We start from the raw sequence: 72,089 nt of genomic DNA, 5'->3' as shown, positions 1-72,089 counted from the left end.
AGGAACCACTGGGGAAAAGTAAATAAATAAAGTGAGGTTATATCAGTTTGCTTACAAGTTTCCAAGCGGCGCTAGTAAACTGCTGGGTGGGTGTGTGCCTCTTTTGGCTGTCAGATGAATCTGACGCCTTAAATGCCTCCAACCCGGAAGTTAAGCAGCGCTGAAAACAACAGCTGCCATTTCATCCGGGTCCGATCCCCCTCTGCTGCGCATGCGCGAGGAACCATCCAGCGCAGGCTCGCAGCTCCACAATGGTTGACGCTGCAGCGTCAATCAGGAGAAGCAGCAGCTGGGCTCCGTGGAGCCCCGCCCACTGCCGGAGGGTCGCAAGCCCGCCGTACGGGGGAGAATTAACTCCTCACGTCACTCCAAAGGGAAAGCAAGTGCAATGCTGTGTAATCTAATTAATGGACAGAGTTTACAATGAATAAGTCAAGGACAAGGATGCCGAATCACTGGCAACGGGAGCAAACTTGACCCATGGTCAGGGATGTGCACCACTCAGCCCCGTACAAAAAAACAACAACAATCAATATACATGACAATCATTACAAAGCATGCATTATACACAATGCTTGCAGTAAGCCAAATCAACAACTTGAATACTTGTAAACACATTGTACAAGAGACTATGTGTGGAAAGTCCACTTACAGACAGTCATGGGAAGAACCTGGTTATGCAAAAAAGGCGGGGAGGAGGGAGGGCAGGGGGAAAAAAGGGGACACGGGTGACATATGTACAGTATGATGAAGAATATATGTAATGTGGAAAAGATATGTAGTACTAAACGTGCAAGAGAATTTATTACACGAAAGCCTAAAGAGCAGATGTCTGGGAGTAGCTATGGCAGAGACTGCTGGACATATTGATGAATCATTCAAGAAAATACTTATAGGAGTGTGCCTTGTTAATGCCGGGTGGGATCAAAGCGTTGAGTCGCTCAATCCAGAGCGACTCACGCTTTAAAATTTGGCGATCCCAGTTGCCCCCTCTGGGGTCCTCAGGGACGACTTCTAAAACAGTAAATCTGATATAATCAAGGTTAAAGCGGTGGTGGATGCCTATGTGGCGGCCCACTGTAGTGAGCTTGCCATTAGTAGAGGCATATAAATGGTCACCCAGTCTCTGCCGTAGCTCTCTAATTGTCTTTCCCACATAAAAAGCGCTACAAGCGCAGGTCATAAGATAAATTACACCACGTGTGCCACAATGGGCTGAGTGTTTTGGAAAGAACATCTCTCCGTTTGGGAGTAGAAATTGTTGTCCCTCTTGGATCCAGGGGCAGTGTGGGCAATTGGCACACTTGAAAGTGCCTCTGGGTTCTTTTGGGCCAGAGAGGGGGATTTTATAATGACTATGAGTGAGCCTGTTCCTCAAGGAGGTGGCCCTTCTAAAGACCAGGTCAGGAGTTGGTTTGATGTATTTTCTAAGCGTATGGTGGTTGGTTAAAATGTGCCAATGGCTTGATAATATGTTGCGTAACTGGTGGTGATGGGTGGAGAATTTGGTGATGATTTTAGTCATATAAGGTTGTTTAGGACGTGGAGGACCGAACAGTAATGTTTGTCGATCTAGGGCTAAGGCCTTGTTAAAGGCTTTCCTCAGAATAGTACGATTATAGCCTCTAGCCAAGAGTCGTGTGCGTAGAGCATTTGCTTGTCTGTGAAAGTCCCCGTCCTCTGTGCAGTTCCTTCTTAGTCTCAGATATTGGGCATAAGGGATACTGCGAATCAGAGGACGGGGATGTAAGCTGGAGGCGTGCAACAATGTGTTGCCCGCTGTGGGTTTGCGGTATAAGTCTGTAGTTAATTGTCCAGCAGAATTTTTGATAATCTGTACATCTAGAAAGGAGATGCTCTGAATGTTGTATGTGAAAGTGAAGTGAAGATTGAAATGGTTGGTGTTTAACTTTTCAATAAAAACTTTTAAATGTTGCTCTGTGCCTGTCCAGATGACCAGTAGGTCATCAATAAACCTAAACCAGCCCAAAACATGGTTTAGAAACGGCTCCATGAGATCATCACCAAAGACAGCCCGCTCCCAACCGCCCAGATACAAATTGGCGTAAGAAGGGGCACAAGACGTGCCCATTGCAACGCCTTGGGTTTGAAGATACATTTGGTCCATAAACAAAAAAAAATTTTTAGTCAGGATAAATTCTAAAAGTTTTAGAATAAAGGTATTAGTAGGCCAGGTATGGTGATCCTGTTCCATGAGGAAGGAGCCAGCCATCCGGACGCCCTGCTCATGGGGGATGCTTGAGTACAAAGCCTCAACATCAACAGCCACGAGGAGGGCGTCCGGAGGGACCTGGACTCCCTCAATGTGTTTTAGAAGATCGGTAGTGTCCCTAATATAAGATGGCAATCTCAATACGTGGGGTAATGAAAAAGTATCGACCAGTTTACTTGCGTTCTCTGTTAATGAACCTTTACCTGAGACGACAGGTCGACTAGGGGGTACAGAGAGGTTCTTGTGAGTTTGGGGTAGCGCATAAAACGTCGGAGTGCGCGGGAATTGTACATTGATGACTTTATAGGTATCCTCGTCGATGAGGCCATCTAGGAAGGCCCCACCGATGAATCCCCTAAATTCATCAATGGTTTTCTGGATAAAGGTATTCTCAATGGGTGAGTACCAATTAGAGTTGGAAAGGATCTTAAGACACATGATTTGGTATTGGTGATGAGTCATCAGCACCAAGTTACCACCCTTGTCAGATTGCTTTATGATAAGATCAGTTTTTTTTTGAAGTTTAGTAACTGCCCGAAACTGGGTCAAATTGGAAGGTAGTGTTTGCCATTGCTCTTTTTTGAGGGACAGGATACATTCATGTAGAAAGGCCCATATAGATGGGCATGTCATTAAGTCAGGGAAAGCTCTAGATTTCATTTTCAAAGTAGGCTTGGGGTTAGGATGTCGGGGATTAGGAACAGTATCAGTTTGGCTAGAGGGGGGAGAGTTGGAAGTGCCATCAGAGGCATTCGACTCTACCTCTCCTTCATCAAAAAGTAGCATAAGATCCCGTAATGCTCTAGATTCCGCTATGGTAAAATTTTTGTTTTTTTCCGCTAGTTCTTTTTCAAGGTTAACGCGTCTTCGATCTGGGTCAAACATGTAGTTGAAGGTTAATTTTCTGGCAAATAGGTAGAGATCTTTAATTGTCTCATAAATATCAATTGACTCCGAGGGGCAAAAGCCCAAGCCCAATTGAAGGACCTGTTCCTCCTCTGGGGTCAATTGATAAGATGTTAAATTAATTATGTTGAGAGAATAAGGATTTTCTCCATCATTTGATGTGGCTAATTGTGGGACGTGCTTGGAACTGGAGCCTTTTGCACAAACGTGTCCAGATTCCCTTGTCTGGTGGGCTCTGGAGTTGCCTGTACTAAAAAACCCGGTTGTGATAAGAGTGTCTGTTAGGTTGTAAAAGTTTCGGGATGATGTTGTGTAAGGTGGGGTGGAGAGAACCCTCGAGAGGGGTCTGTCCACCCGGCCTTGGTGTTTGTGGTGTTTTTAGTGCTTTTCCATGTTGTTTGCCTTTTTTAGGGTGTTTAGTGGTGGAATTATGGCCTGTGAGGGACCTTTTCCGAGGGACACTTGGTGCTCGTGAAGTGGTGGACCTTGTAGTGACCTGTGAAGATAGAGAAGATATAGATGAGTCAGATTCCGTATAGTCTATTGCTGTCAGAATTGGAGGTTTCCGATTATAATTCTTATTTTTTCTGGAAAATGATTTTCCAGACCACTTGTATGCATAACCCTCCGAAAATGCCAATTTATCCTGGAAAGGTAATTTTTAATAACATTCAAGTACAATACGACTTGTGTCGCAATTGTATACGCTATATTTTTTTTTTTTGCTATTTTTTTTCCCATGAAAGTTGAGTTACCCTTAGAGAAAACACCTTTGAATTAGGTGCTCTTTATCGCTGTCAACACCGACTAAAGAACACCGGAGTGGAACTATACCTATAGACTTATTTTGCAGGAATCCTTCCTTGAAAATCTCAGCTACACAGGCCTGAAGTTCAGGGTCTTCCTTGACCATCTCATCAATTGAATAATAATACTCTATTTATTGGCGTATAACACTCACTTTTTCACCATGAAAATCGGGTGCAAATAGCATGTGCGTGTTATACGCCAATACTTCAATTTTAGCTGCCTCAGAGGGGACAGGGAGGGGGGCGGGATGAGCGCCGTCAGATTACATACAGTGAGAATCTCCTGTTTACTTGGCGGCCTCTATAATAGGTAGTCCCGTCTCCTGGGCCACCATTGGATCACTATTCTGTCTATAAAAGGAGATTCTCACTGTATGTAATCTGTCAGCGCTTGTCCCACCCCCCTCCCTGTCCCCTCTAGGCTGTAGATGGGCATCAATCAGACTGCACTGAGGCAATGGTGAGGCTGCTGCACTGATGGCAATGGTGAGGCTGCTGCACTGATGGCAATGGTGAGGCTGCTGCATTGAAGGCAGTGGTGAGGCTGCTGCATTGAAGGCAGTGGTGAGGCTGCTGCATTGAAGGCAGTGGTGAGGCTGCTGCATTGAAGGCAATGGTGAGGCTGCATTGATATGGACTGATGAGGCTGCATTGATGGCACTTGTGAGGCTGCAGATGGCCATTGATGAGGCTGCAGATGGGAACTGACCCTAATTTTGCTTCCAAGTTCCTTATTTAAAATGTAAGTTTTTTTCCTGAAACTTCCCTCTTAAAATGAATGTGCGTGTTATACGCCTGTGCGTGTTATACGCCGATAAATACGGTAATTGATTATGTTGGACACAAAACTAGAAAAGAAAAGGTTGCTTTCAGGGAGGAGATGCACATCAAGACTCAAAGTCCAAACAGGTGAATGCACAATTGTATTTATTAATCCATAATAATTAAATTTTTTTTTTAATACAAACAGATTTTGACCTGGTATCAGCCACTTATATTTCATTAGTCATATAAAGGGAAGAATTCCGGTGCTCCAAATAGAGTGATGCCCTTTGTTTAACCACTTGAGATCCACGCTATAGCCGAATGACAGCTACAGCATGGACCTGCTTGCCGGGACAACGTCCATTGACGTTGTCCCGCGCACGAGCGGCCTGCGCGCCCCCTGCAGGGCGCACGCGGCACGCTCTGTGATCAGTGAGTCTATGAGACTCGCCTGATCACAGATCCGAGTAAGGGGTTGATCCTGACCCCTTAACACGTGATCAGCTGTCAGTCAATGACGGCTGATCATGTGATATCAACAGAGCCAGTAATCGGCTATTTTTTCTCCTCGCGCTGACAGCGTGAGGAGTAAAAAAAGCCGATCACCGGCGGCCATGAGAGGGACATCAGTCCTGATCACGGCAAGCTGCTAAAGATCCTCAGTGCCCACCTGTGCCCCCTGCCAGTGCCACCTAGCAATAGGCAGCAGTGCCGCCTACCAGTGCCCACCAGCGCCACCCATCAGTGCCCACAGTGCCACCCATAAGTGTCCACAGTGCCACAAATCAGTGCTCACAGTGCCACCTATCAGTGCCCACAATCAGTGCCTCAACAACAGTGCTGCACACCAGTGCCCATCAGTGTCACCTACCAGTGCCCATAAGTGCCCATCAGTGCCACCCATCAGTGCCGCCCATCAGTCCCACCCATCAGTGGGACCTATCAATGCCCATCAGTGCCACCCATCCATGCCACCCATCAGTGCCACCCATCAGGGCCCATCAGTGGCCATCAGTGCCGCCTTATCTGTGCCTATCAGTGCCGCCTTAACTGTGCCTATCCATGCCCATCAGTGCAGCCTATCAGTGCCCACCAGTGCTGCTTCATCAGCGCATATCAATGAAGGAGAAAAATTACCTGTTTGCAAAATTTTATAACAAACTATGAATTATGATTTTTTTTTTCAAAATTTTCCATCTTTTTTTGTTTGTTTAGCAAAAAATAAAAATCCCAGCTGTGATTAAATACCACCAAAAGAAAGCTCTATTTGTCGGGAAAAAAATGATAAAAATTTCATTTGGGTACAGTGTTGTATGACCGCTCAATTGTCATTCAAAGTGAGTCAGCGCTGAAAGCTGAAAATTGGTCTGGGCAGGAGGGGGGTTTAAGTGCCCAGTAAGCAAGTGGTTAAAAAAAAAAAAAGTAGTAGCTTTAATAGCAAATCTTTTTAGATCAAAAGTAAGGTCTAATATAAAAAGGAGTCAGCCATCCTCAGAGGGTCAATACTGGAGCCTGCAGAGCATCATCAGAGCACCCCAGGACGTTATTATCTTTGATGGGCATCTCCACCCCATGGACCAGTACGTTTTATACCTTACACAGAATACACTGAAACCAAGACTCATATTTCATTGTACAGTAGAGTTCAGACTAGGGAATGGAGAGAGGCAGCATAAGGAGCCTATCATTTATGCCACAGTGCTCATGTGCTAACAAAGAACATACTAATAGTAAAGAATAGTAAAGAGAGAGACAGAAAGATGAGCACAGAGCAAAAAAGAGATGAGTTCATCAGTCTACTGCTTCTCTTTTCACTGACTAGTCACGGGCTGGGACAAGACTTAACTGCAGCAAATTAAAATCAGGTCTTCTATCCTGCCAGACAAGGCTGTGCTATGTGGCAAAGCTATGTAAATCTCAAAACAGGATGGACAAAATTCTGTTGGCTTTTAAAACCCTAGCAGTAATAGGGTTGTCGGGTCAAATCCCAACCTCTGCACTTCCTGCCTGGAGTTTGCATGTTTTCCTGTGCCTGCCTGGGTTTCCTCCGGGTATTCATGTTTCTTCCCACAATAAAAAGACATGCTGGTAGGTTAATTGTCTCCTGACTAAATTAGGCCTAGTATGCGTATAAATGTGAGTTAGAGACCTTGGATTGTAAGCTCCTTGAGGCTAGGGGCTAATGTGAATGTACAATATATATGTAAAGTGCTGAGTAAACTGATGACACTATACAAGTAATTGAGGGTGCGTGGCCTGACCTCGGGAGAAGATGGCAGCTCAAGTCTTTTGCTCCCGCTGGCAGAGAGGACTTTATAACTAAAAAGGAGGTTACTTATCCGCCCTACCACGAAGAAAACATGGGGACTTCATCCCGCAGCTCCTCCGCTTCCAGATCAAGGTCTCCTCGCGACTTGACTGGCAGGATCAGCCAGAATATACCAGAAATGTTCCGCTCCCATTCTGGCAACATGGCGCCCGCACGAGGCTTACCTCAGATGGCAGGCCCAACGGCAGAAACCATACCGCCCCCAGACAATGGAGCGGTGATTCTCACGCCGAACTCACAACCCAGCCTCCAGGACCTGCACTCAGTAGCGCTGGATATTAAAAACACCCTCACGGCAGCTCTGACAGCGGCAATTACGGATCTCAAGATCGACATTCAAGCGATTGCAGGCAGAGTCCAGGATGTGGAGAAGACGACCACAACACATTCCACTGTGCTCCGCCGTACGTGTCAGGTCCTGGATACATACACCCTACAGCTGCGGGACATGAATCGACACATGGAGGATTTGGACAATTGCGGCAGGCGCCATAATCTGCGGGTGAGAGGCCTGCCGGAATCAATTGAAGCTGACAGGCTCCAAGCAGAGGTCTCCGGCTTCTTTAACGGCCTCATGGATAAACCCCCCACCACCCCCATAGGCATGGAACGCATACACCGCGCCCTACGCCCACGGGGGAGAGAAGCGGACCCACCTAGGGATGTGGTTTGTCATATTATAGACTATCAACTGAAAGAAGAACTTCTGCAAAAGGCCCGCATGGCTACAAAGCTATCACACAATGGCGCTGACATACGCATTTTTCAAGACCTCTCAACGATTACATTACAACGTCGGAGAGAACTGCGCCCCCTGCTGGAAGTACTACGTTCCAAGGAAATCCCATACAGATGGAAATTTCCCTTCGGCCTGTCAGCCTCCTATCAAGGTCGCACCGCACTACTCAGAGTGCCAGAAGATCTGCGCTATTTCTGCGACACCCTAGACATACCGTTCACGGATGTTCCCGAGTGGTATGCGGAATTCCACCCTCCGGCTTCCAGAAAACACCCGCCTGACAGCGAACCGATGGACACTCAGCCACACCGCTACAGGCGGCAGCGATCTCCATCCGAAGCCAGACTACATCTCCATACGCCAGGCTCGGATAGAGGTCCCAACCCGCTGGACACCCCGCAGATCAGGAGAGCACGCCGGGACCGCTGATCAGCGACGCCGGAACGTGCGATACACGGAGATTCGATTTACCCGCTGCCATTCGTTTCACTGGTTACACTAAGTTCTGTTCCAGTTTTTCCCTGGTTTGTGTCCTGCTTTGTTAACACTAGCTGCTAGCTTCCAATCTCCCTGCAGCCCTAAGCACCTGCACCGGACTTTTCCAGTCTGCTCAGAGCACCACATTAACAACGATGAGATTGAAACCACACTGAATGCTGGTGGGATGCAGAAACAGGAGCTACGGATCAACAGTGTCTTCATTGCAGGAAGAAACCCAGAACTCTCAAGAAATGACATTTCTGCACACACGGCTTTGGTCATTCTTGACATTTTTGTGCACACAGTCAACGTATCCTTTCCTGCTCTGAAACCTCACCCACACTCGCTTTAAGCTGAGGGGGAGGGAGACCACTAAGCACTATTATTCAAATGATAAGTTTTAGCCCTCGTGCTGTTACCCACCTTTTATTTCCTTATGTTATCCTTTACCTAACAGTATCTCTACTCTAGACATGGCTAGACAGGGCTGAGTGGAGTGATGATCCGCGGGAATGTTTTACGAGACCGTATACATTATATTACTACAATTGAACAATACATAACAGATGTTCCGAGCACACTGCTAGGAGCAATGCGGTACAGGTTTGCTCAGATTTCTCATGGCTATTGCCCTACACACAGCTCGCTGTGATCGAAATTGCTTAACGCACTGACACACTTAAGTTAGACACTATCCCGGCTACTCCACTTACTGCGTATAAGTAAGGGGGACACGATTCCCACGGATCTTCACCTCCTATGAAACAGTATTGATAGATTGAATATATATAATCATGAGCTAGGGTCCTAGTACCGACTTCCTAAATCGATGGACTCATAATTGTGTCGATCAGCAGTTACGTGACTTAGCCTACGCTCACGGGCGATGGGAGGTACCACAGATGCATCATATTACCCACATGTTCCGATAATATACGGCATTGTTCAGATAGAGAGGCCTGTAGATGACATCTTGATTAACCTCAGTTGTATTAAAACATTATAAACAAGGCTCTGATGAAAATGGAAAACATCAACGCAAGACATCATTCCTCACAGATGGCTGGGAGGCTTACTGACCTCACTGCTCCAGCTCATCTCCCAAAGAATAGGGTACCTCCATTGACGCATGCATTGTTGACCTGAGATGTAGAAGACTGATATACCTACAGGCACCTATTTTGCACACAGTAATGTGGGAGTTTAGACGCCACCCAGACTATAAACGTTCCGGATGTTACTACACATCCATATGTAACCCCGGGCACGGTTGATGCGTGGCTCCTGTTCCCACTTGCTTCAATCTCCAGGTTCATACCTTCCAGCGGATGGCCCGGTAGATCGACGCAACATGCCACAGATGATGCGCACATCTTACTGATCCTTGACAAGTTAAGACATAGGGCTAGGACTTACACACCCAGCACAGAGAGTAGTAGCTAACTCAGTCCACACAGGTTAGACCAAGGTTGACAGCATGACGTGTATGGGATTCCACGGTTATGAGTTTTGTTTAGTTTACGTCTATTAATCTTTTGTCATTTTTAAGGTTTGTCTAGGATTCTTTCATACATATGGTAATCTAAATCCATGTATTACTTACGAGACAAGCATTAGTTGACTCTTGCCTAGAAGGCTCCCTGAAAAGAGAGTGTCACGAACCAGGGGCACGCGGATTAAACACTCAGACGACACTCTTATTCGGATCTATAGATATCTCCCGACAAATATTTTGCATGCCTACATCATTGCACTATCAACTCTGATCCCAATATTTAATAATCCTCCCACCTATTCATACAATCCCCAGATTCCATCCTTACACTAGTTTAGCACAAGTTTAGACCTCCTCCATAAGCTCACATCTCCTCCCTGTCAAGCGGGTAGCCGCTCCTCTTTGAAAACACACCTCCTCATACCGATTTCAGCCGCGCCTCACCTCAGTGGCGCCCACAAGCACTTCTGCTGATCTATATATCAGATTTCATTACACGCCGCGGATTCAATCCGGTCATACCTAAGTACAGGTATTCACTCTCTACGGATCAGCGAGCAGGATCTCGCTGATCGCCGGAAACGACCACATCCACACGCGAAGACACCCGACCATTTCCACTCATTTACGCATTGGACTGCAACACAAAAGTAACGCATTCTTAGTCCCCCATACACGTTCTCAAACCCCTAAGTGTTTTCAAACCCCCCCTCCAAAGACGCAAATTCTCTGCTATTTCATTCTAATCCCCTTTCTAACTCTCCCCTCTTCCTCCTCCGACAGAGCCTCACAGCTATACGAAGTCCTCCCGTCCTCCTTTACCAGCGCATCTAAATTTTAAACACATCAGCAATATGCCGCAAACACCATCAGCCAAAAATAAAACAATCAAGGTAATATCCCTAAATATACGGGGACTTAACATCCCTGAAAAACGCTCTCAGTTATTACTTTCCCTACATAAAAACAAAGCGGACATTGTCTTTCTCCAGGAGACACATTTTAGAACAGGCTCCATCCTCAAACTCTCCAACTACCGCTTCCCAACCTTCATACACGCAACTAATAACTCCACAAAATCAAAAGGAGTCTCCATCCTATTTGCTAAAAATTGCCCGTTTCACGTTACAGACACTTGCATAGACACGGAAGCACGATACCTTTTTGTCAAAGGCACACTTCACGGAAAACGATTAACCTTGGCCAACATTTATGCACCCAACACGAAACAAGTACCCTTCTTCAGGTCCACCTTACAAAAACTCACTTTGTTCCAAGATGGCATTCTTATACTCGGAGGAGATTTCAACATTCCTCTGAACCCATTACACGATACCTCGACCGGCTCCTCCAGCCTACCATATAGCGCGCTACGTGCAATTAAATCACAACTGAAAGAACTATCACTACACGACTCCTGGCGCACACTTAACCCGAACGAGAAAGATTTCACTTTCTACTCGACTCCCCACAACAGATACTCCCGATTAGACTATCTATTCCTATCGCAAAGGGACCTGCCAATGCTAATGACAACCACCATTGACCCCATGTATCTTTCAGATCACCACCCAATTTCCATGACGGTAGCATTTTCACACACTACGCCCCGACCCCATATTTGGCGCCTGGATCCCTCGCTTCTCACGGATACCGCAACCATGACAGCCATACAAGAACGCCTCTTGCTTTACTTTAGGGAAAATGACTCCCCGGATGTTTCACCTATGATGAGATGGGAAGCACATAAAAGCACCATTCGAGGAGAACTAATTGCACTCTCAGCCAAACGTAGGAAGGAAAGACAGGAGCACATAAATACATTGACTTCACGAATACAATCCTTAGAAAGAGCACACAAAAACTCCCTAGCAGTGACGAATCTCCCGGAACTGCTCAAAGCTAGATCTGAACTTTTAGAGGCTCTTCACAAACAAACAAAACGCAATTATATACTCTCCCAAAAAATATTCTATGAGTACGGCAATAAATCAGGCAAAATCTTGGCCAGAGCGCTCCGGACCAAAAAAGCAAAAACAACGATCCACTCAATTATAGACCCTACTGGGAAACGACTAGTTTCCAATGATCAAATAGCCGGACAATTTGTACACTATTATTCCCAGCTGTACAACCTACATACCCCCAACACACAGAGGGTAAACAACCACAGAACAAAAGCCATCCAGGATTTTCTCACAAAATATTGCCCTAAGCACATATCTATTGATGAAGCAACCGATCTGGAATGACCCATATCCCCAGCTGAAATGGACGTGGTTCTAAAACAATTGAAGACTGGTAAGAGCCCCGGCCCAGACGGTCTAACGACCGGATATTACAAAACTTACACTGAAACCCTCAAACCACATTTCCTGCAGGCGTTCAATTCCCTGTCTTCAGAAAATCCCCCACCTAGAGACCTACTAACGGCGCATGTAACTGTAATACCTAAGCCCAATAAAGATGCATCTAAGGTATCGAACTACCGCCCTATCTCCTTATTGAATGTTGATCTCAAAATATACGCCAAGATATTAGCTAATCGTCTCTTGCCTCTCCTGCCTAACCTCATCTCACTTGGAGGCTAGAGATAACACTACCAAGGCGATCAACATACACAAATGGTTAACTTCACAACAACAGCAAGGGTTCTTCTTGTCGCTGGACGCGGAGAAGGCATTCGATAGGGTTGCGTGGGACTATATGGAGGAAGTACTTAAAAAGATCGGTATACGAGACCGTATGTTACAATTTATAATGGCCCTCTATGCTTCCCCCACCGCACAGGTCCGTGTTAATGGACACCTATCGAATGCCTTCTCCATGTCAAACGGGACACGTCAGGGATGCCCGCTTTCCCCGTTAATATTCATCCTTACCTTAGAGCCACACCCTTCAACGTCTTCGATCTAATCCAGACATCAAAGGTGTCTCCATATCAGAGACTACATACAAGCTATCTGCTTTCGCAGACGACATTCTCTTATATCTGACTGAACCCCACATTACACTACCCAACTTACTTAAGGACCTTAATATGTTCAACCTCCTGACCAACCTAAAAATCAACTTCACAAAATCCGAAGCCCTGAACGTTTCCTTACAGAAAGAGACCCTAGAAACATGTCAATCTAACTTCCCCTTCAAGTGGACTCGTGATGCGATTACCTACCTAGGGATCCGCATACCGACACACCTTTCTGACCTTTATCTCAAAAACTACATACCGATCCTCCAACAAATTCAAAAAGACCTTAAGTCCTGGTCAACGGGACTCTTTTCCTGGTTTGGGAAAACATCAATAATTAAAATGAACATTCTCCCAAGAATACTATATGTTTTGCAAACAGTCCCCATAAGGTTACCGCAAGCCTTCTTTGCATCATACCGCAGGGCATGCAGCGAATTTATATGGGGGAAAAACCATCCTAGGCTTAGTTTCGAAAGACTTTCTCTGCCCAAATTAAAAGGAGGAATAGCTCTCCCAGACATTGCGAAATACCACCAGGCTTGCCAATTGTCCAGAATTTTAGACTGGACTGTCCACTCCCACACCAAAGCCTGGACGCAAATTGAAAATGAATTCTCACCGATCCCTGTTAAATTACTACCTTGGACGCCCACAAGACAGATTCCTCCGGCATGCTCACAACATCCATTGATCTCCTCCACACTTCACTCATTCAAGTCAATGTGCCAAAAACACCACATTTCCTCCATCCCAAGCCCCTTAACACCAATCCGAAACAATGCAGACTTCCCACCGGGTTTTTCCACTACATTCCTTAAGGGATACTGGCCCCAAGACGATATACGCGCAAAACACTTCTTTTCCGGAAAAACCTTCCAAGCCATTACAAACTTGCCCACACACATGTCTGGAAAACCTTTTCCGCCCTGGATATATAATCAAGTACGACACTTTCTTGACCATCCCCCCTACAATACAGATTATTCCAGGCAACTTACCCCTTTTGAAGCTCTGTGCTCCAAGACAGAACCACAGAGACATGTGATCTCAGAAATATATGCGCTCCTTTTCTCGGAACACACCCCCAAATCCAACATAGCCACTCGCACTTGGGAAAGAGACTTAGATTTAGATCTATCAGACCAAGATTGGGAAAACATATACTCCTATATACACAAAGGTACAATTAACGTGTCAGCACAGGAAAACGGATTTAAGATCTTTTCTAAATGGTACAAAACTCCCCTTAAACTCCACAAAATGTCCACCTCTATCCCTCCCACCTGCTGGAGATGTTCAGAGGCAGAGGGTTCCATGGTCCATTTATGGTGGTCGTGCCCACTTATTCAACCCTTCTGGAAAGAAGTCCAACGTATTACCACTAATATTACCACCTATCAGATTGAATTCACCCCTGCCCAAATGTTGTTACACCACTCCTCTATACCAAAAAAAGACTACCACCGCTCTCTCGCACTACATATGATAAATGCGGCTAAAATGTGCATCCCAACTCTATGGAAATCTTCTAAACCCCCGAATATAGCAGATTGGTTCAAATGTATATCTAAAGTAGCCGAAATGGAGGAACTGATCCACCAAGCCAAAGATACATCCCCCAAATTCAGAATTATTTGGTCTTGCTGGCAACATTTCCAAACGACAGTTGAATATAAGGATCTCTTGTCCTAAGATCTTATAATAATATCTGGGACTCTGTCGGAGGAGGACTCACTATACTCTCTATACTCACTATACTCATACTCAATATACGCAAGATACTCTTTTTCTTTTCTTACCCTTCTTACACCTATACTCTCCCACCCTCTTATACTCCATCCTAATTCTCGATTCCCCTTTACATACTTAGGATTCTTCTTACAGACAACTAAGCCATAATAAATAACCCAGACTAGCTCGAATCATTCCTCGCCTACCTAAGACTTCTAACCTCCTAATCACCCCATCCCCTCACGATAGGAATTTCCAACCTACCTACCCACCTAAGATTAGGATTGCTTGTGGTCCGGTGACCGCAATCCTATCACACGTTAACACGCCCAGAGGCAAATTACACTAAAAAGTAGCACTTCACATGAAGTTATCCCCAGGCCCCACTCTAATAATTGACAATTGTACGCATGACGGAGCGGACCCATAAATATCTTCGCTCACACCTGACGACCATGCACCTTTATCCACGTCCTTCATAGGGTTCCAACCTGAGATAATCGATAACTTATAATCACCCCGACGGATTCAATTACACAATGCTCGGGGCCAACACACGAATCATATATAGACCTTTCAAGGTACCCAAAATGACACATATTCACGGAATAGCCTCTAGGCACAGATCCTCCTGATTCAAAGTTTACTACTGGAGTATAGTTATTCAAGGTTAGATCATACTTTAAACTTTTTTTTTTTGTTTTTTTTTTTTTGATAACACAGTTGAACATGCTGTATAGTACTGAATGAGATGTTCATTGTATCACATTTTATACAACAATACAATCTTATGTACCTTTATTATGTTATGCTTCTGTATAACTTGACTTTTACTGACAATAAACTTGATTCTGGAAAAAAAAAATACAAGTAACTGTAATAAATAAAAATACATTTAAATCATCTCCCATCTATGCATTTAGCTGTTTACCTGGAGTTCAGCTCTGACACTAAATCATTTTTATCTTTAAATATGAAAGATCTTTACCTTTCCATAGCTGTCCAGATATTCATGCCATCATCTCTATACAAGTAGTGTATTCCATTCCTCTCCCCTTTATATCATCAGGGAGACAAAGGCTGCTATAGGTCAGCTCAGCCATTGCTTTCTTCAGAAGTACTGGGATCCCTTCGTTCCCAGTCACAAAAGCCTTGAGAGAGAATACAGAAAAACAAAATGTGTAAAATATTTTCATGTAATTAAATTTAAAAAGAGTGTGAAGAAAATGAAAAGGTCCACCACTATCAGGGCTATAGGAGTACATGAAGACCATATTTACTTAAGGAACTCATGGACCAGTACCAAGAGCAGCACTAAAGCACAGAATATGTCATTTGTTTTCACAATTTCTCTCTTCGGGTTTTGCTTGGTAGGAATTGTTTTTTGCATGTTCTGCTAAAACATTTTTCTTTTAAATTTTTTGGATATATTGGGGAAGGATTAGACTCCCTGTCAGGTTTTATTCTTTCTTTTTTTTCCTATACCTAGAGATCATGGCTAATTTTCAGTGGGTATATCTATTTGACAGCATTCAGTGAAAGCCTTGGGATGACAGTATACTATACAATCTGATTGTACAATCTTCTATAAATATACCAAATGCTATCAAATTGATTATTGATTGTTTAGGTTTGTCCTTATATTTCAAAGTTTTGGTAAATTTAAGGTAGATTGTATAAGAAGATTGACGGAGTGATCACTTGTCAACAAACCAGCACCATGTCCTGTGCAGCTCTCTCCTCGATCGATATATCGATATACCGAATGATTTTCTTTTTTTGTTTTTGTTTCACAACTAAATGATTTTCTAATCAATGATGGGAGATTCGTGCGAGAAATGTAATCGAAAAAGAAATGCGCATATGCAAGAAAATTCCCGGAAAGAAAAGAAGATTCCCAGCCACGAAAATTTTTTTCTGCAGCAACAGGAGGTGAAATTTAAGGCTTGGTTGGTCAAATTCGAAATCAGTCGGGGCACCATCGGATCACAAAATGCACAAAATTTCTGATTTTCAAAACAAAACTATTTTTGACATTAGACCATGTATGGCCAGCCTTAAGCCACACGGTACGATTGTTGGATGACCAAGCTTCTGATTTTTGTCAAAAGGGCGTGTGCCAGGATCTTGTCTTGTAAACTAACGGTACGCAAATTGTTGTTTGACAAACACGAACGTAGTGATGTACTATGAGAGTATAAAGAGGAAGTTCATTTCTCAAGCACCACCCCTTGGGCCCCTTCTGCTAATTTCATGTTAGTAGAAGTTTGGTGAGCATTTTCAAATCGTACAAAACAAATGCCTTTTAAAATACGTTTGCCATAACTACATGCAAAGCATCTTCATTTTTATCCCATTAAAGAAGATGAGAATTTGGACTTTTCATCAATTGCCGCGTCACGAATGTTAATTCTAGATTACGAATGGTAGTTTACAAGACCGAAGTCGTTCCTTGATTCCGTGCATGCGTATTTGTACTTTCAACTTTTGTGTGATGGATTTGTGTACTGACCATCCGAAAATCAGATGTAGAGCCATTGTTCGCCAAAAATTTACTAGCCTGTCATCCAACATTTGTCCGAAAATGGGAAAACAATTGTCTAAAGGAGCGTACTAACATCAAGAATTTCGGAAAACAGCCTGTCAAAAGACAATCCCCTTCTGATTTGTACGAGGCTTTAGGCCCCTTTCACACGAGGTGGACTCCGCTTCCACGGAGTCCGCCTCGGTCCGCCGGCTCAGCGGGAGATCTCTCCGTTGATCTCCACTGAGCCGGCGGATGACAGGTCCATCTCTGCTTACTGAGCGGGGAGGGGCTTGTCAGGCGCCGCTACTGTCTATGGAGGGATCGGATGAAAACGGACAGGATGTCCGTTTTCATTCGATCTCACCCGATCCGATCCACCAGCGACGGACCTGGACGTAGGGCCGTCCGTCTGCTTTTTGCGGATCGGACCAGGTCGGCTGTCAGTGGACATGTCTCTGCTGACATCCGTCGCTCCATAGGCTAACATGGAGCACCCGTTCAGGTCCGCCGTCAAAACTGACAGGCGGACCTGAACAGTCCGATCATGTGAAAGGGGCCTTAGTGTCTCAAGAAATGAGATGAGGCCATCAGTACATCAGGTGTGACCAATTTTCAATGACTGGCACCAAAGATTGTAGACTCTATAACTTTCACAAAGACCAAATAATATACACTGATTTGGGTTATTTTTTACCTCAGAAATGTAGCAGTATAAATTTTGGTCAAAATTTATTAGGAAAGGTTACCAAGTTGCAAAATTGTATAACAAAGAAAAATGTATTTTAACAAATTTTCAGTTTTATTTTATTTTAATTACAGCGCAAAAAAATATAAAAAAACAAGTGGTGATTAAATACCACTAAAAGAAAGCTCTATTTGTGTGGGAAAAAAAGGAAATAAATTTCATATGAGTACAGTGTTGCATGACTGAGTAATTGTCATTCAAAGTGTGAGAGCAGTGAAAGCTGAAAATTGGTCTGGGCAGGAAGGGGGTCCAAGTGCCCAGCGGGTAAGTGGTTAATGGGTATGTTGAGAAGTTACTTAAATAATGATTTATTTTACTATGTTCCTGTAGTAAGAAAACTTCTACCAGTGACATTGTTTCCAGGCTTATAAAATTCTTGCAAGGCATCTATTGGAACTGGAACTAGATCTCCCAAGAGCCCTTACCCTACATGCCATGTGAGAGGAAGCTCTTGGCAATGTAAGGGCAGCATTGTTTTGATGGAAAAAAAACAATATATGCATGTGTGGAAAGAGACAGCAGACACTGCTTAGAATTTCGATGCAGAAGAAGCACTGTGGTGTCAGCCCAAAAACAGGAAGTTAGGAGCTTACTGGATTACTAGCAGATCAACCTGTAATTTTCTATACTTGCATTGTATTTGAAGAGACAAAACACTGAAATGCACATATGCCAGAGATTTCCTTTTTTTTTTTGCACTGACATTACTGACACACTTTGTGGTATTAAGCCCAAAAGAAAACATATTGCAGGCTTTCTTGCTTTTATTTCCACCTGGTGAGCTGGTCAGCAAGTCTTTTTACAGCCAAACAAGCTGTCCAGCAGATGTAGCAGTTAGAGGGCTGAGACAAACCATTTACCACTGATGTGGTGCTGACAATTGTCGGTTAACATTCATTTATGTAACATCTTTATCCCAAAAGGAAAAACAACTGTTGCTGTTAGGACAGTCTTTAAGATTGATTGGGCCCTGGGCAAACATTTTCTTGGGCCCCCCAACCGCTCTTAGACATATAACAAATAGCTGTAAGACTCAAAATCAGTTTACTGCAGCAGATCAGGCAGTAATTTCAATTGGTTGCCAGAGCGTACAGCATTATATTAATGATCACTGATTGGTTGTTAGAGGTTACAACACATAATTTCTGCTTCCTCATTCATTGCTAGAGGTTACTGCACATCATTACTGCTCTCTGAGAGACGTACTGCAGGAGATGACCAGAGACTGCAAATCTAATAAAGGAGATGACCAGAGACTGCAAATCTAATACAGGAGATGACCAGAGACTGCGAATCTAATACAGGAGATGACCAGAGACTGCGAATTTAATACAGGAGATGACCAGAGACTGCGAATCTAATACAGGAGATGACGAGAGACTGCATATCTAATACAGGAGATGACCAGAGACTGAGAATCTAATACAGGAGATGACCAGAGACTGCAAATCTAATACAGGAGATGACCAGAGACTGCAAATCGAATACAGGAGATGACCAGAGACTGAGAATCTAGTACAGGAGATGACCAGAGACTGCAAATCTAATACAGGAGATGACGAGAGACTGCAAATCTAATACAGGAGATGACCAGAGACTGAGAATCTAATACAGGAGATGACCAGAGACTGCAAATCTAATACAGGAGATGACCAGAGACTGCAAATCTAATACAGGAGATTACCAGAGACTGAGAATCTAGTACAGGAGATGATCAGAGACTGCAAATCTAATACAGGAGATGACCAGAGACTGCAAATCTAGTACAGGAGATGACCAGAGACTGCAAATCTAGTACAGGAGATGACCAGAGACTGCGAATCTAGTACAGGAGACGACCAGAGACTGCAAATCTAATACAGGAGATGACCAGAGACTGCGAATCTAATACAGGAGATGATCAGAGACTGCAAATCTAGTACAAGAGATGACCAGAGACTGCGAATCTAGTACAGGAGCTGACCAGAAATTGCAAATCTAATACAGGAGGTAACCATGGACTGCAAATCTAATACAAGGGATAACCAGAGACTGCGGATCTAATACAAGAGATAACCAGAGACTGGGGATCTAATATAGGAGATAACCAGAGACTGCGGATCTAATACAGTAGATAACCAGAGACTGCGGATCTAATACAGTAGATAACCAGAGACTGAGGATCTAATACAGTAGATAACCAAAGACTGTGAATCTAATACAGGAGATAACCAGAGACTGCGGATCTAATACAAGAGATAACCAGAGGCTGCGAATCTAATACAGGAGATAACCAGAGACTGCAGATCTAATACAGAAGATAACCAGAGACTGTGAATCTAATACAGGAGATAACCAGAGATTGCAGATCTAATAGAGGACATAACCAGAGACTGCGGATCTAATACAGGAGATAACCAGAGACTGCGGATCTAATAAAGGAGATAACCAGAGACCGCGGATCTAATAAAGGAGATAGCCAGAGACTGCGGATCTAATGAAGGAGATAGCCAGAGACTGCAGATCTAATATAGGAGATAACCAAAGACTGCAGATCTAATACAGGACATAACCAGAGACTGCAGATCTAATACAGGAGATACCCAAAGACTGCAGATCTAATACAGGACATAACCAGAGACTGCAGATCTAATAAAGGAGATAACCAGAGACTGCGGATCTAATACACCAGATAACCAGAGACTGTGGATCTAATACAGGAACAGGAGCTAACCAGAGACTGCAAATATAATACAGGAGACAACCAGACTGCAGATATAATAAAGGAGATAACCAGAGACTGCGGATCTAATAAGGAGATAACTAGAGACTGCGGATCTAATACAGGAGATAACCAGAGACTGTGAATCTAATACAGGACATAACCAGAGACTGCGGATCTAATATAGGAGATAACCAGAGTAGGAGCCTGAGAGTTGGGTCAGGTAGGAAGAAGAGAGCACAGATAGTTACATAGTAGGTGAGGTTGAAAAAAGACACAAGTCCATCAAGTCCAACCTATGTGTGTGATTATGTGTCAGTATTACATTATATATCCCTGTATGTTGCGGTCATTCAGGTGCTTATTTAATAGTTTCTTGAAGCTATCAATGCTCCATGCTGAGACCACCGCCTGTGGAAGGGAATTCCACATCCTTGCCGCTCTTACAGTAAAGAACCCTCTACGTAGTTTAAGGTTAAACCTCTTTTCTTCTAATTGTAATGAGTGGCCACGAGTCTTGTTAAACTCTCTTCTGCGAAAAAGTTTTATCCCTATTGTGGGGTCACCAGTATGGTATTTGTATATTGAAATCATATCCCCTCTCAAGCGTCTCTTCTCTCTTCTCTAGGGAGAATAAGTTCAGTGCTCGCAACCTTTCCTCATAACTAAGATCCTCCAGACCCTTTATTAGCTTTGTTGCCCTTCTTTGTACTCGCTCCATTTCCAGTACATCCTTCCTGAGGACTGGTGCCCAGAACTGGACAGCATACTCTAGGTGCGGCCGGACCAGAGTCTTGTAGAGTGGGTGAATTATCGTTTTATCTCTGGAGTTGATCCCCTTTTTAATGCATGCCAATATTTTGTTTGCTTTGTTAGCAGCAGCTTGGCATTGCATGCCATTGCTGAGCCTATCATCTACTAGGTCCCCCAGGTCCTTTTCCATCCTAGATTCCCCCAGAGGTTCTCCCCCCCAGTGTAATGATTGCATTCATATTTTTGCCACCCAAATACATTATTTTACATATGAAAAAAGGAAGACACACATAAAAGAGATAAGAAAGGCTGCGCACCCCGGAAATTGGATTAAAGAAAAATAATTTTCCCCATGGGGCTTTAAAAGAGCAATGCACATAATGAAAGGAAGTTCTTAATAGATGTATAAAAAGTTTTATCCAATATCATGGTTTGAAGTACAGTATAGAGAATCATCTGGTACAGTAACACACATCTTATTCCCCAGTGCAGTAACAAACACATATTAATACACATAATTAGGTTACATAATGTTACATAAATAGCAAGCCCCGACGCGTTTCGACCTGTATATGGTCTCTTCAGGGGGACAGTTGGATCTAAAAAAGAATTACATAAATTAAATTCAAATAGATAAATATATATATTATTGTGCATCACTTGGATTAAACCAAGATAATGAGTCTTTACCACTAAATGGTGGAATGGGTGTTCTCTAGTCCAGGATATGTGCTGAGGGCCAATGGAAACACCGGAGGGCTCGGGGGGCCACCCTCACTCTCCCAGGAGAGCCAGCCTCAGGGGGCTTACAAGGAGCCACACTTAGCGCGCCCCCCAGGAGGGGGGGGGGAGGGGAGATGAGGGGGAGGAGCCCACACCTGCAACAGAAACCCAAGAATAGCCATGTATTAGTTAGAGAAAGTTTGATAATTAACTTGGTAATGTACTGAGTGTTTCCAATTTGTCTATGTGGAGACTGGCGTTGGATAGGATTTTTACTATGTAAATATATTGAAATGTTAATTCCAGCGGTGAGCAAAAAAGGGGGCACGCAAAGGAATTCGCATGCCCCCCCCCCTTTTCCTGCCGGGAAGCCGCGAGGGGTCAGACTCACCCCAAGAAGGGAGAGGAGGCACCACCAACACCCGCCAGTCCAAAAAATGGCCCTCAAAACAAAAACAAAAATACTGGGGATGGTGTCAGTAGGACATGAATGACTGACTTCATGAGATCACCAACATAGCACACAGCAAATGTTGATGGTCTGGTATGTTTTCCCTCTTTTTCACCCATTTTATCCTTCTTATTTACCTATCCATTACAACAGTATAATAGACCTACCATACCACTGCATTGTTGGATCACACGATCATTAAATCTTATCGATTACATTCATGGAATGGAATTAACATTTCAATATATTTACATAGTAAAAATCCTATCCAACGCCAGTCTCCACATAGACAAATTGGAAACACTCAGTACATTACCAAGTTAATTATCAAACTTTCTCTAACTAATACATGGCTATTCTTGGGTTTCTGTTGCAGGTGTGGGCTCCTCCCCCTCATCTCCCCTTCCCCCCCCTCCCGGGGGGCGCGCTAAGTGTGGCTCCTTGTAAGCCCCCTGAGGCTGGCTCTCCTGGGAGAGTGAGGGTGGCCCCCCGAGCCCTCCGGTGTTTCCATTGGCCCTCAGCACATATCCTGGACTAGAGAACACCCATTCCACCATTTAGCGGTAAAGACTCATTATCTTGGTTTAATCCAAGTGATGCACAATAATATATATATTTATCTATTTGAATTTAATTTATGTAATTCTTTTTTAGATCCAACTGTCCCCCTGAAGAGACCATATACAGGTCGAAACGCGTCGGGGCTTGCTATTTATGTAACATTATGTAACCTAATTATGTGTATTAATATGTGTTTGTTACTGCACTGGGGAATAAGATGTGTGTTACTGTACCAGATGACTCTCTATACTGTACTTCAAACCATGATATTGGATAAAACTTTTTATACATCTATTAAGAACTTCCTTTCATTATGTGCATTGCTGTTTTAAAGCCCCATGGGGAAAATTATTTTTCTTTAATACATTATTTTACATTTTTCTACATTGAACCTCATTTGCCATGTAGTTGCCCACCCCGTTAATTTGTTCAGATCTTTTTGCAAGGTTTCCACATCCTGCGGAGAAGTTATTGCCCTGCTTAGCTTAGTATCGTCTGCAAATACAGAGATTAAACTGTTTATCCCATCCTCCAGGTCGTTTATGAACAAATTAAATAGGATTGGTCCAAGCACAGAACCCTGGGGAACCCCACTACCCACCCCTGACCATTCTGAGTATTCCCCATTTATCACCACCCTCTGAACTCGCCCTTGTAGCCAGTTTTCAATCCATGTACTCACCCTGTGGTCCATGCCAACGGACCTTATTTTGTATAGTAAACGTTTATGGGGAACTGTGTCAAATGTTTTTGCAAAATCCAGATACACCACGTCTACGGGCCTTCCTTTATCTAGATGGCAACTCACCTCCTCATAGAAGGTTAATAGATTGGTTTGGCAAGAATGATTCTTCATGAATCCATGCTGATTACTGCTAATGATACTGTTCTTATTACTAAAATCTTGTATATAGTCCCTTATCATCCCCTCCAAGAGTTTACATACTATTGATGTTAGGCTAACTGGTCTGTAATTCCCAGGGATGTATTTCGGGCCCTTTTTAAATATTGGTGCTACATTGGCTTTTCTCCAATCAGCTGGTACCATTCCAGTCAGTAGACTATCGGTAAAAATTAGGAACAACGATCTGGCAATCACTTGACTGAGTTCCCTCGGATGCAAGCCATCTGGTCCCGGTGATTTATTAATGTTAAGTTTCTCAAGTCTAATTTTAATTCTGTCCTCTGTTAACCATGGAGGTGCTTCCTGTTACTGAAGACCCCAGATTCACTCGTGAAGACTGAGGAGAAGAATAAATTCAATACCTTCGCCATCTCCCCATCCTTTGTAACCAGATGTCCTTCCTCATTCTTTATGGGGCCAATATGGTCTGTCCTCCCTTTTTTACTGTTTACATACTTAAAGAATTTCTTGGGATTTTTTTTGCTCTCCTCCGTTATGCGTCTTTCATGTTCTATCTTAGCTGTCCTAATTGCACCCTGACATTTCTTGCTGCATTCTTTATAAAGTCTGAATGCTGAGGATGATCCCTCAACCTTGTATTTTTTGAAGGCCTTCTCCTTTGCTTTTATATGCATTTTTACATTGGAGTTAAGCCATCCAGGACTTTTGTTCGCTCTTTTAAATTTATTACCCAATGGGATACATTGGCTAATGCCCTTATTTAATATGCTCTTAAAGCAAACCCATCTCTCCTCCGTATTCTTTGTTCCTAATATTTTATCCCAATTTATGCCTTTTAGCAAGGTTTGTAGCTTAGGGAAGTTGGCTCTTTTGAAATTCAGTGTCTTTGTATTCCCTTTATGTTTCCTATTTGTGTGATTTATACTGAAACTAATTGACCTGTGATCGCTGTTACCTAAATTGCCCCGTATTTCCCGTATTATTGGTAATCAGTAGATCCAGTAATGTTTTATTTCTAGTTGGTGCGTCTACCATCTGACCCATAAAATTGTCCTGCAAGACATTAAGGAACTGGCAAGCCTTAAATGAATGCGCGGTTCCCTCCGCCCAGTCTATGTCTGGATAATTAATATCCCCCATTATGATAACACTTCCCATCCTTGCTGCTAATCCAAATTGTGATAGGAGATCTGTCTCCACTTCCTCCCTCAGGTTAGGGGGCCTATAGCATACTCCCAGTATTATTTTCCCCTTAGCTTCATCCCTTTGGAGCTCTACCCATAAGGATTCCACCTCCTCTCTAGCTCCCTCTGTGATGTCATCTCTCACATTCACTTGTACATTATTCTTGATATATAGGCATACCCCTCCCCCTTTTTTACCCTCTCTATCCTTGCGGTATAGGGTATACCCTTGAATGTTTGCCAGCCAATCATGAGAGCTGTTGAACTAGGTCTCTGAAATTCCCACAAAATCCAAATCCTCCTCGTACAACAGTATCTCTAGTTCACCCATCTTGTCCACCATGCTCCTGGCATTGGTGAACATGCCACATAGTTTAGACTGGTTGCATATTGTCCTCGTATTGGGTGTTTTCGAGATGTCAGAGTTTTTTTTTTTTGGAGGGGGGGTGGTGAGGTCAGAACCTAGGAGGAGGGGTTAAAATCAGTAGTTGCACACTGTGCATAGCATACTCCTGAACCCTGCGCTACCTACGCAGCACACTGCTGAACCCTGCGCTCCCTACGCAGCGCAATCCTGAACCCTGCGCTCCCTACGGAGAGCACTCCTGAACCCTGCACTTGCTCCCTATACAGCACACTCCTGAACCCTGCGCACCCTACTCAGAGCACTCCTGAAGCCTGCGTGCTCTATGCAGCGCAAGAAAACTTTATTGGAGAATGCTCAGACTGAACACTATGGTGGAGTGCAGATACAACCGGCCCTTTGAGGGCAACCAAACTGCTGATGCGGCCCCTGATGAATTTGAGTTTGACACCCCTGATCTAGAGTGTAGATCAGTGTTTCACAACACCAGTGCTCAAGGCACCCCAACAGGTCATGTTTTCAGGCTTTCCGTCATTTTGCACAGGTGATTTGATCAGTCTTAGTCACAGCTGTTTCATCTGAGGGAAATCCTGAAAACATGACCTGTTGGGGTGCCTTGAGGACTGGAGTTGAGAAACACGGTGTAGACAATGTAGAAACACCTGAGATGTGTAACTGCCCAGATCACCAAGTGAAAACATAAGGAAACTAGCCTAAAAAAAAGAAAAACGAATGCAGCCACCACATCTAATGATTGGTAAGGTGCAATATATTGTATCTTTGGTTTTGGGTTTAATACCACTTTAAGGGAGTTGTGGTACAATGAAGACTCTGGAAACTTGACTGACAGCAAGTTGTGACAGATTACAATAATTGCATTTTAATTTTGTTCAGTAATGATTGTGTACAGTTGTTGAAAACAAAAAAGGGGTAGAACATCTTTCTCATGTGCCTAGGCATGATGGACTGAAAATAAAGCCCTAAATATACACAATATGCCTAAAAAATAGTTCTGGCTAGATAATGGTACAATGATTTTCCGTCTCCATCCACAAATCCTTCTGTACCCCTACCCCATCCCCCAACCAACACCACCAAGCCCATTTTCAAAGTTTCAGAAATAAGAATTTCCAAAATAGTAAAGTTTCTCATATTTGGATAACAGTTTGAATCAATTGAGTTTTATTATTGGACCACAAAAGGGAATTGTGTATTTTACGGATCGCGTTCTGTTACAGACAGCACTTTGCCTGGTCAACCAGCCAGCCAGCAGCAATGTAGCCATTGATTTGGTTCTTACTTGATCAAAAACTCCATTTGGTCCAATGAATCTCGTCCTTCCAAAGACATTTATTTCTAGAGTGTAGTGAAGGTGTGGAATTATCAGCTAGGAAAAAAAATATATAAGTTTAAGAAATATTTGCTGTAGGTTAGACATTTAAAACATCATTGTAGTGTACCTTATTATTGCCATTTAAAACCATTTAAAGCTGAACTGTAACCACCGTGTAAAATCCATCTAACCGGTTTCATTAGCATTACTTCATACCCAATCCCAATTTTAATTGAATGCTTTTGGAATTTTTTCTCCAAAAACTGGGTGTCACCATGCTCTCTATGAGCAGAAATGAGGCGGAATCACATCAGGGACTTAGGAGTGATCTTGCAGATGTGTCATTTAACAGATGTAGGGAAAACACACTGCTTATGCTGCATACTTAATGCCCACACCAGGCTTTAAAGCTGAATACCAGGCACAAAAATCGCTCATTAAAATGTATACCTCAATAGCTATAAAAGGGATATAAATCCACTTTGTGCACACAAAATACCTTTGCAAACCCAGTTTGTAGCAAGTTAAATGGCCGTGACATCAATGTGCTGCACACAGCCTCTGCAGGACTGAGGGAGGGGCCTAGTAGGTTCTCCCACTACAGGCTGTCTTAGAAAACTACAGGAGGGGCGGACACAAGACTAGTCACCTTGCACAAGAAGAGAGAGCAGCAGTCACTGGTCTTTATTCTGCCCTATGGGGGGCTTGGCAGAATATGTTCGCTGTTGCCCCTACCAAACAACCACAACTTTGTTTCTTTATGGCATCGTGGTGATTGTGGACTGTACCAGCTCAGTGGAGAAGAACTCAAAGATTGTGCCAGGAGTGAGGTTTATGACTTTTTTCACTTTATCTGGGAACTTAGGGGTTAACTGCAGAACTCAGGCTTGATTGTGTGAACTGGGAGAGGAAACAGAGCAAAGCTACGAGATCAGAAGAGCAAGTGGGAGGAGTTGCCACTTGCCGCTGCTCCAGAGAGTTGCTGTGTGTCTGGTGCTGGACAGAGCAAGTGCCTGCATGTCGCTGCACCAGGGGAGAAAAGTTCTAGGGACATGACCAGATCTCTGCCTGCTTCAGCTACTATGGTCTAAGAGGTTTGCTGCTAGTGTCCTGTTGTCCAGTAACCTGCTGATGGACACTGACCGCATGGCTAAAAACGAATGCTACTTTGTGCTGTATACAGCTGAAGATCATGAAGTGCTGGGTATGCTGTGTCACAAGTGTGGAGAACTGGCTGTGCATCTCGGCCTGCATTGCAGGGAGTATCTGTCTGAAACTGAATACCCTTCAGTGCTGTCCCGTACATACAGGAGTTGACTGGGCCACAGGTATCACTACAGAGGAGGCCATTGCTCCCTCTCCTGCAGTTAAAGCCGCACTTGACACTGTGTCCCGCCTAGAAAGGTCACTACTGCCGCTAGAGAAATGCCATTTACAAACACCACCACTACTTGAGTGCTGCACCTGTCCCGTCAACAGATTCTGCTACATTAAGACTTCCTGCTGCCGCAGTTGAGCTCTGTCACAAAGATCATCCAGGCCTGAACCAGAGAGGCATCACCCCTGGGAGAGCAACACCGGGAACTGGTGAGAAATCTGGGGCAAAGAGGACAGACAGTAGTGGGAAAGAGCCAGTGAGGTAGATATCCAAGTTTATGCCTGAAAAAGAGTTGTAGGACTCTGGGCTAGATTCTTTGTCGGACATCTCAAAAGAGACTTTGGAGTCTCAAGTCTCAATGTCACAAGAGCTGCTGTGGGCTAGCAGGGAAAATGTTGCTTCCACATTCATGTTACTAGATTGGGCAGTGGCGGAAACACCAGATAGCACAGAAAAAACAAGTACTACAAGTGAGCCACTGCCCAGAGTTATGAGTTCAGTTGAGGTAAAAAAAAAGTTCTGCTGGTATCGGTCCTCCGCAGTGCCACACGTGGGTATGGCTACTCTTCGCTTCCATGAGCTGGGGCTGGATGACCGTGTGCTGAAATCAATAGCAGATTTAGAATGGGCCAAGCCAACGTTAATTCCGGAGAAGGCCATTCCGCTGGCCATGGAAGGAAAGGACCTGCTAGCAAGAACAGGGTCAGGGAATACCACAGCCTACCCCATTCTCATAATACAGAACTTTCTACAGTCCAAGTTGACTGTCTCTGAGCAGGTAGTTCGGGTCCTGATCCTAGTACCCACCAAGGAGCTTGGCCAGCAGCTTTAGCAGATGATTCATCAGCTGACCTTCTACTGTGCCCGTGATATGAGTGGCGGACATCTCTGGGCAGGTGGATGTTTCTGCCCAGAGGCCAATCCTTATTGAGAAACTAGACATTGTGGTGGGTACACCATCCAGATTACTTTGTCACATGAATCAGGGAACACTGTGTGTGTGGGACACCCTCCAAACAATGGTGATTGATGAAGATGACCTGATCTTCTCATTTGGATTTGAAGATGATTTGTTAAACTTGCTGTGCCAACTTCCTAAGATATTTCAGTCTTTCTGTAAGAGTCCAGGGCTTACTATGCATGCACCAATGGTGCGTTGCCACAAGAGGAAATCCGTGCCAACTGAGCATGCGCCAAAGACGCCTCAGTGCGCTAACCTGCACCTGCGCAGAAGACTTGATGGAAAAAGGAAGAAAAATGCCCAGGACGCGCACAGGAAGTGTGTAATCTGTCTGAACTTGTTGTGTCCTGGAAACCTATTTGACTACTCTTGATTTCTGCTTGCTATTGACCTCGGAATTGTACTTTAAACATTCTACTTCTTTGCCCCTTTTGTACTCAGCTGCCAGATTGGAACGGACCCCGGTTTGGATCTCAACCATTCTTTGTCATGGTTTTGCAGTAATCTTTCTCTGTCAGCTTACCTCATCTCATGTGTTCAGACTAAGAGGCCAGCCACTCTCACCTGGTTGTTTTTATAACCTCTCCTCTAAGCATGGCTCCACCCCAGGCCCTATCAGGGAACCCTATATTAACCTGTGCACTGCAAGCCAGCGGAGCTGATCAACCATTGTGTATTCATTGTGTGTTTGGCTTCCTGTTTCCCATGTGCTCTTCGTTTGTCTCTGTTACTAACCTTGGCATGTTCCTGACTATTCCTGTCTGCCCGTGACCCTGACCTTTTGGCGTGTCCCCGACTATCCCTGTTTGTCTGTGACACTGAACCTTTGGCGTGTACTCTGTTGTTCCTGTCTGCTAGTCGCCCTGACCTCTGCCTTATTCCTTTACTATCCTTGTTGTTCCAGCCTGCTGCTTCCTTCTCCTGTAGTCTACCATGAGCTATGTGACCCAAAAGGAAGAGAGAATAGTAGGTGAAGGAATATATAATCTTAGTGGAGTGGAGCTTACGCAAAATGAACTAGCATTACTAGATAAAGGATTAAAGTATACACCTATATGTAATCTGAACAAATTTAACTTATATGTGGATATCCAAAAATATACAAGGAAGTTAAACATTAACAAATATATGCTGAATGAAGGAGTAGCAGCCAGCTATACAAATAGGGCAAGTATGAACATACCAGGAAGAGTGATACACAGTGAATTAAGGAATAAATCTCTGTTTAACCCTCCAGTCCACAACAACCAGCATATTGAGGTCTTCAACAAAATGGTGACACAAGAATTGGATTGATTAAAGATTAGAAGAATTAAAGATCTGCATGTTATCAGAAAAGGAATAAAAGAAATAGAAGACAACAAAAAAGTGGTCATAAGACCGGCGGATAAGGGTGGTGCGATCGTGGTTCTTTCAAAAGAATACTATAAAAATGAACTCCAAGAACAATTAAATGATGCTAATACATATATAAAATTAAGAAAAAATCCAACAAGAGAGTACAAAATGGAATTAAAGAAATTAATCAAGAAAGGAAGCATGAAAAACCTACTTACCAAAAGGGTAGAAAGTTATCTTATCCCGGAAACATGTAGGGTTCCAATTATATATACAGTTCCGAAGTTACATAAAAATCAAGAAAAACCCCCTGGACGTCCCATCATTAATGGTATTCAATCAATAAATTCTCAAATAGGAAAGTATGTGGACAATTTTCTACAGCCATTAGTCCCATCAACACCAGCCTACCTAAGGGACACCAAACATCTAATACAGGAACTAAATAATTTGGTAATGAATTGTCATACAGCCAGATCAAAAATATATACTAATCACAGCAGATGTATCATCCCTCTACACAAATATAGGTCATGAGGATGCCATCACAGCCTCTAAATGGGCTATGAATAACTATAGCAATTTAATTTCCAAGCAAAAAAGGTTCATTTTAAGATGCCTAGCATTTGGTCTAACTATTTTTGGTTTAATTCAGAATTCTACAGACAACTCAATGGCATTGGTATGGGGGCCAAATACGCCCCAAGCATAGCCAACTTATTTATGGCCCAGTGGGAGGAGGAAGCAGTACATAAGGATACTCCCCCACAACTTGTAATGTACAAAAGATTCATTGATGACTGTATAATGCTATGGAAGGGAGAAGAACCACCTCTCCTACAATTCTTGGAAAAACTTAATAGGAATGAAAAAAAATATAAAGTTGACCTATCAAGTGAGTGATAAAACAATTCAGTTCCTAGATCTAGACATAGAAATGACAGTTAATGGGATTGTAACGAAAACGTATTTTAAACCAGTTGCAAGAAATAGTTTTATACCCCCAGATAGCTGTCACTTTGATCTCTTGCTGCTTAATATTCCTAAAGGACAATTCCAGGGGCAGCGCCAGGTGGGTGCTTGGGTGTGCTGAAGCCCCCCCAAAATATCTTCAAGCACCCTCATAGCACCCCCAAAAATTCCACTGAGGTATTGGCATAAAATGTGCACATTTAAAGAAAAAATATATTATTCGTGATGTGAATCCTGCCCTGCTTGGCTGGGGACTCTTTTTTAAAGAGGAGGGATACAGCCGCATAAGCCGCTGATGCTTAGTTAGACCCGGCTGAGAGAGGGGTGGATTGATCCAGAGTGTTGTGCAGAGGTGCTACCTTATAAAAGACCCTGTGACACGTGATCCCTCTGCACTTGGCGTGCAAAAGAAGGGGATGGAGGAAGCACACATAGTGTTGAGAGAGAGCTCCAGCCCAGCCCAGAAGCCTGAAGGTATGTTAACAGCTGAGCTGCTGATTCTTTACATGGTAGACCACTGGGGAGGGAGAAGAGCTGCTGTATGCAGGGAGCTGACTGAGTCTGCTGTGCTATTCAGAGGTCACATCTGACAAGAGCAGGGGGGGAGAAGGGGGGTTTCCTGTTGTTAGTCAGTGGAGGAGGAGGAGGAAGCATTTGAAGGATGGTTGCTGTTACTGGCTTTTCTTTTCCTAAGGGAGCTGCTGCTGAGTGAGCCTGGAGAGGGGGAGGGGGGAGCGAGACCCCACTTTGCAGTCCTCAGTCTCATTTGATCTGTCAGCAGCAGTCAGCCTAATCTGGAGTCTGAGCTGAGCTGTTGTAAGAGACATCCTGCCCTGTGGTCTATTCTTGGCACTCTGATTTTACCTGGGCTGCTGGGCACTGGCACTGCAATCATTAGAATGCCCCCCAGATCAGTACAATCAGTATCCAAATGATGATCCCCATTAGAGTGCACCATTACACTGTACAGGTCACTGTCCTGCACAGGGCACAGAACTGGTGTGTGGGTTTTTTTTTTTTTTTTTAACAAGACTTTGAATATCACTTTAACTACTTCAGCTCTGGAAGGTTTACCCCCTTCCTGACCAGGCTATTTTTTGCAATACGGCGCTGTGTTATTATAACTGACAATTGTGCGACGTTGTACCCAAATAAAGTGTGTCCTTTTTTTTTTTCTCCATAAATAGATCGTTCTTTTGGTAGGATTTGATCACCCCTTACGTTATTATTTTTTACGCTATAAGCAGAATAAGACAGACAATTTTGAAAATAACCCAGTATTTTCCTTTTTGCTATAAAGCATTCAGTAAGAAAATGTCAATTCAAATGTTTTCATTAATTTAGGCCAATATGTATTCTGTTATATACTTTTGGTTAAAAAAAATCCCAATAAGCGTATATTGATTGGTTTGTACAAAAAGTTATAAGGGTTAATTTACTAAAGGCAAATAGACTGTGCACTTTGCAAAGTGCAATTGCACTCTACAAGTGCTTTTGCTTCAGAGCTTAGTAAATGAGCAGAAGCTCTGATAACTTCCATCATCCAATCATGTGCAAGCAAAAATGCTGTTTTTTTTATTTTCCTTGCACGTGATTGGGTATTCTTTCCAAAGTGAAGCTTTACCTCATGTACTAAGCTTTGAAGCATTTGCACTTTCTAAGAGCAAATGCACTTTGCAAAGTGCACAGTCTGTTCCTTTAGTAAATTAACCCCATAGTGTCTACAAATGAATATATATATATATATATATATATATATATATACACACGGATATACAATTTTTATTTTTTACTAGTAATGGTATCGATCAGTGACTTATAGCGGAACTGCTCTATTGCAGTGAGCATGTTGGACACTGACACTTTTGGGAACCAGCGACATTATTACAGTGATCAATGCTAAAAATATGCACTGTTATTGTACTAATGACACTGGTAGGGAAGGGGTTAACATCAGGGGTGATCAAAGGGTTAATGGAGTGCTTGCTAATTGTGGGGAAGGTCCTTTTCATACTGGAAGACATGGATCAGTGATTCTGCGTCATAAACACAGGATCTATGTCATTCTGTGTGTACAGAAGACAATCTGCCTTGTTTACTTACTCATTTTGTCAGAGTACTTAATGATCAGTGGGTCCCGGTGGACATTCGGTCCACGGGTCTTGCTGATTAGCTCCCGCTGTGTAAAAGCCCGGAAGTGCAGAATCATGTGTATAAATGTGTGATTCTGCACAGAGCGGCCACCCTGTAGCAGTAAATCTACTATGGGGTGGTCCCAAAGCGGTTAAGCACTTCTTTCGATCTGTTGTATGGAATGTTGCCAGTGATCTGAAATACCTCTTTATTGCTCTAACAGTTGCTGGTTGCCAGTCCGCTGCTCATCCATTGCTGTCTACGATTACTGGGTGCCAATTCCATCTTCAGGTCTTCCACCACTGCCTCTTTTGATCCCCAACCATCAACAAGTTTCAGAGTTCTGCTTTAAGGTGGGTTCCTGCAATGTTCTTTCTGAGTCATGTCCTGGGTCTGCTCTTAAACAGTACTTTCTATCTGTTGTGTGGAATGTTGGCTTTGCTCTGAATTACTTCTCTTGCCTCAACAGTTGCTGGTTTCCAGTCCGCTGCTCATTCACTGCTGTCTACTGGGTGGCAATTCTAGCTACAGGTCATCCACCATTGTCTTTTGTGATCCCCAACCAGCAAAAAGTTTCAGAAAGTTCAGCTTTAGGAGTAGGTTCCTGCAATGTGTTCTTTCTGAATCATGTCCTGGGTCTGCTCTTAAACAGTATTTTCTATCTGCTGTGTGGAATGTTGGTGGTGCTCTGAATTGCTTCTCTTTATTGCTCTAACAGTTGCTGGTTGCCAGTCTGCTGCTCATCCACTGCTGTCTACGACTACTGGGTGCCAATTCCATCTTCAGGTCATCCACCACTGCCTCTTTTGATCCAGAACCAGCAACAAGTTCCACAAAGTTCAGCTTTAAGGTAGATTCCTGCAATGTGTTCTTTCTGTGTCATGTCCTGGGCCTGCTCTTAAAGTGGTTCTAAAGGCTCAAGGTTTTTTCCTTCATGCGTTGCATGCATGAAGGTAAAAAAAAAAATCTTGTGTGGCACCCCCTAATACCTGAGCCCCATCATTCTTTAGCAATGTGCACGAGAGCTTAGACTCTGTGGAGACTAACTCCTTTTGGCAGGCTGAGGCAGCAGTGGGAGCTATTGGCTGTCAATCACAGGCAGTGACCCAATAGGGAGAGGGAGGGGGCCAGGCCGAGCCATGGCTCTGTGTGATCTACATCCCAGGAGTGCTCCTGCTTGGGTGCCACCAGAGCAAGCTGCTTGCTCTGGGGGGCACTCAGCAAGAGTGTCGGCGGGGGACCTGAAAAGAGGATCAGGCTGCTCTTATGCAAAACCATTACAGAGCAGGTAAGTATAAAATGTTTAAAGAAAAAACCCACAAGAATTTATCACTTTATGTTGTGTGGAATGTTGGTTGTGCTCTGAATTGACTTCTTATTACCCCAACAGTTGCTGGTTACCAGTCCACTGCTCATCCACTGCTGTCTACTGGGTGCAAATTCCATCTTCAGGTCATCCACCACTGTCTTTCATGATTCCGAACCAGCAACAAGTTTCACAAAGTTCTGCTGTCTATGACTATTGGGTGCCAATTCCATTCTTAGGTCATCCACTACTGCCTCTTTTGATCCACAATCAGCAACAAGTTCCACAAAGTTCTGCTTTAAGGTAGGTTCCTGCAATGTGTTCTCATGTCCTGGGTCTGCTCTTAAAGTGGTTGTAAAGGCTCAAGGTTTTTACCTTCATGCATCATATACATGAAGATAAAAAAAAAAACTTGTGTAGCACCCCCCTAATACTTACCTGAGTCCTATCATGCCCCAGTGATGTGCACGAGAGCCTCGGCTCTGTGGGTACTCACCTCTGATTGGCTGAGGCAGAAGCAGTAGCCATTGGCTCCCACTGCTATCAATCACAGCCAGAGAGCTAATCGGGCTCAGCTCTGTGTGTGAATGGACATGCAGAGTTGCGTCTCAGGAGCGCACCTGCTTGGGAAGATCCAGGCTGCTCTGTGCTAAACCATTGCATAGAGCAGGTAAGTATGAAATGTTTTTGTTTTTTCTTTGTTCTTTTTAAAACAAGCCTTTAATATCACTTTCTGTTGTGTGGAATGTTGGCTGTGCTCAGAATTGACTCTTGCCCCAACAGTTGCTGGTTGCCTGTCTGCTGCTGTCTACTGGGTGCCAATTCCATCTTCAGGTCATCTACCACTCTTTTGATCCCTAACCAGCAACAAATTTCACAAAGTTCAGCTTTAAGGTAGGTTTGTGCCATGTGTTCTGAGTCATGTCCTTGGCCTTGCAGATAGCAGGGGGAGCCATTGGCTCCTGGTTCTGTCAATTAAACTCAGTGAGGCTGAGCAGAGGCTAAGTGGTGTGGCCGGACCGGGCTGTGTGTCCATGGACACACCCCAGCTCGAGAACAAAGCCCACATGTCTGCCTTCATAGCTAGCTGCTATATGGACAGACACAGAAGCAAAAGAGCCAAAATTGCTGGCAAGGGACCCCAGAAGAGAAGGTTTTGAGCTGTTTTGTTCACTGTAAATGCAGAGCATTTACATAAAGCAATATAAAAAAAAATATAAAGCAATATTTTAAAGAAAAAAAAAATGACTTTACTACCACTTTCAATACCTGTCATATTTGACTCAACAGTTGCTGAAGGCCAATCTGTCACTGATATCTGCTCTCTGCTGGTCATCCACTGCCATCTATTGAATGCTTGTCAAGCTGCTACTGCTGTCTCCTGATCACCAACAACCACTTATTTTACTAAGGTATGTCAAATTTTGTTAACTTTGTCCTGGGCAGTGGTGTATTTTGGTTTTCTGCTGCCCTAGGCAAGACTAAAATTGTGGCACACTCCATCTAAATTTTGTCCCACCCCTTCTCAAGTGGCTATTTGGGGTCTCTGGTGGACTGTGGGGTAGTAACACCCCACCCTCCCCCCCACTAGCCTGCTACAGTGCTCCCCTCAAACCCCTCATTGGCCTGCCACAGTGCTCCCCCCACCCTGATAGGAGAAGAAATAGGAAGGGGATATGGAAAAGGAGAGAAATGGAAGAAAGGGAAGGAGATTGGGGGAGAGGCATGGAGTGTGAGGGCAAATACCTGAAACGTCTGCTTTGGGTGGAATAAACATGTTGTTTTTTTTTTCTTTTAAGGCAGCTAACAAATATGGTTAGCTTTGCAAACAAGGGATATTTTCAGGAACAAACCTTCACAATCTAAGGAGAGGTCAGGTGACAGTCCATAAATGGAGCTCCTTCTCAGGCCACTCCTCAGCAGGGCCAGCAGTTCCCTGTGCTTGTGCTTCACTTGTTGCTTGCAGAGGCATCTTCCCTGCAGTCATACTGCTTCTGCCGTGTGGGACATAATGGTGACAGGCTTGGTGTGTGCAGGTGGACTCGAGCCTCACGTCAGCACCCGGGTTGCAGGAGGGACACTGATACTGCCACCGATACTGCCTATTGCAGCGGGGCTCCGTTCCACTTGTCAAAACCTGCTCCCTGTGACCCTTGTAGTTCCGCCCCTGCATGGTAGCCCAATTTAGCAGGAAGGCACAGCTTTCTTCCCTACTTTTCTGTGACGCTGCTCCAGATTTCATTCTAAACACTTGCACAGATGGCGGGGGGCAGCGCCGCCCCCCTGAAAAATGCCACCCAAGGCAAACTCCTCTCCATCTTTGCCTCTTGGTAGATATGCTCCTGGTCCTGAGTATGCTGTAAATTACTGCTTTGTTGTTTGCATTTTTACCAGTGCTTGGAATTATTTTTATTCTCCCAACAGCAATTTGCCACCGTTGTCTACAGATCATCACATACTACATTCTTCCTGTCATCCAAAACCACCAAATACTCCCATGTTCTCTTTTAAGGTAGGCTCATGAAAACTTTTCTTTCTAAATGATGTGAGCATAATAGTATTTTCTGTTGAAGACTGGCAGTTAGCTTATGTTAATGGGTTAGCTCAACGTGCAAAAAACTGTCTAGGCATGAGCTGTGCAGTTTTGAATACATGTGGACAATGCAAGGGCATTATGTAACCTTAGTCAAGCATTGTTTTTTATATATGCATGCACCCCTTATCTGCATTGGCAGTTTTTTGGTAAAGCTAAACTAACCCTTTGCATTCTGCAAATGGTTTGGAGTCTGAGCCTTGTGGGACAGTAATGCAGGTTTCATGTTTGACATGTTTTGAAGCAGTTAGCTTTACATTTGCAATTTGCATTTTCAAATTTGTGACTTTTGATTTATGAAGGCTGTAACAATTTTAGGTTCTCAAGTTAGTATGCAGGCCTAGTCTGTGTTGATGAAAAATGGCATGTGTGCCAAGTACATATTTGAGTTTCTCTGATGCAGTTTAATATTGCTGTCTTGCTGTGAATTTTGTTGGCAGCCAATAAACATAGGTGTATGTGTGATTTAAGAAGGCATAGGTTTTTAGATCCAGAGATTTTTGTGTGCCGTGTACATACAGTGCATCCAGAAAGTATTCACAGTGTTTCACTTTTTACACATTTTATGTTACAGCCTTATTCCAAAATGGATTAAATTTTATAATTTTCCTCAAAATTCTACACATACCCCATAATGACAACGTGACAAAGTTCAGATGATTTGCGTAAGCATTGCTTCTTTCCAGTTATTGACAGACTTGTAAATGAAATGAACAGAAGCTTTTCTACAGAGGCAAGCAATGTGATGGCAGGGGTGTCGGCACTCAACCCCAAACACAAGTCTTTCTTAGACCAAAACAGCTTGCTGCCAATGGCACAATATAATGGCATTTGCATAGAGAACTTCTCAGCAGAACAGCATCAAGCTCGTCGTCTATTGCAAAGAAAGGAACAACAAGGACTCGTGCCCAAGAGCACTCACGAGTTGTTATCCATGTTGACATCATATAAAGATGCCTTTATAGATTTGTATAAACTTGTATGCATATCCATCACCCTGCCTGTCACCTCTGCAGCCTGTGAACGTAGTTTTTCATGCCTTCGTCGCATAAAAAACTACCTTAGAAACAGCAGTGGTGATGCTCGCAATAGCAACTTGGCATTACTTGCCATTAACAGTCACAGAGCAAGAAAGCTTGACATTCAACAAGTTATTGATACCTTTGCAACACACCATTGTAACAGATGTATTGTCCTACTATAGAACATGCAATGGAAAGTGCTGACATTTGCCACATTGTTGTAGGTTGTACTACTTAGCCCTTGATAAGCTTAATTTTGTTACCATTCGTGTTTTAAGCCATCCTTTGCATTGTTTTCCACAGGACCAAAAGGTTTTTAATTGTAAAACCCCAGTCTCTGCAGAAATTGATGGGTTTCTGTTCTTTACTGTGAATGTTTAACTGTGAATGTTTGTGAATGTTATGGTGTCCATTTTATCCACTGCAAATGGGCCAGGTGGCACATTGTCCTACTCTGGTTTGATCATATCTCCCACAGGCCACAGCATAGGTCGGCTTTGACTTGGTCTCCTTTCTTGTTCTGTCACCTATTAATGGTTTAGCATTGCTTGCCATTCATGGTTTACTCCATCCTGTGCATTGTTTGCAACTGGACTCAGAAGCTTAGATTCACAAACCCATAGTATCTGCTAAGATTAATGGGTTCCTGTTCTTTACTGTGAATGCTTAACTGCATTGTGGTGTCTATTTTATCCACTGCAGATGGACCAGGTGGCACATTGTCCTACTTTGGTTTGATCATATCTCCCACAGGCCACAGCATAGGTTGGCTTTGACTTGGTGTCCTTTCTTGTTCTGTCACCTGTTAATGGTTTAGCATTGCTTGCCATTCATGGTTTACTCCATCCTGTGCATTGTTTTGCAACTGGACTCAGAGAAGCTTAGATCCACAAACCCATAGTATCTGCTAAAATTGATGGGTTCCTGTTCTTTACTGTCTGTGAATGCTTAACTGCATTATGGTGTCAATTTTATCCAATGCAAATGGGCCAGGAGGCACATTGTCCTGCTCTGGTTTGATCATATCTCCTACAGGCCACAGCATAGGTCGGCTATGACTTGGTCTCCTTTGTTTCTTGCCTGCGACTGTTCATGGTCTAGCATTGCTTATCATTACCATTCATGGTTTAACCTCATCCTGTGCATTGTTTGCAACTGGACTCAGAGAAGCTTAGTTCCACAAACCCATATCCTCTGAAATTGATTGGTTTCTGTTCTTTACTCTGAATGCTTAACTGCGTTATGGTGCCTATTGTATCCACTGAAAATGGGCCAGGTGACACATTGGGATAGATTTACTAAAACTGGTGCACTCAGAATCTAGTGCAGCTTCTAACCTCAGCTTGTTCAATTAAGCTTTGGCAATGAAACCTGGAAGCTAATATACAGATTATTGTTAATAGAATCAATGTGTTTTAATATATAGATTTTTGTTAATATTAATAAAGAGTATGTGAAATTGTGTAAATGAATAAAACATTATGGTTCTTTGAAATCGCATTATGGTATGATGAAACATTCACTCCGGGGGGTTGCTATAGCAACCAATATACAAACCATAAATACCGGTCAGAGCGGCCACACTAGCACCCTTGAAAAAGTCACGTGCCCAGTGACGATACGCGTGGGGAGAAGGAGCCTGTGACGCTCTTGGCAGTGTGCAGTCTGCAAGTGATTCAAACAGCAGCAGCACGGAGCTGAGTGTAAACTGACCATAAAACTGGAGAATGCGATCTATGTTGTAGAGATCATGTGAGGGAATCTATTGGGGTCTTTGCTTCATGTATGTATTGGCTGATATGTGCGCAATGGTATTTTCCCATTCTTGTGTTTCATATGGGGGAGAGCATTAGAACTGGCAAGTAACTGATCCAGGCCGGCGGATGAAAGGGACTAAGCCTATCCACCGCTGATTCATCCTAACTCACAAAGCCCTGATTTAAAACGAAGAGGAGGTATCATTTTTGCTTCTAATTAGTGAACCAATTACAACTTTTATTTGAGGGGTATTGGATTATATATAACCCATATTTATTTTTATTTTTATCACTAATTTATAAGAACACTGGTTATAAATTATTTTTGTTGGAATAAGATCCCCGGGAGGTCTTTCACTAATAAGGAAATCACACATGAAGGTTCCGAACACATTATATTTAGATATTTATTTTATATGTTTTGATGTGGTTTTCACTGCCTATGTTTTGCAATAAGTTTGAAACAATGTATTCATTCTTAGGATGTGTTTTGTCAGCACAATGAGGTAGCAGGATATCAATGGGATAATCCGAGCGCATCACTTTATTTATTTATTCATTTACAAGTGGGGTGTCACTGAATGATTGCAGCTGTATTATCTTGATATTTATTTATTTATTTTCTCACATAATTTATAGATATATTTTCACTTCAGCGCTTTAGTCATTATATCACTAAAATTCACATTTTACACCTATACCACTTTAGCAGCAGAAATTGACATATTTAATTTTATGGAGAATCGCACGGTAGTGTTATAGGAAGTTTTTTCTACTAATAGCAGCAGTGAGACAGGGGATCTGGATACCTATTTTAGGAGGTTCGGGCACTTAATGGAGAAAAAAGTGAGCTTGTGGTGGGACATCACAACTCATGAACAGTACATCAAAGAAAAAATTGTGCCCAGAAGACTCCGATGTGATATTCCCATTAATGATGGAATCATTGATGAGGAGGGAGTGAGTGAATGGTACAAATTTTTCAATGGTAAGGGCATAGAAGTTTTACAATTTCTAGTAAAAAGAAAACAAAGAAAAGTTGTGATAATTAACCAACAAATCGCAGAATGCAAAGTTGCATTAGAATCCTACAAAGAAACACTATCCTTTGCTACACTTACCAATCAACTTAACAAAGTCTTGGAAAGAAAAGATATAGAGTTAAAACAGAGGAAAAGAATAAAATACCTAAGAGACACCAATGATTATAAATCAGAGCAAAGTTATAAATGGCAACTGAACTTGAAGGAAGGTAAAACTGGCTCTACCACTTCCTCTCCTGCTAGAGAGGTACGGATATCAACTCCTAGTAGAGATCAGAGAAATAGATCTCCAATTAAGCCAACACATGAAGAGACCAATATAGAAAGTCAATATAGAAGTAATACTGAGGGACCACCCAGACAATATGAAAACAATGGCCCAAGAACACCAAGACCTTGGTGGTACAATATGAACAACAACCCCAAATCATGGAGCAAATCTAAAAAAAAACCCTTTTGGAAAAATAACAGAAAAAATAAAAAATCTAGAAATCACCAGAATGGCCATTATGATCAATCTGGTAGTAGGGACTACAACCAAGCTAATGGACAGCACTATAATGAGTACCAATATCCCCCCAGACCTCAAGCACAAGGGTACCAAGCAAGACCTATGTATAATTATTCAGATAACACATATTATCACCAGGATAATAGAAATGACGGAAGAGAACGTCACCAATATCAGTATCAACAAGATGAAAATCGAGGACGATATGACCATTATCAATATGGTCCCAGATATAGCCCTATCAATACGCAGAATCGGTATGAAGCACTAAGGGATTACAGAGACCCAAATCCACCTACACCTTTTTTAGACCTGCGCAGGAACGAAAGTCCCCCTCAGCAGGACAGAACCACCAATGGAGGAAGTCCAAACGTAAGAGAGGATGTAGAGGAGGACACAAGACCCAAAAGGAAGAGAGAATAGTAGGTGAAGGAATATATAATCTTAGTGGGGTGGAGCTTACGCAAAATGAACTAGCATTACTAGATAAAGGATTAAAGTATGCACCTACATGTAATCTGAACAAATTTAACTTATATGTGGATATCCAAAAATATACAAGGAAGTTAAACATTAACAAATATATGCTGAATCAAGGAGTAGCAGCCAGCTCTACAAATAGGGGAAGTATCAACACACCAGGAAGAGTGATAAACAGTGAATTAAGGAATAAATCTCTGTTTAACCCTCCAGTCCACAACAACCAGCATATTGAGGTCTTCAACAAAATGGTGACACAAAAACTGGATAGATTAAAGATTAGAAGAATTAAAGATCTGCATGTTATCAGAAAAGGAATAAAAGAAATAGAAGACAACAAAAAAAGTGGTCATAAGACCGGCGGATAAGGGTGGTGCGATCATGGTTCTTTCAAAAGAATACTATAAAATTGAACTCCAAGAACAATTAAATGATGCTAATACATATATAAAATTAAGAAAAAATCCAACAAGAGAGTACAAAATGGAATTGCAGAAATTAATCAAGAAAGGAAGCATGAAAAACCTACTTACCAAAAGGGTAGAAAGTTATCTTATCCCGGAAACATGTAGGGTTCCAATTATATATACAGTTCCGAAGTTACATAAAAATCAAGAAAAACCCCCTGGACATCCCATCATTAATGGTATTCAATCAATAAATTCTCAAATAGGAAAGTATGTGGACAATTTTCTACAGCCATTAATCCCATCAACACCAGCCTACCTAAGGGACACCAAACATCTAATACAGGAACTAAATAAAATTGTCATACAGCCAGATCAAAAATATATACTAATCACAGCAGATGCATCATCCCTCTACATAAATATAGGTCATGAGGATGCCATCACAGCCTCTAAATGGGCTATGAATAACTATAGCAATTTAATTTCCAAGCAAAAAAGGTTCATTTTAAGATGCCTAGCATTTGGTCTCGAGCATAACTATTTTTGGTTTAATTCAGAATTCTACAGACAACTCAATGGCATTGGTATGGGGGCCAAATACGCCCCAAGCGTAGCCAACTTATTTATAGCCCAGTGGGAGGAGGAAGCAGTACATAAGGATACCCCCCCACAACTTGTAATGTACAAAAGATTCATTCATGACTGTATAATGCTATGGAAGGGAGAAGAACCACCTCTCCTACAATTCTTGGAAAAACTTAATAGGCATGAAAAAAAATATAAAGTTGACCTATCAAGTGAGTGATAAAACAATTCAGTTCCTAGATCTAGACATAGAAATGACAGTTAATGGGATTGTAACGAAAACTTATTTTAAACCAGTTGAAAGAAATCGTTTTTTAATACCCACAGATAGCTGTCACTTTGATCCCTGGCTGCTTAATATTCCTAAAGGACAATTCATACGTCTAAGGAGAAACTGCACGTAATTAAGCACATTTCTGGAACAGGCAAATGAAGTTGGAGATAAATTTGTTCAAAAAGGCTACAATAAGGAGTTTATTAAGGAAAAAATCAAAGAGGTATCCAATATTACCAGGGACGTACTAATTAAAGATAAACCTAAAAAATCTAATGAATATAAAGATGTTCCAATCGTTATGGATTTTAATATCCAACATCGACAAATTGAACGTATTTTTAAAAAACATTGGCCACTCCTTCTTGCCGATCAACAATTGCAAAATATTCTACCGGAAAAAACACAGTTCATTTAGAGGAAGGCACCCACGCTAAGAGACAAAATCGCTAAAAATGTTATAGATCCACCGAAACCACGTGAATTAACTTTTTTTCAAAGGAAAGGCTTCTATCCTTGCAAACGATGCTACGCGTGCGTAAACACAAAACAAAATGGGCATAAATGCACCAATTTTAAATTGACCAGCAATAATACAGAATATCAGATTGAAGATTTTATGACATGCAGGACAGAGGGGGTAGTCTATGTTTTACAATGTCCGTGCTCACTTCAATATGTGGGTAGAACCAAAAGACCGATCTGGAAACGCATCAGGGAACACATACAAAACATTATTAAAGGCTATCCAAAGCATAGTGTGTCACAACATTTTTTATCACACCGTGGAAAAAAATCTAGCATTATTAAAGTTCTGGGCAATAGACAAATTCAAACCCCACTGGAGAGGCAGTAATAAAATAAGGCAACTAAGCCAACAAGAATCTAAATGGATATATAATATGGGGGTATCTGCCCCTAAGGGGTTAAATATCGAATTTGATCTTAATTGCTTTATTGCTGATTCTTGAATATTTTTGATAATGGTTTTATAAATAGGTTTTATATTAATTAATCTTGTAATTCTTATAATTTTTATCAGTTTTTATGGTTTTTAAAAAAATCGGTGATAATATGCATACATTCAGCGCAGTATGTATATTTACATAATTTTTATGGGCCATTCCATATAAAACTCCAAAATGGTAGTATATCCCAAAAAGTATACGTATGTAGCACATAGGGGGCGTATGTAGCACATAGACAATAAAGGTGCACTAATCAAGGTATATTAATAACAATTTTGTTTTATGTTTATTTGAAACCATATATAAGAGACATTTTTAAAGAGGTTTTAATATACCGATTATTGTTAATAGAATCAATGTGTTTTAATATATAGATTTTTGTTAATATTAATAAAGAGTATGTGAAATTGTGTAAATGAATAAAACATTATGGTTCTTTGAAATTGCATTATGGTATGATGAAACATTCACTCGGAGGGGTTGCTATAGCAACCAATATACAAACCATAAATACCGGTCAGAGCGGCCACACTAGCACCCTTGAAAAAGTCACATGCCCAGTGACGATACGCGTGGGGAAAAGGAGCCTGTGACGCTCTTGGCAGTGTGCAGTCTGCAAGTGATTCAAACAGCAGCAGCATGGAGCAGCACGGAGCTGAGTGTAAACTGACCATAAAACTGGAGAATGCGATCTATGTTGTAGAGATCATGTGAGTGAATCTATTGGGGTGTTTGCTTCATGTATGTATTGGCTGATATGTGCGCAATGGTATTTTCCCATTCTTGTGTTTCATATGGGGGAGAGCATTAGAACCGGCAAGTAACCGATCCAGGCCGGCGGATGAAAGGGACTAAGCCTATCCACTGCTGATTCATCCTAACTCACAAAGCCCTGATTTAAAACGAAGATGAGGTATCATTTTTACTTCTAATTAGTGAACCAATTACAACTTTTATTTGAGGGGTATTGGATTATATATAACCCATATTTATTTTTATTTTTATCACTAATTTATAAGAACACTGGTTATAAAATATTTCTGTGGAACAAGATCCCCGAGAGGTCTTTCACTAATAAGGAAATCACACATGAAGGTTCCGAACACATTGTATTTAGATATTTATTTTATATGTTTTGATGTGGTTTTCATGCCTATGTTTTGCAATAAGTTTGAAACAATGTATTCATTCTTAGGATGTGTTTTGTCAGCACAATGAGGTAGTAGGATATCAATAATAATCCGAGCGCATCACTTTATTTATTCTGGTGAACACCTGCTGGCTCTTAGACTCCGCGCCCTGGGGAATCTATGCTCTAGCTCCCAATGGGTTCTGTGTTAGTGATCCAGTAGACCTGCTTCCTAAACCTCCCTGGGTACAATCCGCAGCAGTCAGTTCTAGGGTCCACTATCCTAGCGGTGCACTTCCGACTCGTACGAAGTGCATCTGTCACCTGGTCTCAGGTGACCTGACAGTTTGATCAGCCATGGACCTGGCTGATGTGCTGCTACCCGCAGATGATCCATTGCAGGGCTTAGTTCGCAGACTTGAGACCCAGGAATCGCATCAGACCCAGGTGATGCGATTCCTTCAGGATTTGGCATCCCGTTTTGAACAGGTTCAGGCCTCATTAGGACCCCCGGTTCCACAACCTCAACCGCTATCTGCTGCTGCACCTATGGCACCAGTCGCAGCCACACATTCATTACAACTGCCAACTCCGGCCCGTTTCTCTGGGGACTCCAAGGCTTGCAGGGGGATCCTTAGCCAGTGCACAATTCATTTTGAACTTCAGCCCCAAAATTTCCTGTCCGATTGGGCGAAAGTAGCCTATATTATGTCCGTCCTGTCCGGTGAGGCGCTAGCTTAGGCTGCCCCTCTGTGGAAACTGAATGATCCAGTGGTTTCTAGCTTGTCTGATTTCTTGAAACTTTTTCGGAATATCTTCGAGGAACCGGGTCGTGTCTCCTCATTGGCTAGCGCTCTTTTACGTCTTCGTCAAGAGTCCGCTTCTGTGGGACAGTATGCTCTTCAGTTCCGTATCCTCAGAGCTGAATTGAGCTGGAATAATGAGGCCCTAGTTGCAACCTTTTTACATGGCCTCTCTGATAGAGTGAAGGATGAATTAGCAGGAAGATCCCTTCCTGCTGATCTGGACGGTGTCATCACCTTGTGTAACCAGATCGATATTCGCTTTCAGGAGAGAGCCCTTGAAAAAATATGCCAGCACTCCCCGTTCTTTAGGCAGCCTGAGCTCCCAGTCCCTTCTCTTCAATCCGAGGAGCACCCCCTGCCTGCTGAGTAACCTATGCAGCTGGGCTGGACCAAGTTATCTCCTGAAGAACGCTCTAGGCGCAGAACTCTGGGTCTGTGCCTCTATTGTGGGGCCAAAGGTCATTTTCGTGACACTTGTTCTCTTCGTCCGGAAAAACGCTCAGGGCTAATACATCTGGAAGGTGGAGTATTAGACCCTGAAATATTACCTTCACCTTCTCATCTTCTCCTTTCTGTGTTCTGTGTTCCTTCATGTCAGCGCTTCCTCTCATTCAGTCTTGGCACATCTGGATTCCAGAGCCACTGGCAATTTCATGGATTGGGAAACTGCATCTTCCATGAGACTTATCCTTTTGCCCCTTTCAACGCCATTGGTGGTCTTGGCGATTAATGGCACTGTTCTCCCAGGGGGCCCTATCCGCTTCCAGATCCTCCCTGTTAAGATGTCGGTAGGGACACTCCACCAGGAGTGGATATCATTCCTTGTCTTACCTAAGGCTTCATCTCCTATCATATTAGGTCTTCCTTGGTTACAGTTCCACTCTCCACACGTTGACTGGACTGCTGGACAGATCCTGACTTGGGGTTCCTCCTGTTCCTCTTCCTGCCTACACAAGCTTACCCCAAAAGAGAAACTTCCTGTTGCCACCATCCCAGTATTTTCTGCTCTTCCCGCTGTATATAGCGATTTCTGGGATGTGTCCTGCAATAGTCGGACTGATGCACTCTCTAGATTATGTGGCACTCTTGCTGAGGAGCCCACCTATGAACCTGAGCCGATCATTCGCTCCAGTTTGCATAACCATTTGCCTGTCCCGAAAGTCCCTTGGACGCACAACCAGGCTAACTTGTCTGCAAGTTCCACAGTTGCTATGCCTCTAAGAGGCTCAATCCATCCTTTGGATAGACAGCCCCATTCGGCCAGGTGGGGTTCTCAACCCTTTTTTCAGGACTCTCTGCATTCTGCTTGTGTTTCAGCTATCCAACTTGACTCCTGTGACACATCACCTTCTAAACAACCTGGTCTCAGGGATTCACTGAGCTCTGCCCAGTCTGATGATCCTGTGCTGGATGTCCAGCTCATCTTTGAGGGTCTGGGGGACTCTGCTCAGACTCCTGATGGTCTTCTCGTGCCCTTACCCATTCCTAAGAAGCCTTTAGTCCTTAATAAGTCCTCTCGTCCTCTCCCTACCTCGGTTTTGGTCTCTGAGGATAATCTAAAGTACGAGGTTAGTCAAGTTCTGGATTCCCAGAGCCGTAGAGGCATTCTTCAGTACCTCGTACATTGGAAAGGGTTTGGTCCTGAGGAGAGGTCTTGGATCACTGCATCTGAGATCTTTGTGCCTCGTCTGTTGAGGAGGTTTCATCTGGAGTTTCCCTTTAAGCCTGGGCCCAGGTGAGGGAGGGGGAGGCCTCGTAAGAGGGGGGGTACTGTCATGGTTATGCAGTCATTTTTCTCTGTCAGCTTACCTCATCTCATGTGTTCAGACTAAGAGGCCAGCCACTCTCTGCACTGCAAGCCAGCGGTGCTGATCAACCATTGTGTATTCATTGTGTGTTGAGCTTCCTGTTTCCGTGTGCTCTTTGTCTCTGTTACCGACCTTGGCGTGTTCCTGACTATTCCTGTCTGCTCGTGACCCTGACCTTTTGGCGTGTCCCGACTATCCCTGTTTGTCTGTGACCCTGAACCCTTGGCGTGTACTCTGTTGTTCCTGTCTGCTAGTTGCCCTGACCTCTGCCTCATTCCTTTACTATCCTTGTTGTTCCAGCCTGCTACTTCCTTCTCCTGTAGTCTACCGTGAGCGTGAGCTGTGTGACCCTAGGGGCCGCGACCTGGAGCCAGACTGCAGCGCAGACCATCCTCACCACTAGAGGCTCTGGTGAACACCTGCTGGCTCTAAGACTCCGCGTCCTGGGGAATCTATGCTCTAGCTCCCACTGGGATCTGTGTTAGTGATCCAGTAGACCTGCTTCCTGAACCTCCCTGGGTACAATCCGCAGCAGTCAGTCCTAGGGTCCATTATCTTAGTGGTGCACTTCCGACTCCTATGGAGTGCATCTGTCACCTGGTCTCAGGTGACCTGACATTCTTCTTCTGACTAACCCTTTTATACTTCGTTGCCCTAGTGGATTTGACCTCGGCTCGGATCTCGGACTAAGGCCTGCACGGTGCTCCGGACCCCTGGCACCCGTGCCACTCGGAGTCCACCAAGTCTCTGTCTCCATCTCCAGAGGCTTCAAGGACCCGAGGCGCAAGGGAGGCCTCCCCATTACTTCGGTCTCACATCAGGTACGTGGCTCTCGTGACACTTTCCTTATGTCTGCCATGTTTAATGAAGATGTCCAGGCACTGAAAGAGCTTGTGTTGCACAATCCCGTGACTCTGAAATTAGAAGAAGCTCAGCTGCCTGACAGGTCTCAGCTGACACAATATCAGATCCAGTGTGAGGAAGAAGACAAGTTCCTTTTTACTCTATACGCTGCTAAAACTCTCCCTCATCCGTGGCAAGACCATTCAATTTGTTAATGCTGTGGAAAGGAGTTACCGGCTCAAGCTTTTTCTGGAACAGTTCAGTATTCCAGCTTGTGTGCTAAACTCTGAACTGCCGGTTCAGTCACGGTGTCACATCATAGCACAGTTTATTCAAGGTTTCTGTGAACAGAATTTTAACCTCTATCAGAAATGAGATAGTGAAAAAATAGTGGCGCTAAAAACACAATATTAAAGTGAAAAATACATATATATTAATAAATATGCATTCATAAATATTAACCACCCCATGACAAGTGTGAAAACAAGAAGATGGATTACTTATGAAAAAACTGTCCATAAACTAATTCTTCCAATATTAATAACTTTGTATAGTGTCTTCTTTTTTCTTCCACCACACCAGTATGTGCAAGTGATTCCGCTCTCTTCAGAAAACGCACTCACCAACTTCAAATGCCTTACATTCTTGTGCTTGGCTTGAATGCTTTCAACCACACAAAAAGGGTTAAGTGAGCTCCAATATCCAGCCGTGAACATCAATCAGGATCTTTCCACATGTAAATAATAAAGTGCTCCAAATAGTGTGATAACGTAAAAACCAGTTTAACTAAAACACTCAAAAATCTTCAGTCATTACACTCACATCAAATAAGTTCATAGTAAGCAAAATAAAATTACAGCAGCTCTTCAAACAGATATCAGCAGCAGTGTATAATAGTCACGGTGGACCCGAGGTGTGCTGGCAAAAATTCACTCTCACCCGCCCCTCAGGCTCGGATAAGATCTCCACCTCCTAGGCCAGTGTGCAGTGTCAAATGTTACAAGTGATTGCCGTACAGCCTCGCCCCGACATGTTTCGCCATATCAACTTAATCATGGGATTGGCTGTACGGCACGACAATCACACCTCTTATACCCTACCATTGAATCACTGGCAGAAGTAACTCAACAGCGCATGTGCTCACCTCGTGTCCTCGTGTCCTCTTTGAATGGATCCACATGAATTGATAGGACATTATTATACAAATCTACTGCAAGCATATCAGGATTACTCTAATATAGTTAATGCTGCCAGCATTTCAATATAAAGCTCAAACCCGCATCATATTTTTCAGATATTCATTCCGATTCCTATGTGGTCACCTGCACATTATCAGAGACCACAGTAGGGAAATTCATCATGATACATTAGATCAAAAAGGATTTAATAGGGTGGATATCATGGTTAAAAATTAAAAATACATAAAAAGTTAAAAACACCAAAATTAAGAAAAAGATGAAAATTAGACGAATGGCTGATATTAAGCATATTAGATTAACTACCATGATTATAGAGACCCAATAATGATAGCACATAAACACGAGATGTAAAATGGGATGACAGATTATACCCATAAACATCCACTGGTAGGTTGTTATAGTAAGTCACCCCATTTTCCTCATTTATATCCATAATACACTACTAGTTCCACATCTCAAACAATAAGTTGTAAGATGTTAAGAACTATATTACATAAAATCAGATGTGCAAAATCTCTTTAAAAAAAGATCTACATGTCACATATAAGAGTTAACCCTTTAACTAGCTGACCCCTCCATTTTTTTGGGTTAAAAGTTATTGATGAAGCAGTTGAGGTCTACCTCAATTTTAAGCCTCTGGGAGAAAGACATTTTAACAGGAAGATCCATCGAGTTTCTCTCTGGGATAAATCCCGTACCCTATTCAAGCCCCTACAAGCAGGGAACACGCAGTCTATCCTGCAGAACTGTAGTAAAGTGGGGTCTTGGTCATGTTTCTCTTTAAAGTGTAGGGAGACACTATGATATTTGAAGCATTTTCTTATATTTGCTAAATGCTCCTCGATCCGTACCTTCAAGAGTCTTTTTGTTCTCCCCACATAGAATAAAACATAGGGGCACCATAATAGGTATACAACATGTGAGGAATTGCATGTGATAAACTCATTTATCTCAAATACTTCCTGATCATTGTTCGTGATCCTGGTCATACCTCTATTGCTTACTCTAACAGTTCTGCAACATATGCACTTCCTACATGAAAAAAAAACTTTTAAATCAATTTTAATGGTTTGCTGGCCAGGTGGATCCAAGATTTTCCTTACCAACTGGTCACCAAAGTTAGGTGCCCTTCTATATATAAATTTTGGTTGGTCAGCATTTCTTGTAAATGGTTTCAATTTCCTTATATTGGTAATGGAAATTTGAAATGAATCCCCATGAATGTTGGTCCCCAGATATTTGATTTTCTTCTTTCTTCTTAAAGCATTGTTCCCTAGGTACATCCGCTACCTCCTGGATAATTTCATTTATGATATTTTCCCTATAACCCTTTTGGACAAATTTCTCTTTAAAGATATTAGCTTGTTTAAAATAATCCTCTTGTTTAGTACAATTTCATCGTACCCTGAGCATTTGTCCCTTAGGGATGTTTTTTATCCAAGCAGGGCGGTGCCCACTTCTGATGGATAAATAACTGTTCCGACTAGTCGGTTTGAATTAGACTGTAGTACTCAATTTATTCAGTTTTTTCTCAATGGTTACATCCAAGAAATTAACAGTTCTGTCACTGATCTGATAATTCAAAACTATATTGTTAGTGTTATTATTTAAACATCCCAAAAATTCTACCACAGATTCCTCCGAGCCCTCCCAAATAAACAGGAGGTCATCTATGAATCTGCGATAGAATTTTAATTGGGGTCTCGGTGTACTAAACACATATCTGTCTTCCCATTCAGCCATAAACAAGTTGGATAGGCTGGGAGCGAATTTGGCTCCCATAGCCACGCCAACCTGCTGCAAAAAGAATTGGCTATTGTACCAGAAGTAGTTATGCGACATACAATAGTCCAATACTTGTCCTTAAAAGCATTTCTGCATGTTTTGGATATCATTCCTTCTACTGATTGCCCAATTTAATGCTAATGATGCATCCTCATGTTGTATAATTGTATACAACGAGCATGCATCAGCAGTAACCAAGTAGGAGTTGGAAGTGGGGTTTAATTTGACTTCCTCCAATAATTGTAACAGATCTGATGTGTCTTTAAGATATGCTCTTATGAGCTTATCATCATTAGCATTAAATTGGGCAATCAGTAGAAGGGATGATATCCCACACATGCAGAAATGCTTTTTAGGATAAGTATTGGACTATTGTATGTCGCATAACAACTTCTGGTACAATGGCCAATTCTTTTCCAGCAGGTTGGCGTGGCTATGGGAGCCAAATTCGCTCCCAGCCTAGCCAACTTGTTTATGGCTGAATGGGAAGACAGATATGTGTTTGGTACATCAGAAGTGGGCACCACCCTGCTTGGATAAAAAACATCCCTAAGGGACAAATGCTCAGGGTACAATGAAATTGTACTAAACAAGAGGATTATTATAAACAAGGTAATATCCTTAAAGAGAAATTTGTCCAAAAGGTTTATAGGGAAAATATTATAAATTAAATTATTCAGGAGGTAGCGGATGTACCTAGGGAACAATGCTTTAAGAAAAAAGAAGAAAATCAAATATCTGGGGACCAACATTCATGGGGATTCATTTCAAATTTCCATTACCAATATAAGGAAATTGAAACCATTTACAAGAAACACTGGCATATTCTATGTCGAGCATTTGGGAGGGGTCTTAGCGGACCAACCAAAATTTATATATAGAAGGGGACCTAACTTTGGTGACCAGGTGGTAAGGAAAATCTTGGATCCACCTGGCCAGCAAACCATTAAATTTGATTTAAAAGTTTTTTTTTCATGTAGGAAGTGCATATGTTGCAGAACTGTTAGAGTAAGCAATAGAGGTATGACCAGGATCACGAACAATGATCAGGAAGTATTTGAGATAAATACGTTTATCACATGCAATTCCTCACATGTTGTATACCTATTATGGTGCCCCTGTGGTTTATTCTATGGGGAGAACAAAAAGACTCTTGAAGGTACGGATCGCGGAGCATTTAGCAAATATAAGAAAAGGCTTCAAATATCATAGTGTCTCCCTACACTTTAAAGAGAAACATGACCAAGACCCCACTTTACTACAGTTCTGTGGGATAGACTGCGTGTTCCCTGCTTGTAGGGGCTTGAATAGGGTACTGGATTTATCCCAGAGAGAAACTCGATGGATCTTCCTGTTAAAATGTCTTTCTCCCAGAGGCTTAAACATTGAGATAGACCTCAACTGCTTCATCAATCATTTTTAACCCAAAAAAATGGAGGGGTCAGCTAGTTAAATGGTTAACTCCTATATGTGACATGTAGATCTTTTTCTAAAGAGATTTTGCACATCTGATTTTATGTAATATAGTTCTTAACATCTTACGACTTATTGTTTGAGATGTGGAACTAGTAGTGTATTATGGATATGTATTATGGATATAAATGAGGAAAATGGGGTGACTTACTATAACAACCTCCCAGTGCATGTCTACGGGTATAATCTGTCATTCCATTTTACATCTCGTGTTTATGTGCTACCGTTATTGGGTCTCTATAATCATGGTAGTTAATCTAATATGCTTAAAGAGGAGTTCCCTTTTTTTTTTTTAAATTAAAAGTCAGCAACTACAAATACTGCAGCTGCTGACTTTTAATAATCGGACAATTACCTGTCCCACGGTCCAGCGATGCGGGGGATAGAAGCCCCACTCGTCTCCCCCTCCGTTCGGCGGCACGGGCATTGCAACTGTGGGTGCCCAGCTGTGGTTTCACAGCCGGGCACCCACTGTGCATGCGCGAGCCGCGCCACGCACCGTGATTGGCCGCTCAGTCATCTGGGACCTGTAATGTGTCCCAGATGATTGACAAGAGGGAGGGAGCAGAGCTGCGCGGAGGGGAAGTGATGTCACCAGCCCAGGCACTGAAGGAGGCAGACTACGAGGAACCCCCTAGCAACAGGCATTTAAAGGTGAGTTTAAAAAAAATTTCCACATTTTTTTTAATTTTTTTTTTAAGGCACATTCATGCATTTTTTTTTTGTGTGTGGAACACCACTTTAATATCAGCCATTCGTCTAATATTCATCTTTTTCTTAATTTTGGTGTTTTTAACTTTTTATGTATTTTAAATTTTTAAACATGATATACACTCTATTAAATCCTTTTTGATCTAATGTATCATGATGGATTTCCCTACTGTGGTCTCTGATAATGTGCAGGTGACCACATAGGAATCGGCATGAATATTTGAAAAATATGATGCAGGTTTGAGCTTTATATTGAAATGCTGGCAACATTAACTATATTAGCGTAATCTTGACATGCTTGCGGTAGATTTGTATAATAATGTCCTATCAATTGCTGTGGATCCATTCAAAGATTGGGGCATTGTGAGCACGGGGACACAAGGTGAGCGCATGCGCCATTGACTTACTTCTGCCAGTGATTCAATGGTAGGGTATAAGAGGTGTGATTCCCGTGCCGTACAGCCAACCCCATGATTAAGTCGATATGACGAAACATGTCGGGGCGTGGCTGTATGGCAATCACTTGTAACATTTGACGCTGCACACTGGACTAGGACGTGGAGATCTAATCTGAGCCTGAGGGGTGGGTAAGAGTGAATTTTTGTCTGCACACCTCCGGTCCACCGTAACACTGCAACCCCTCACAGATACTCTAGTTGGAGCACAGAAATGAGCCCTGCTGCAAAGTATTGCATCAAAAATTGTAATTACACGCCCCTGTTAAACAGGGGCAGAAAAATTTAGCCTTGGCCACTGGTGGCAGTGCCCAGAACCAACAAGCTATCAGCATGAAAATTGAGGAGGAAGAGGATTGTGACTCAGCATAACAGGATAGTCACTCAGCATCAGCATAGGCAGTCTTAAAGGGATCTCACATTAAAAAAAAATCAATCGGTTACATCAGCATCAGGTGCTTGGTAGCTGGTGATCCAAGACTGATTCATTTTTATGAAGGTCAGCCGATCGACCGATTCAGTGGACAGGCGCACCCTGTGATCGGTTACAAAGCCTCCAACAGCACTGAATGTGCGTTCTGAAAGAACGCTGGATGCAGGACAGGCCAGTAGCTCAATTGCATACTGTACAAGCTCTGGCCAGTGATCCATCCTCAAGACCAAGTAACAAAGAGGATTTTCGGTGGGAAAGGTGTCCCAGTCTGATCTTGCCCCTAGGTAATCCTGCACCATGTGAATCAGACGCTGGCGATGGTTGCTCGAACCGATTAGGCCTTGGGGCTGCGGACTAAAAAATTGATTGGTCAGGCGGCCACCTTCTCCACCGCTCCTTCTGTGACTGACCGAAGCCTCAGCAACACATTGTCCAGGAGGACCAGGAAATTGTAACCTCCCAGGCTCTGGAAATGCGTTGCACAAACCTTTCTGCAAGGCCTCCCGAAGATGTTTCATCCTCTGCTCCCTCTGCAACGGCAAGATAAGGTCCGGAATCTTACCCTTTTAACGTGGATCAAGGAGGGTTGGCAGCCAGTAATCATCCCTCCCCTTTATACCATGAATATGAGGATCCTGCCGCAGGCTTTGCAGGATCAGGGAGGCCATGCAGCGTAGGTTTGCTGAGGCATTCGGTCCAGAGTCCTCTGGGTCACTAAGGACGACATGATCCGCAGCCACCTCCTCCCAGCCACGTACAAGTCCATGGGTTTTTTCAGACTGTAAATGATCCCTTGAAGACTGCTGCTGATGCTGAGTGCCAGGCTCCACCTCCATGCTGACACAATCCTCTTCCTCCTCCTCCTCATCCTCTTCCTGTGTGATTGGCAGGCACGCAGGAACACTGTCTGGATAAAGGGGGCCTTGAGAGATAAGGAAGTCCTCCTCTTCCCCCTCCGTTCTGCCTCAAGTGCCCTGTCCATTATTCCACGCAGCATGTGCTCCAACAGGTGGACAAGAGGGACAGTGTCACTGATGCATGCACTGTCACTGCTCACCAACCTCATGGCCTCCTCAAATGGTGACAGAACAGTGCATGCATCCCTGATGATAGCCCACTGGCGTGGGAAAAAAAAACAAGGTCCCCTGACCCTGTCCTTGGTGCCATAGTGGCATAGGTACTAATTGATGGCCCTCTGCTGCGTGTGCAGCCGCTGCAGCATGGCCAACGTTGAGTTCCACCTGGTGGGCATGTCACAGATTAGGCGGTTCTTGGTTAGGTTAAATTCCTTTTGGAGGTCAGCCAGCCGAGCACTGGCATTATATGACTGGCGGAAATGCACACAGACTTTCCTGGCCTGCCTTAGGACATCCTGTAAGCCCGGGTACCTGCCCAAGAACCGCTGCACCACCAAGTTAAGGACATGAGCCAAACAGGGCACATGGGTCAGTTGTCCCTGTCGGAGAGCGGAGAGGAGGTTGGTGCCATTGTCGCAAACCACCATACCTGGCTTAAGCTGGTGTGGCGTCAACCACCTCTGAACCTGCCCCTGCAGAGCTGACAGAATCTCTACCCCAGTGTGCCTCCTGTCCCCCAAGCACACCAGCTTAAACACCACATGGCATCTTTTTGCCTGCATGCTTGCGTAGCCCCTTGAACGCCTATGGAGCATTGCTGGTTCCGAGGACAAATCAGCACAGGAAGAGGCCATGGAGGAAGAAGAAGAGGAGGGGGTGGAGGAGAGTGGTGTGGCAGAATCACCACTAGTAGAATTTTGGAGGCATGGTGGCAGAACAACCACCAACACTACTGCACCCTGTCCTACATCCTTCCCAGCTGCCAGAAGAATCACCCAGTGCACGGTGAAAGATAGGTAAGGTCCCTGGCCATGCCTGCTGGACCATGAGTCAGCGGTAATATGCACCTTACCGCTGATCGCCCTGTCCAGCGAGGCCAAGACATTGCCTTCCACATGCCAGTAGAGAGCCGGAATCGCCTTCCGTGAGAAAAAGTGGCGTTTGAGAACCTGCCACTGAGGAACCGCACATTCCACAAACTCAGAGTCTACCAACTGAAAAGGCAGCAGTTGAAGTGCTAGCAATGTAGCCAATTTAGCCAAGCTAGCATTCAACCACTGGGCATGTGGATGGCTAGGAGCAAACTTCTTTCGGCGGTGCAGCAGCTGGGGCAGGGAAATTTGCCTGGTACAATCTGACATCGGTGTGCCGATAGCAGATTGCCCGCAAGTACTTGGCTGTGACACACCTAATTCTACACCTTCATTCCTCTCAGTGCAGGTTTCAGAGAAGACTGAAGGTATATTGGGGTTGGAGATCCCAGCTGATGAGGAGCAAGGAGAGGTCCGCTTTGTTCTTTGGTGTGGGTCTTTTAGGTACGCTTGCCAACGAACTGCATGGCAGGTCAACATATGTCTGGTCAAGCATGTGGTGCCCAAGCGGGTGATGATTTGGCCATGCGAAATACGCTTGACACATATGTTGCAAATAGCAGCAGTGGGATCTGATGCACTCGTCTCAAAAAAGCCCACACCAAAGAACTTGTGGAATAACGCGCAGAGACAGCAGCGCCCTGCACATGCGGAGCTCTGTGGTATGATGCAGTCGGTGTGCTGCCATTAAACTGGCCTTCTGGAGGGCATCCTGCCTCTTTGCAGATGTGCCGCCTCCTCCTCCTCCTCCTCTCTCCTATCAGGCACCCACGTGGAGTCAGTGACCTCATCATCCCCTCCCTCATCATCACTGGAGCAAAGCTGGCAGTATGCTGCAGATGGGGGGACATGACTGCCAGATTGCTGTCCTTCTTGGGCACTCCCTTTCTCTGGGCTCACATTACTGCCTTTTCCCAGCTGGGTACCATAATCGGAGCCTTCAAAACGCTGGGCATCCTCCTGGAGTATGTACCCAACACTGTGGTCAAACAGTTCGGGAGACTCCTCAGGAAGACATGGTGGGGCTAGGGAAGGAGTGACTGATGCCATTGAGGGAAGAGGCCGTTTTGGCAGCTGCTTTGCCAGACAAAGTACCCTAAACCTGGGTGAGAGAGGATGAAGAGGATGAGGATGGCTTGGTCATCCACTCTACCAAGTCTTCCGTATGTTGCGGCTCAACACGGGCAGCTGTCGAAAAAAAGGCCACATGCTGATGAGGATGCACCGTCTCCACGGCCAGCACTGTTGCCTCTAGACACAGAGCCTGCTTGCCCTCTTTTATTGGCTTGTGACTGTCTGCCTCTCCTTGTTGGTCTCCAGACATACTAATGGCCTGCAGTGAGATGTAGCTGCACAAAGCTGGGATGTATATATATACTGCTACTGCAGCTAGCAGAATCAACTGCCTGTCTGTAGTATTATTAGTATGAGAACACCAGCAATTGTCTTCAGGTAGCTTTAGGTGCACACTGTGCAGAGGACATAGTACACTAACTGTAAATACTGTAGCTGCCTGCCTGTGGTACTAATAGGATCAGAAGAACACCACCAATTTTCTTCAGGTATCTTTAGGTGCACACTGTGCAGAGGACACAGTACACTAACTGTAAATACTGTAGCTGCCTGCCTGTGGTATTAATAGTATCAGAACAACAGCAATTGTTTTCAGGGAGCTTTAGGTGCACACTGTGCAGAGTATGCAGTACTCTAACTGAAAATACTGCAGCTGCTTGCCTGTGGTACTAATAGGATCAGAACAACAGCAATTATCTTTAGGTAGCTTTAGGTGCACACAGTGCAGAGGATGCACTACACTAACTGTAAATACTGCAGCTGCCTGCCTGTGGTATTAATAGGATCAGAACAACAGCAATTGTCTTCGGGTAGCTTTAGGTGCACACTGTGCAGAGGACGCACTACACTAACTGTAAATACTACAGCTGCCTGCGGTACTAATAGGATCAGAAGAACACCACCAATTTTCTTCAGGTAGCTTTAGGTGCACACTGTGCAGAGGACGCACTACACTAACTGTAAATACTGCAGCTGCCTGCGGTACTAATAGGATCAGAAGAACACCACCAATTTTCTTCAGGTAGCTTTAGGTGCACACTGTGCAGAGGATGCACTACACTAACTGTAAATATTGCAGCTGCCTGCGGTACTAACAGGATCAGAAGAACACCACCAATTTTCTTCAGGTAGCTTTAGGTGCACACTGTGCAGAGGACGCACTACACTAACTGTAAATACTGAAGCTCTCTATGGTACTAATAGGATCAGAAGAACACCACCAATTTTCTTCAGGTAGCTTTAGGAGCACACTGTGCACAGGATGCACTACACTAACTGTAAATACTGCAACTGCCTGTGGTACTAATAGGATCAGAAGAACACCACCAATTTTCTTCAGGTAGCTTTAGGTGCACACTGTGCAGAGGACGCACTACACTAACTGTAAATACTGCAGCTGCCTGCGGTACTAATAGGATCAGAAGAACACCACCAATTTTTTTCAGGTAGCTTTAGGTGCACACTGTGCAGAGGATGCACTACACTAACTGTAAATACTGCAGCTTCCTAGGATCAGAAGAACACCACCAATTTTCTTCAGGTAGCTTTAGGTGCACACTGTGTAGAGGACGCACTACGCTAACTGTAAATACTGTAGCTTATAGGAGTAATAGGATCAGAAGAACACCACCAATTTTCTTCAGGTAGCTTTAGGTGCACACTGTGCAGAGGACGCACTACACTAACTGTAAATACTGCAGCTGCCTGCGGTACTAATAGGATCAGAAGAACACCACCAATTTTCTTCAGGTAGCTTTAAGTGCACACTGTGCAGAAGACGCACTACACTAACTGTAAATATTGCAGCTGCCTGCGGTACTAACAGGATTAGAAGAACACCACCAATTTTCTTCAGGTAGCTTTAGGTGCACACTGTGCAGAGGATGCACTACACTAACTGTAAATACTGCAGCTGCCTATGGTACTAATAGGATCAGAAGAACACCACCAATAAATAGCTTTAAGTGCACACTGTGCAGAAGACGCACTACACTAACTGTAAATATTGCAGCTGCCTGCGGTACTAACAGGATTAGAAGAACACCACCAATTTTCTTCAGGTAGCTTTAGGTGCACACTGTGCAGAGGATGCACTACACTAACTGTAAATACTGCAGCTGCCTGCAGTACTAATAGGATCAGAAGAACACCACCAATTTTCTTCAGGTAGCTTTAGGTGCACACTGTGCAGAGGACGCACTACACTAACTGTAAATACTGCAGCTGCCTGCGGTACTAATAGGATCAGAAGAACACCACCAATTTTCTTCAGGTAGCTTTAGGTGCACACTGTGCAGAGGATGCACTACACTAACTGTAAATATTGCAGCTGCCTGCAGTACTAACAGGATCAGAAGAACACCACCAATTTTCTTCAGGTAGCTTTAGGTGCACACTGTGCAGAGGACGCACTACACTAACTGTAAATACTGAAGCTGCCTATGGTACTAATAGGATCAGAAGAACACCACCAATTTTCTTCAGGTAGCTTTAGGAGCACACTGTGCACAGGATGCACTACACTAACTGTAAATACTGCAACTGCCTGTGGTACTAATAGGATCAGAAGAACACCACCAATTTTCTTCAGGTAGCTTTAGGTGCACACTGTGCAGAGGACGCACTACACTAACTGTAAATACTGCAGCTGCCTGTGGTACTAATAGGATCAGAAGAACACCACCAATTTTTTTCAGGTAGCTTTAGGTGCACACTGTGCAGAGGATGCACTACACTAACTGTAAATACTGCAGCTTCCTAGGATCAGAAGAACACCACCAATTTTCTTCAGGTAGCTTTAGGTGCACACTGTGTAGAGGACGCACTACGCTAACTGTAAATACTGTAGCTTATAGGAGTAATAGGATCAGAAGAACACCACCAATTTTCTTCAGGTAGCTTTAGGTGCACACTGTGCAGAGGACGCACTACACTAACTGTAAATACTGCAGCTGCCTGCGGTACTAATAGGATCAGAAGAACACCACCAATTTTCTTCAGGTAGCTTTAAGTGCACACTGTGCAGAAGACGCACTACACTAACTGTAAATATTGCAGCTGCCTGCGGTACTAACAGGATTAGAAGAACACCACCAATTTTCTTCAGGTAGCTTTAGGTGCACACTGTGCAGAGGATGCACTACACTAACTGTAAATACTGCAGCTGCCTATGGTACTAATAGGATCAGAAGAACACCACCAATTTTCTTCAGGTAGCTTTAGGAGCACACTGTGCACAGGATGCACTACACTAACTGTAAATACTGCAACTGCCTGTGGTACTAATAGGATCAGAAGAACACCACAAATTTTCTTCAGGTAGCTTTAGGTGCACACTGTGCAGAGGACGCACTACACTAACTGTAAATACTGCAGCTGCCTGCGGTACTAATAGGATCAGAAGAACACCACCAATTTTTTTCAGGTAGCTTTAGGTGCACACTGTGTAGAGGACACACTACGCTAACTGTAAATACTGTAGCTTATAAGACTAATAGGATCAGAAGAACAACACCAATTTTCTTCAGGTAGCTTTAGGTGCACACTGTGCAGAGTACGCACTAAACTAACTGTAAATACTGTAGCTAATAGGACTAATAGGATCAGAAGAACACCAGCTATTTTCTTCAGGTAGCTGTAAATACTGTAAAAACACCTGCCTGCCTGTCAGTAGGAAGAGAATAACAGGAACGGATCTAGCTAAACTGAATACAGTGTATATATATATATATATATATATATATATATATATATATATACAACACCTAGGATGCATATATATATACACACAATACACTGTAAGTGCAGCTAACTGACTCGCCTGCCTACTCTAACTTAAATCAAAAACACTGTCTCTCTGTCTATCTCTCTGCCGCCGCCGCAACACACTACACAAGGCCTCCACGCAGGCGGCCTTATATAGTGTGGGGCGTGTACTAAACCCCCTGAGCCATAATTGGCCAAAGCCACCCTGGCTTTGGCCAATTACGGCTCTCTGTACAGACAGCGCTGTGATTGGCCAAGCATGTGGGTCATAGTGCATGCTTGGCCAATCATCAGCCAGCAATGAACTGCGATGCCGCAGTGAATTATGAGCCGTTACACACCACTCGAATTTGGCGCGAACTGCCCATAACGTTCGAAATTTGACGAACGGTCAAACATGCGATGTTCGAGTCGAACATATGTTCGACTCGAACTCGAAGCTCATCCCTACTGCTAATGATACCGTTCTCATTACTAAAATCTTGTATATAGTGCCTTATCATCCCCTCCAAGAGCTTGAATACTATTGATGTTAGGCTAACTGGTCTGTAATTCCCAGGGATGTATTCTGAGCCCTTTTTAAATATTGGTGCTACATTGGCTTTTCTCCAATCAGCTGGTATCATTCCAGTCAGTAGACTGTCAGTAAAAATTAGGAACAATGGTCTGACAATTACTTGACTGAGTTCCCTAAGTACCCTCAGGTGCAAGCCATCTGGTCCCGGTGATTTATTAATGTTAAGTTTCCCAAGTCTAATTTTAATTCTGTCCTCTGTTAACCATGGAGGTGCTTTCTGTGATGTGTCATGAGGATAAACACTGCAGTTTTGGTTACTGAAGCCCCCCGATTTCCCTAGTGAAGACTGAGGAGAAGAATAAATTCAATAACTTCGCCCATCTCCCTATCCTCTGTAACCAGATGTCCTTCCTCATTGTTTATGGGGCCAATATGGCCCTTTTTTACTGTTTACATACTTAACGAATTTCTTGGGATTTTTTTTTTGCTCTCCTCCGCTATGTGTCTTTCGTGTTCTATCTTAGCCACCCTAATTACACCCTTACATTTCTAGTTGCATTCTTTATAAAGTCTGAATGCTGATGATGATCCCTCAACCTTATATTTTTTGAAGGCCTTCTCCTTTGCTTTTATATGCATTTTTACATTCTCTTTAAGCCATCCAGGACTTTTGTTCGCTTTTTTAAATATATTACCCAATGGGATGCATTGGCTAATGCCCTTATTTCATATGCTCTTAAAGCAAACCCATCTCTCCTCTGTGTTCTTTGTTCCTAAGATTTTATCCCAATTCTACGTTCTAGCAAGGTTAGCAGTTTAGGGAAGTTGGCTCTTTTGAAATTCAGTGTCTTTGTATTCCCCTTATGTTTCCTATTTGTGTGATTTATACTGAAGCCAATTGACCTGTGATCGCTGTTTCCTAAATTGCCCCATATTTCCACATCCGTGATCAGGTCTGTATTGTTGGTAATCAGTAGATCCAGTAACACTTTATTTCTAGTTGGTGCGTCTACCATCTGACCCATGAAATTGTCCTGCAAGACATTTAGGAACTGGCGAGCCTTAGACGAATGCGTGGTTCCCTCCACCCAGTCTATGTCTGGATAATTAAAATCCCCCATTATGATAACACTTCCCATCCTTGCTGCTAATCCAAATTGTGATAGGAGATCTGTCTCCCCCTCCTCCCTCAGGTTAGGGGGCCTATAGCATACTCCCAGTATTATTTTCCCCTTAGCTTCATCCCTTTGGAGCTCTACCAATAAGGTTTCCCCCTCCTCCCTAGCTCCCTTAGTGATGTCATCTCTCACATTCACTTATTATTCTTGATATACAGGCATACCCCTCCCCCTTTTTTACCCTCTCTATCCCTGCGATAAAGGGTATACCCTTGAATGGTTGCCAGCCAATCATGAGAGCTGTTGAACCAAGTCTCTGAAATGTCCACAAAATCCAAATCCTCCTCGTACAACAGTATCTCTAGTTCATCCATCTTGTGTCACGTACCTGATGGTTTGTGCCCGAATTGCAGAGGAAGGCCTCCCTTATGGCTCACACTCTCGGTCCCCTGGTAAGGTAACAGAAGACACAGGAGTAAGGAGTGGCACAGGTGCCTGGCAGGATCAACAAACTGGATCAGCTCAGCCGACCGGATCAGTGCAGCAGACTGGATCAGCTCAGCAGACAGGATCAGTGCAGCAGACTGGATCAGCTCAGCAGACAGGGTCAGCACAGCAGACTGGATCAGCTCAGCAGACGGGATCAGTGCAGCAGACTGGATCAGCTCAGCAGACAGGGTCAGCACGGCAGACTGGATCAGCTCAGCAGACAGGATCAGTACAGCAGACTGGATCAGCTCAGCAGACAGGGTCAGCACAGGGATAGTCAAACAGGCTGGGTCGGATATCTGGCTGGCGGCAAAGGTACAGGGAGGCAGGAAGAAGAGTAGTCACAAACAGGCTGAGGTTGGATGCAGGTGGATAACAGGATGGTCACAGGTAAGCCGGGTCTAAACACAGGTAACAGTCACAGATCAGGTTTTAGGCACACAACACTGTAGAGCAGACAGCGGGGACCGTCTGCAACAGACAGGTTCAAATAACCCATCTGGCGCCAACAGGGGTACGCACACACGCGCAACGGCACCCACGGCCACGACCCATGGGAACTGGAGCGCCTAATACTGGCAGGATCTTCATGACATCTTGTCTGCCAGGCTCCTGGCATTGGTGAACCTGCCACGTAGTTTAGACCGGTCGCATACTATACTCTTATTGGGTGTTCCGAGATTGAAACTAGGACTAGTTACTATACTTACCTTGGGTTTATATGCTTTAGTCAACCTACCACTAATGCCCCCAATACTACCCTCTGGAATATGTTCTGTGCTAGCTATCTCTACCTCTGGACCCTCCCCCGTCACCTAGTTTAAAAACCCATCTAACTTTTGGCCATCTTCATTCCCAGCCAATCTGCACCCTCCTCAATTAGGTGCAGCCCATCTCTTCTATAGTACTGGTGACCGACTGAGAAGCCGGCCCAGTCCTCCAGAAACCCAAACCCCTCTTTACTACACCAGCTCCTCAGCCACTTGTTTACTTCCCTAATCTCCCTCTGGCTTTCTGGTGTGGTTCTAGGTACCGGTAGTATTCCTGAGAATACTACCTTGGAGGTCCTTTTCCTCAATTTAGCTCCCATATCCCTAAAATCGTTCTTTAGGACACTCCATCTGCCTCTGACTTTGTCAATGGTGCCAACGTGCACCATGACAGCCGGGTCTTTCCCAGCCCCTCCCAGTAATCTGTCCACCAGATGTGTGATGTGCTGAACCTGAGCGCCCGGCATACAGTTGGGCGCTTCAGGTCTTTGTCACAGATTTCACTCTCTGTCCTTCTAAGAATTGAGTTCCCTACCACCAAAATCTGTCTTTCCTTTCCTTTCACTTCTCCCCACTCTCAGTTCTTCCCCTGACAGCTAGGGAGTCCCTCAGCTCCAGCAGTGCTGGTCCCTGACTGGTTTCACCAATGTCACTCAATGGGGTGTACTTATTGGGATGTTCCAGCCCAGGATCGGCCTCCCTGGCACTTTCCCCCTACCCTTCCTGACTGTCACCCATCTACTCGTTTCTAGTGCCTGCACCTCTTTGTCTCTACTCGCCTCTGTGCTGGCACCTGCCGGGTACGTTCCCAGCTTTCCTTTAGTATGGAGGGTCTTCTCAGTGCTGACAGTTGCTTCCCTAGATTCAGAACCTGGGCTTCCAGGGAAACAATGTGCCTACATTTAGCACAGCAGTATTCGCCCTCGATCGAATGATCAAGGAACGCATACATGCCGCAAGATGTACACCAAGTCGCATCAATACTCAACAATACACAGGTACTCGACAATACAATACACAGGTACTGTGGTAGTGTGGTACCCCACCAGTGTATGGACGCAAGATTCTCAACCAAGCAGGTTGAGGAGCTCCAGTGTATTTGCTTATTTGGGAGGAAACTGGCTTTTCAGTTTCCTCATTATTTAGTAAAGTCCGCTTTGGGACCTGGAGCCCGGGGATTTCTTAGAGATCCGGGTGGGATGAAATCCCCAGTCCTGGGTCCGGATTTTGAGACTCGCCAGCACACTGACTGGTCAGGCTAAACCTTGCCCTGCCAGGAGTCAAGACATAATGAAAAAGTTTGTTCAGAACAGCAACAAAAAGAACCTCCCTGCAAAACTGATGACTTAATTTTAAAGAATTGAAAGGATTAATTTTAATGCTTAAGATATTCTGAACTCTGAACCTCCCTGCAAAACTGATGGCTTCATTTTAAAGTATTGAAAGGATTTGTTTTAATGCTTGAGATATTCTGAACTCTGGTGAGTGTAACCCCTTGGGGGGAGTGTGCCTCACTTGGTGAAGACTTTGGTGTTTGGTGGTTTTGTGCAAGTTTTAACCAACCATTTAAGATCACCTGCTATCTTCTAAGTTGAATGCACTCTCTGTCACATCAAGTTTTATATGTGTAATAACACATGTGTGTTGGTCTGGAATTCAGTGGACTAACTTAAAGCACTGTTATAACATAGGACTGAGGCAGCAAATCAACTGACTTTCTTATGTTACTTTTTTATATTGTATTTTATGAGATTTTATAACAGCAGCTGTCTTTTTTATATCCGTTTGATTAGAGATATTTATGAATCAAGGGGATATGCTATAATGTATATAGATTTCTATTAGTTTGACCACATATAAGTAACTTGGCGCAGAGCAGTGTGAGTAGGCCGTATTACACACTCAGCAATGTGTATAAATGTACCATGCCTAGAATGTGGTTAACTGGGACATGGGGTTTTTTTCTTGTCCCAGGTTATGGAACATGGCTGGAGATATGGCTACTGGGCAGAAGTCTTTGTCTGCAAGCCCAGATTCTTGTGCAAACGTGTTTGCAGTCACCTCTGGCAACAGTGAGGAAGTACCTGTTGTGCCTGCAGGGGGTGCTAAGGAGTCAGAAATGGCTGTTGCAGTTTCGTCCCGTTGCCACCAGGGAGAGTTGGCCAGTAAAAGTAAAAGTGTGACAGAGGATAGACAACATACTCAAGTGAACATGGCAACCCCTGTTATGCACCATACACACGGTCGGATTTTCCGATGGAAAATGTCCGATCGTAGCGTGTTGTCGGAAATTCCGACCGTGTGTGGGCTCCATCGGACATTTTCCATCGGATTTTCCGACACACAAAGTTGGACAGCAGGAGATAAAATTTTCCGACAACAAAATCCGATCGCGTCAATTCTGACCGTGTGTGGCCTGTTCCGACGCACAAAGTGCCACGCATGCTCAGAAGAAATTCCGAGACGGGACAGCTCATTCTGGTAAACTTAGCATTCGCAATGGATACAGCACTTTCATCACGCTGCAATGTTAAAAATGGTTTAATACAGCGCACTCTCTTCTTCTTTATAATGTGACAAGAATTAAGTAGTTTTGCTGCTCATATTCACACACACTTCTCACAAACTTCTTTCGTTCCTATTTATCGGGATTCCCTCAATATATTTTGATTTCTCACATCTGACAACATATTTTTGTATATTTTTTATATATTTTTGGGCTTTAATGTAGATTCTTTTTTTGTGTTTCTATTTTATTTTTTTTATTTTTGCGATTTTGATTTGTACTCCCGAAAATGTTTGAGTGTGTTTTTTGTGACAAGTTCCCACAACACCATTGATATGTTGTTCTATTTAATCTGTAAGAGATTGTTTGGTGTTGTTGTCTCTTGTTAATTTCACATTTTATGTTAGAAATGTACCTGAATCCTCACCAACAAACTGTCCTTTTTTGGATGAAAACACACACAGGAGAGTATAATTTACCTAAAAAATTTATTAAGGGCTCACAACTATAAACAAAGAGGGAGGCAACGCTGGAGAAACTGCAGAAGTTGGTGAAGCCTTGTACCCCCAGGGCAGACATCAATTATTTAAAAGCCAAATTGGTGGCCTGAGGAGTCCTTATCTAAGGGAGGGCAGTGTGGTCCAGAAGTCCCAGAGATCCGGAAAGCAGCAGATGACATCTGTGTCCCCAGGCTGTGGTCATACGAGAGACTGCATCTTCTGTCAGACCAGACTGAACCCAGGGTCATCACTCTCTGGTCTTCTTTCCACGCCTCCTTCCACGTGGTGGCTCTGGTGGTGGAGTTGTGGCAGCAGGAGGAGGAGGAGGAGGAGGATCGTCCATCTCAATGACATCCGTCTTGGGTGTTAGTTCCCCACTCACCCCCTTACGTAGGGCTTTATAAATAAGGTCCTCAGAGAGCCTGCATTGGCCCTCCTGCATGCCCTGCAATTTGGTGGCAGCCATGCAGGCAAAGGCCTCTTCAGGAGTTGGTAAGGCTCTGAGGGACGCAGAAGCCTCCTGGATCAGCCTGAATGCTGAATCCTGCACGGGACTCGGAGTCGTCATCCTGGCTCGTTTATGTGGCAGGCGGAGGGGAGGGACCTGAGACTCAGTCAGGCTGCGACTTGTCCCAGGCTTCTCCTGGCTGACACTTAGCCCCGCCTCCTCCTGGCTGCCACTAATCCCCGCCTCCTCCTGACTGCCACATTCCACAACCTCCTCCTGGCTGAGGTCTTCCTGTGTATGAAAAAGGGATATAGTTTTAGTATTTTTTTCATCAATCACACACAATTTTCACCTCCTGACTGCTGCAAATTGAATGTTAACAAATATAACAGACTATCATTCTGAGCCCAGCATTTTTCTTGTCCCAATTTTGGGTGCCCACTGTCTATTGATATGTAAAACACTTTTTTCAATCAGCAAATAGTGATCAATAATAAAATCTAGTAAACATCATTTATTTATTGACCAGAAATCTGTAGAAGAATGCTATACCTGACTCCAGCTGGGCTCCTCCACTTCTTCCTGGCTGGAAGGCCCAGGTTGGACATCAGAAGCCTCAGCTGGGGTGGAAGGAAGAGTGGAAGGAAGAGTGGAGAGGGATTCCCTGACTTCAGTCTGGTCTGACAGAAATCGCAGTCTCTCATAGTACCACAGCCTGGGGACATAAACGTCATCTGCTGCAGCTCCGGATCTCTGGGAATCCGTGACCTTCTTGCGCTCCCTAAGATAAGTGCTCCTCAGGCCACCAATTTTAGCTTTTAAATAAGGGATGGTTGCTGTGGGGACCACCGGCTTCACCAACTCCAGCAGTTTCTCCAGCGCTGCCTGCCTCTTCTGTTTGTGGTTATAGTGGGGGTGTCTCACTTGCCACAGACAGGGCAGCTCCCTGTACTTGTCTATGAACAGGGGCAGGAAATTGTGGTCGTTGAACCCATCCATTTTCTCTGCAAGACACAACACAAGACAAACCCTAATGTAAGGCCAAACTCCCCTAATCTTGTTACAATATAGGCTTCCATTTCGAAGCAGTATAGGCCCAAGTTTAGATCTTACCTTCGTTATCACGATCGGCGTCTCCGATGCTCCTTCCTCCGCTCACAGATCGTACGTAAGACGCACGTGTGTTACGCTTTAAACACACTGCGCATGCGTATATCTCCGCCCGCCCCTGACGTTCTTTCTAGTCTATTCCCCGCCCCTTTTCATTCGGCGCAGTGGGGGAAGAGCACATGGCGGATAGACAGCAGGTGCGTGCTAATTGTAGCAACGAGGAGGAGGAGGAGGAGGAAAGGCCGGAGCCTGAAATGTCCCGATCGAGAAGGAGATTTAAGGACTCAAATATGTCCTTTGGGGAGATGTTGGAGATGGTGGACATCCTGAAGAAGGCCGACTATGATGGAAAGTATGGGCCTTACCCCAACCCCAATGTCCGAAAGGCCAAGATCATGGCGAAAGTGGTCAGGAGTCTGCACCGGAAATTCGGGGTACGACGATCGAAAGATCAGCTCAGGAAGCGGTGGTCGGACCTGAAATTACGAGAACATGAGCAGTACAGAAAGATCCGGAGAGTGCTGCAAAAAAGTAAGTAGTTGTGCTGTGTTCCTATTCTTTATGTTTATTACGTTTGTGCTGCTCCATGTGCTTTTAGGAACTGTTGTACAGTTTAAAATGGCAACTTTCATGTTCATGGGCACATTATTCGTTCGGATCAAACATTTTTCGTTCCAAATATAAAATACCATTGTTTAGCCCATATGCATTTGGCCACCATTTTGACGCCCTATACTTGTCTTCAAAGAATTGGGTTGTGTAGATGGCTTTGTTACTAGAATGAAATGCAAACTAGATTCTGTGTAAGGAGAGGACACTCAGCAGCTGTTTTCACATCTGGACACTGGAGCACTAGTGTGGGACACAAAAACGCCATTTTTATTAGGGGGGCCACACAGGTGCTCCAGTGTATACTATAGGGGGGGCTACATCTGTGAAGCTCACACTAAACAGGTAAAGTATTGCAGGTTGACAAAGGGCATTCAACAAATTACAACTTGGAACTCTGCTAAAATTGACAATTGTTCCCCACTTCCAAGCAATGTTTCCTATTTATAGTTCTGACATTAAATATCTGTGTGCTAATTATACCATTTTGTTTCACATAGGGGAGAAAAGACTCGGAGGACATTCCTCATCTGAGGAGACCAGAGCCCCCCCCCTCTGGAAGAAGGGGAAATCCCCCCAACACAAGCTGAGCAGGAGGAAGAAGACGTGGTGGACCTGGTGGAAGTAGTCACCACAACAGGTGAGTGTCTGCAACCACAGGCTCAGATAAGAGATGGATGGCGGCATTTTTTTTAAACCAAATTTATTTTGGGGTTCCTCTCTTTTTAGGTGACCGTGAGGTTGTGGATGAAGATCCTTTCACATCCGAAAGTGCCCAGATCCTGATCGGGGAGATCATGGGGTGTAATTTACAATTGGAAATCATCAAGCAAAACATCAATGATGTTATTCCAAAATATAAAAACATCATTGATGTTTTGGGGCGAGTTTAAAACCCCTCCAAATCAATTTCTTCTTTTGTGTGCTACAATGTGCTAAATGTTTTTGTGATTTTTCCCAAAGCCAAATTTGGAGGATGCACACAGTGTGCCAACATGTGCTATCTGCCATCACGGGAGATCAATGGACGCGTTTTGGGGGTGCAACCCCTTCCTCAATAATAAAGTAGCGGTGAGGAAGGGCTTGCTCCCCCAAAACACATCCCTTGATCCTCCGTGATGGCAGGTAGCACATGTTGACATTGGGAAATTTGTGTGCATCTTCCAAATTTGGCTTTTCCAGGGGTGATTTCCCCCCATCTGAACGCAATATCAAACACAGTTCCTAAATACTCATGTCTGATATTGCCTTCAAGTTCTACCAAATGTGAACTTTGTAAGATCAAGATTTGTGTCTTTCTTGTTGGTTTTACACAGGCCTGTTTTCTAGAAAATGGACATTTTGATTTTGGATAATGCCACCACTAAAATTGGTATACAACAAACATGTTGGTTTGGGTGAAAAACCTTTGGTAAATGCACATGTGATTGTGCAGGTATTAAAAAGATTGTTAATCAAGAATGTGTGGATTATTGTCTCAACGCTACAACACTTTTGGGGTGATGTAATTGTTGTTTGATGAGAAAATGGGGGTTATTTCCTAAGGGCAAATCCACTTTGCACTACAAGTGCTGTTTCAGTGCAGTTGCAAGTGCACTTGTAGTGAAATGTGTTTTTGCATTTAGGAAATACCAGCCAACAGTGCTTTGTATAAGGTTACACAATCACCCCATTTTCTGCACTCCAAACATTTCTGTCAGGGTCAGCTAAAACAAACACAAGCAGTAAATGTCCACAAAGATTTATTTTTTTTTTATTATAAAAAGGCTTCACAGATTGTCTGGCATATTGATGGCCCCCCTACCCGCAAAGAACTCCTGGTATCGTAACCGGACATCACGGGCACTCAGGGAGGGCAAGCCAGGACGGCCGCTTTCAAGCGCCGTCAGTGTGGTTTGATGTATCATTCCGGCCTCAGGCCCAACTGAGCCAGCATAGTTGGCCGAATGTTTCCTTAAAAAGTTATGGAGAACACAGCACGCAAGTATTATATGGTTCAGTTTATACTCCGCCATATGGATGGGTGTCATGAATAGGCGGAACCGGCTGGCCAGGATTCCAAATGTGTTCTCCACCACTCTTCGGGCTCCGGCCAGCCGGTAATTAAAAACCCTCTGTTCCGGGGTGAGGGTCCTCATTGGGAATGGCCGCATCAGGTGGTCCCCCAGCGCAAACGCTTCATCAGCAACAAACA

General features: G+C 43.7%; 1 pseudogene; it reads left to right on the top strand.

Moving 5' to 3' along the window:
- Nucleotides 1-28,597: 28,597 nt before the first annotated feature.
- LOC141126552 (probable ATP-dependent RNA helicase DDX56 pseudogene) lies at nt 28,598-49,360 on the top strand (annotated as a pseudogene).
- The last annotated feature ends 22,729 nt before the right edge of the window (nt 49,361-72,089 follow it).

This window comes from Aquarana catesbeiana, linkage group LG02, assembly GCF_042186555.1.
Source record: "Aquarana catesbeiana isolate 2022-GZ linkage group LG02, ASM4218655v1, whole genome shotgun sequence".
In the NCBI taxonomy this organism is placed as follows: domain Eukaryota; kingdom Metazoa; phylum Chordata; class Amphibia; order Anura; family Ranidae; genus Aquarana; species Aquarana catesbeiana.
The sequence above is the reverse complement of the archived record's forward strand: the minus strand, read 5'-3'. Positions and strand labels throughout refer to the sequence as shown.